The sequence below is a fragment of the Chenopodium album genome, chromosome 8 (assembly GCF_948465745.1).
Source record: "Chenopodium album chromosome 8, dcCheAlbu1.1, whole genome shotgun sequence".
Taxonomy (NCBI): Eukaryota; Viridiplantae; Streptophyta; class Magnoliopsida; order Caryophyllales; family Amaranthaceae; genus Chenopodium; species Chenopodium album.
The window spans coordinates 60974167-61046255 of record NC_137841.1 but is presented as its reverse complement, the minus strand read 5'-3'; the positions used below and the strand labels follow the sequence as shown (position 1 = coordinate 61046255).

The 72089-nt window shown below is 36.3% G+C and overlaps 2 protein-coding genes, 2 long non-coding RNA genes and 1 pseudogene across 5 annotated transcripts; 2 read left to right on the top strand and 3 right to left on the bottom strand.

Annotated features, from left to right (window-relative positions):
• Window positions 1–3192: 3192 nt before the first annotated feature.
• Window positions 3193–7244, top strand: LOC145556203 (uncharacterized). Its single transcript, XM_081617857.1, has 3 exons — window positions 3193–3489; window positions 5471–5858; window positions 6781–7244. The coding sequence occupies exons 1-3, from the start codon at window positions 3332–3334 to the stop codon at window positions 6844–6846; spliced, it is 612 nt and encodes a 203-aa protein (XP_081473983.1). The 5' UTR covers window positions 3193–3331; the 3' UTR covers window positions 6847–7244.
• A 2021-nt stretch (window positions 7245–9265) lies between these two features.
• LOC145556202 (protein GET4-like) lies at window positions 9266–19834 on the bottom strand. Its single transcript, XM_081617856.1, has 12 exons — window positions 19559–19834; window positions 19213–19292; window positions 18692–18770; window positions 17273–17354; window positions 16978–17128; window positions 16477–16567; window positions 14395–14478; window positions 12201–12247; window positions 10644–10772; window positions 10296–10380; window positions 9853–9933; window positions 9266–9535 (listed from the first exon to the last, which is right to left on the bottom strand). The coding sequence occupies exons 1-12, from the start codon at window positions 19598–19600 to the stop codon at window positions 9518–9520; spliced, it is 969 nt and encodes a 322-aa protein (XP_081473982.1). The 5' UTR covers window positions 19601–19834; the 3' UTR covers window positions 9266–9517.
• A 24583-nt stretch (window positions 19835–44417) lies between these two features.
• LOC145556201 (uncharacterized) lies at window positions 44418–45192 on the top strand. Its single transcript, XR_014091800.1, has 3 exons — window positions 44418–44476; window positions 44983–45017; window positions 45103–45192. It is a non-coding gene; the product is annotated as an uncharacterized LOC145556201 (long non-coding RNA).
• A 12-nt stretch (window positions 45193–45204) lies between these two features.
• LOC145556200 (uncharacterized) lies at window positions 45205–49122 on the bottom strand. 2 transcript variants are annotated; one of them, XR_014091798.1, is made up of 3 exons: window positions 48624–49122; window positions 47792–47845; window positions 45205–45326 (listed from the first exon to the last, which is right to left on the bottom strand). It is a non-coding gene; the product is annotated as an uncharacterized LOC145556200 (long non-coding RNA). The 2 variants fall into 2 exon arrangements; XR_014091799.1 differs by having other exon boundaries at window positions 45243–45323.
• Window positions 49123–49503: 381 nt separating this feature from the next.
• Window positions 49504–51330, bottom strand: LOC145641921 (CBL-interacting serine/threonine-protein kinase 4 pseudogene; annotated as a pseudogene).
• Between the last annotated feature and the right edge of the window lie 20759 nt (window positions 51331–72089).

The following is a 72089-nucleotide window of genomic DNA, read 5'->3' as shown; positions in this document are numbered from 1 at the left end:
GAGCCTGTTAATCACGTTAATTGTGCGATGTTAATTATTGATTGTTATGTTTTACCCTGGAATATTATTTATTGGTGAACCTATGCCCTAGGCCTTTATTCCTTGATTTTCTCTACCCCTAATCTTAGTAGTTTATTTTCCCTTCCATATTATTAATTTGTTACTTAATAATTTAGATTGCTTTAATTAATTAGGAATATAAAGACCAGTTTCCTTGTGGATTCGACCCTACTTCCCCATCTGTATTAGTTAGAGGATTTAGGAATTACTTTTAATTGGGTGATACGACTTTAGCCTGTCACTACCCTTACATATATTTGTTCAATATAATATTAAGACAATTATACCCCTTAAAATGTTTATTTACTTAGTTCTCTCTTTAATGTTGATTGCCACTTTTTAAAAATTTAAAAAGGCAAAAACTAATGAGCACCCTAGGGGCGTTAGATAAGAGAACTAAAGGTTGAAATGTTACAGTAATATTAACATTAATTACATCGATCGTTGTGTGTTTGTCATGCATTCCGAACTTAATACTATTTTAAGTAATACATTAATCCCTTGTCTGATGTCCTAGGGCACTTGTTAGCAAGATCCTTTTAAAAATAGCGCGCAAACATTTAAACCCTAAAAAAAAAATACTCCCTCCATTCTTGAAAGTTGGACTCACTTTGCAATTGTGCGGTCTATAATGAAAATCTTTGATCATGAATAACTTTGGCTAAGCTATGTATAAGTCTAAATTATACAAATTTGATATTTGGATTATTTATAATAAGGAGAATTTAATAAGATCTCACATGCTAATTTATTTCTATTGTATTTGTATAGCTCATAAAATATAGTCAAAGTTATTTTATTTTAACCACATGAATAGTGAGTCGAACTTTTAGAAACAGGTAGTATGTGTTTACATATTTCCTTCATTAAGAGAGTGAGGGATAGCTCAAGTGGTTAGAGCTTCCCTCCCGATTTCAGGAGATCCTGGGATCGATTCTCACCCCCGCCCTTGTGGCTCTCTATACACCAAAAAAAAAAATATTTCCTTCATTAATAATGTTAACTACTCCTTCCGTTTTTAAAATATTTGCTACACTTTTCTTTTTCGGCCGTTTTTAAGTACTTGCTACACTTTTCTATTTTGGGCGTTTTTAAATACTTGCTCTATTTCCTTATTTGTAAAACTTTTACTCCCTCCGTCCCCAAAACTTCAACCCTTTTGGCCTAATTTTAGTCCCAAAATGATCGAGCCATTTGCATCAAAATACCCACCAATTTACAACAATATTTGTGCAAAATTAGCTTCCCCTTATAAAATTTTGATTTTTCATGTATTTTAAATAATTTATCTCTCTATTTTTTATAAGGAAAAATTGCTCCCATTAATCTGAACTTTGCCTCGTCCGTCCAAATTAATCCCTACTTTGGATTATTCCCCATCACTCCCAACTTTAGGGGGTATTAATTTTTATTGCACCCAAATGACTTGCAACCGATCAATCAGGTAAACATTTGTGAATTAGTTTTTTTGCACACGTGTCAATATGTAATTGGTTGAAAAAAATAATAAAAAAAAACCCCAACAACCCTCCCCTTCCACCACCGCCACCTCCCCTTAGCTTCTCTCAGCCCACCACTAGCAGCGCAACCCAGCCACTTGACCAACACACCACGTCACAAGAACCCCTGGCCCATCTCGACGCCGGAAGCACCCCCAGAAACGGCCGAAAACGACCACCAGAAACGCACCCCCATTTCTCCTTGAAAACGACCACCAGAAATGGCCCAAAACGGCCGAAATCGGTCGAATTTCGGGCTGAATGGTTGGTTTTAACCTTAAATTGGGTGATTTCGGTTGTTCGTGGCTAATTTCATGGCAAATTTCGGGGGTGGAGGAAGGGAAAGGGGTGGCTGGGCGGCGGTTTCCGGCAGCGGGGGTAGGGATGGCAATTTAATCCGAGTTCGATTCGAATCCGATCCGATCCAAAGGAAAAAAATTCGATTCGAATTCGAATCCGATAAAATAGATCCGAATCCGAATAGGAGGTGGATCGGACTTGGACCCTATGCAAAGTCCGACGGAGTTAGATCCGAGTCCAAATCCGAGATTATAAGCATATGCTCTATAACTTTGGACAATTATTTGCTTGTTTTGTAGCAAAATTTTGTTATGTAACTTAGTTTATAATTTAAATATGTTATATTTATACTTTAATTGGTATGACAATACAAGCAATTATAGGTATATGACATTACCAAAAAAAAAAAATCAGATCATTTCGGAGGTCCGTATAAACGAACCGGATTCGGATCCGAAAATTACGAGTCGGGTCGAATTCGGACTCGGATTCGGATCCGAGTCCAGGGTCTGTTTACTAAACGGATCGGATTCGAATTTAGCCATATCCGACCCGAATCCGATCCGTTGCCATTCCTAAGCGGGGGAGGGGTTTTTGGGGATGGGGTCGATTTTCCGGCGGGGGGTGTGGTGTTTTTCGGGCTGGGCATGAGTGGTTTGTGGGTTTTTTTAGCCAATTATAGGCTGACACGTATCTTATAACCTGTAATATTAGGCTAGATTACCGGTTGGGTGCAATAGAAATTAATACCCCCTAAAGTTGGGAGTGATGGAGAATAATTTAAAGTAGGGATTTATTTGGGCGGACAAGGAAAAGTTCAGATTAATGAGAGCAATTTTTCCTTTTTACAAACCTCATGTAAATTTATCTTTCTAATATGTTTTTATTTAACTTTCTTAATAACCGCGAAATCAACCCAAAAGGGTCGAAGTTTTGGGGACGGAGGGAATAATATTTAATTAATTTCTTTCACCGAGTGGACCCACCATTAATCATATTTTATTAATTTCTTGTTCTCTTCCTCCAATTCTTTCTACAACTTCTGTCTTTTTACAATTTTTTATTTCCCACTTACCCCACTGACTCTATATTTTGTTACTTTCTTCAATTTCTCCTAAAACTCCGCACATGGAGAAATGGAGCAAATATTTAAAAACGGAGAGAGTATTCTTCTAAAGCTGTAACATGACAAAAGATCAAATCAAAAAAGCTTCCCGAATATGGCTATATGAGTATATGACGCGCATTAATCTTCTATTTTAAAAAAGAAAAAAGCAAAATGCACCGGCCAATTAAATGCGCTAATTCTATAAAATAAGATCATCACCGTTCACCAAAATCTTTGTCAACGACATTTCATCAAAACGACATTCATTTCACATTCCATAAAAATTGGACCAACAACAAGAAAAAACATAAACCCAGAACAAGAATCTCTTACTATCTTACCCCAAAAAACTAAGCTCCTAAAAATGGAAGGAGGAGACAAAATTAAATTGGTGAAATTGAAGGCAATTGAAGCAACCCCTGAAAATTTCAAAGATTATGGTCAAGTTATTCAATCTTCTTCTGATGGTGAAGAATTTGGACCTCATGATGCTCAACTTGACCTTTCCCGTGGAATTCCCAGGTCCATTTTCTCTCTCACTTTACTTTTTTGTTGTTGGGTTTTTGTAGTTTCTTCATTCTTGCTTGATTAAATTGCTGTAATTTTTTTTTTACTTTTTTTTATGATTAAATTGCTGCTAATGTTGGGTTTATTAGGTATTCTGTTCAATTTTATTGGGTTAGTTTTATATTGGGGGTTTAATAATCTCATTTAAATTACAAACATTGGAATTATTTGTGTGAAAAACTTGCAATTTGTTTAACAATTCATTTTAAACTTACTCCATAATTAGGATTTTGGGGTTTTTTTGGTAGTTTATCTATTTTGTTTATTTCTTGTTAAATTGCTGCAATTTTCTATTGCCTGAGCTGGGTACTGGGTTAATAACTTAATCTAACTGTTACATAAATTTTGTTGGGTATTTTTAGTTTAGTTTATTAAATTATGCTTGATTTTACAGCATTTTCTGTTTTTGTTCATGTAAATTCTTTCTTAATAATATAATTATTGGACATAAAAAGTCATCTTTAATTTTTCCAGTTTAATTAGTTATGTTGAAATGCAAGCTATAAGCCTATAATTAAATGGGTACATTATGCTGCTTTAATTAGGTACGAATTGAGTTATTCAGACATTATCCTTTAATTTGTGAAATACAAGTATATTGTATATGGACAGTATTGGTTTCGCATGTAGGACTATTAGTTTGTACAATAAAAAAACTCTACTTAGCACTTATCATTTATCACATATGTACCAACCTAACATTACTTTAATTGACTAAGATAATTTAAATTTAATCAACAAGAGTGTGAAGATGCAGTTTTGTTGGGAGGGAGAAAATGGCTCATATTCGTTGTTTTTGCTGGGGTAGTAGGATTAGCTACCAAACTGTTAGGTAAATATCCACACCCTTCAATGTATAATCTCATGTTAGCAACTTAACATAAATTATCTTTAGAGCCGCCTTACGTAATTGTTTGATTCTTTTTGTGTTTACCAAGTATATACTATGAGCGGTTGGTGGGTCATTCTAATGATAATGAAATAATTTCTTATTAAGTTGAGATTGTTCCAATGACCCAAGTGGCAAAGGATTTTTTTTTTTTTTTTTTTTTTTTTTTTTGGTTTGTAGCAACATTGTATTCAATCTTAAGGAGTATTACCTAGAAAATGTATTGAAAACTTGAAATACCTAGCACATACTAATATATTGTATTGATTGCCTTATGAATGCTAAAATTGTTAATACGAAGAGATATGTCATATATTCATATGAGGGAAATGATTTTTCTAGTGATACTTTAGTCTGAACATTGTTTCATGTAAGGCATTTCATTGGTAAGCGACTAAACGCGCCAAAGGTCCAGTATTCTACAAGGTTTGAGAGTTATAGATTAATGTTTGAGAGAAGACAATGTTTTTTTTTAACCACTGAAACTAGATTAGTGGGATGATTTCAATCACGTCGAAGAAGATTTACTTTCATATTATTGCAATCGGAGCTCAGTTGCTAGAACACCTCTTTATAGGTCTAGGTTGTACTTTTAGCAAAGTAAGTGGATGGAACTGATTATTTTTCTCTTGTATGGTCCCCATCTTGATCTTGTATGAGAATATCATAACCATTTTGCTGTAGTTATCAATCTTATCATCCTGATTGTATATGTTTGCTTTCTTTTGCCATTGATATGTACATTGTTGGAAACTTACGGTTTTGCTGCAAATATTTGTTTGTGTGTTATTCTTAATGGACAGTTGCAATTTAATGCAATCTCTATTTTAAACCTGTTTATTTTTAGAATGAGGCAAAAAGAGATAGAGCTATTGCTTTGTCGCGTTGGGTACAACTACTTATAAATAACTTGATATATGTTTTTACCAACTTTAATAGAAACTAGTGATCTTTGTTTAGTCGACTCTCCCAATTTCTTAGCTGCTAGGTCATCTAATAAAGTTCCTCAGCGGATGTAGCTAACAATCCATTAATGTACAATGTCAGGTTTTACATTATGCAACTAAAAGATCGAGGACTCAAGTTTTCAACAATCACCCATCATGCAAATGTGACTCAGTGCTTAGGCTCCATTGGTGGCCATGAATGGTATCTTGGTGTTGCCAAGCCATCCATTGTGGATTTGTATATCCCTCCTACCGCTCCTAGTGTGGAAGAAGTGAATGATTCTAGCGCAAATGTTGTGGAACCAAGCAAAAAAATTGCCAAGTCACCTTGTGGCCATTTATATGTACCTCCTAGTGTGGAAGAAGTGCAGGTCTTCAAAGTTACGGGCCCCAAGTTTCTTAAGCTTAATGTTGGGACTTGGCATGCTGGACCTTTATTTGTCCAAGGTGCAATGGATTTCTACAACTTAGAATTGAGTAATACAAATGTGAGTTTCACTTTGCTTTCTTTCAATGCATGTTGATATTTGATATCTATTCTATTCAGTGGCACTTTCCAATTGTAAACAACAATGTGTTGGATTTGATTGCCAACACCATGCAATCTTTAGAGGCGGCTTTTAAGGGCCTGTTCTCATACGATTATTTTTAGCTCAGTTCAGCTCTAATAAGTTAAGTTTTAGTTCAACTCCTAATTTCATTCTCTTATAAAATATTCATTTCAATTCAGTTCAGTCCAGCTCTAATAAGTTCGATTCAGTTCAGCTTTAATAAGTTCAGTTCAGTTGTCAATGAGAACAGGCCCTAAGTCCCAAAAAAAGTCTTCTATGGCATTTTGTATTCCAATGTGGTGGCTTAGAATTCATTTTACTCGTGCAACCTATGCTAATTAAATTTGATGGTTGATAAACTAGTCTTATTTTCTCAAATATTACTTCTGTGATATTCCCATGTTGTTCCAATGATTCTATAGATAATATTGTTCCAATGTTTCACAATTAGGATGTGATCTCATAGTCCTTTGAATCCCTGATTGATACTTTGTGTTTGTGTGTCCTTGTCACATAATTTATGGTGACATTTCACTTACTATAATGTCAGTCTTGCCTCCTCACTCTTTCTTTGTCTTCATACATTTTAATTTTTAAGCTACTTCTTCTAGGTTCCAGTATTATGGCTAATTTCTATGCCAAATTTCTGTGTGGAGATTCAACTAAGAACCAAAATGTTAATTAGCTCCCATTACAGAGTATATTGCAATTTAGCAAGAAGTTCGTTTTGCAGCTTATCTTAAAGGCTTAGAGCAGCTTTGTGGCAGTCTATGAATCATCCTAATTGGGTGGGGGATGTCTCTGAGAGGCTTTTTTTCTAAACTAATTGGTCATATAACTGTGATTTGTCTGTTTGTAGGTGGTGGATCATACAACTCATAATTTTCGCCAAGAGAATGGGGTACAATTTGTGATTGATGAATAACTGGTTCTGTTTGGTATGAAGGGATGGGCCGTTGGAGTGACAAAGAGAACCTTATGCTACATTTATGCCCCCGTTGCTGTTCCTCTCTGTATAATGCACTAGTCAACTTGGTATGTGAGTTGTAAAATTGATACTATATTTTCAAGTGATGCCATTCACTTCTTTTAATCCGGTGAATTGCAACTTGAAAATTGCTTCTTTCACGTTTCATTCCAATTTACTTGGAGTCTTGCAGATGTATATTTACGCCTTTTCCAGACCGGTAACTGTAACTACGAGATACTTATGTTTTTGTTGAAAAAATCTTGTAGTTTGCTTTATTATCTCAAACAGAAGTCACCACATACATGGCTTTATTTTCCCTGTTTTGAATTACATTTGGAAGCTCGAATTGATCGTGTCTTGTGTTGATAGACTGTTTGGTAAGCCAATTTAGCATGAGACTGAGAATCATCTCTTCTTGTACAGTAAGTTGCATCTTCTCTTTGAAACAGGTTCTTAATGTCGCTGGAACGAGTGAGTACTGTCTCATGCCTCATACTTATGTCTCATGGCTAGTAATTATGTTAGATGTGTAAAAGGGTATTTTTCAGCATATTTAACTAACAGAACACTTTAGATAGGGAATTATGTGAAAAATCCAAATAAATCTAGGCAGTAAGTAAATTGCAAGTTTGCAACTTATTTTACCAAAACATATCTAATACAAATGGCCGGCTTTTCAACGAGGCTGAAAATCTGAAATGATGCCAGCAAAACTTGGTAATGGGCTTACTGGCTTGGTATTAAACTGTTGAATAATTTAGAGAATATAGACTAAGTTCATGATTATTTAATTATATACTTAGGATAAGGTGTTGTATTTAATTAAATAAGAAATTAAAGTAGAAAACCTGGGTTTAAAGGGAGAAAACACGGTAAAGAGGATGAAGCAAACAACCTCTCTATGGCCCGGTGTGCCGTCCGGTCAGGGTGGTGCTCGCCTGACTGGGCGCGAGAGGTGACAGAAATTGACATTCATAACCGCTCGGTCGGGCGGTGGCTGGCCCGATCGGGCGCGGGGTTTTTAGTTTTGAAGCTGGCGGTTTTCGTCAATTATTTGCACGGTTTGGCAGTTTTCTCTTCGTGGCTTTTGGTGAACATTGGCTGCTATTATACGAAGTATATGTTTATAAAAACATATGATAAAGAGGATTTTCAAGGAGAAGCATCAGTTTATTTACTTTACTTGAAAAAATTTTGCAATTTCGAAAGTTATCATCATAAATTCAAAAGCTTAATTACATTATTTTGTAATCATCCTACTTGTGATTGCAATAGTTCTTAGTTGTATCTCCTGAGTAAATTTCGGTAATATCCGGTTGTAGTATAGGGTCGGAATCACGCCTCGAAGAATTTTACGTTAATTTTGTTTGTCTTCTTTGTGACCCTTGTTAAATTGAAAATCTCCAACATAAACTGGAGTTTCTTGTTACTTAAAAAGTAATTCGCTATCAACTTAAAAAGTAATTCCCTATCAACTAATTAATCTCTCCACAGTAGTTACTGTTAAAGTTATTGATTCACCCATTATAATAATTGAAACACTTTCCTTTTTTCATCCATATCATAATACTTGCAACACTTCCTTATTTGATAAGAACCCACAAGGGCAACAACTATTTACTCTGTATTATTTTATCTCTCCTATCAGCCCTATTCAACTCAGGGGCGGAGCCAAGGGGGGGCTGGCGGGGGCCTTGGCCTCCCCCTTGGCTCAAAATATTAATTAAATTTGCTCTTCATTGTCATTAATTTTGGTGTAGAGAAGTTGGTTTTTTCCATGTGATAGTATGCAAGTTTGTCAAGGGATCAAATCTTGTGGTCCCTCACTTAGAAATTCTAGCTTCGCCACTGACTCAGCTACTCTCATTATATAATTTTCCTAAAACTTTGTGTCAATCCTATTGGAGTAAAACATAATGTATTTAATTATTTATGTATCTGCATACTTCATGTCCCTGTTGCTTTTCCTGCTTATTTGCTGCTGTACTGATGGATTTGGTCCTTGGTGGCGGAACCCAACCCTGAATTCCTTCGCACCAGTACACCCAAACACATGAGCCAATCTAGGGATTCAGTTTTCAGGAAGATTCCAAATAATAACTTATACTTGCAATGAGATACTAGTAGATTTTAATAATGTCAATGGAAGTTGTGGTCAAGCGTATGATCCTCGGATTTTGTTGCATGAATGACGATGTCGTTGTAGAGATTACTTTGTTTAGAGAGTTAAAAACAAAATGTATAAAGTTGAAAGCAAAATTACCTTACTAAAGGAAGAAGGCATCGGACTAATTGCTTTAAACATAATAAGTGTTGCACATACAGATTAAGTATTACATACAAATTAGATCGTTCATATGATCACATCTATTCATAAACAAAAAATAAAATAAAATTTTTATTATGCAAAGGAAGTTGAACACGGATTATTGGTTAATAACAAGAAACAAAATACCAGAAATTGTACCAGCAAAATTTTATAATAACATATTGAATGACTAGCTGTTACTTTGAAAGAGATTGTTATTGATACAAAATGATGTCATAATTTTTCGAGCAGCCACCTATGATTCTAATGATACAATAAACAACACGATCAGCATTACAGCCTGATCAATCAATAATGTTACATATCTCCCATCATCTGCAGAACAAATGACAGTAATCAGGGATCAATATCATCGCATAGGTTGCAGTGTTAGCTTCCTAGTTTCTTTATTATTTTAGGCTCATTTAAAGCTTCCTTATCAAATTTATTTTCTCTTAGTTTCAAAGCATCAAAAACAAAAAACAAAGCCGCAGTTTTGCATCAAAAAACTCTACCTTTTGCCACATTCTATTCTAGAGGAAGACAAGGTTAAGATAAAGTGAAAGAGAAGGTTGTTATTTACAATCAACAAAAGGGTCTATTGAGAGATCATTAGTTGAAAAGCAATAATAGTATTAAGGATGAAAAATAACCTTGAAGATATCCCCGAACATCCCTTGCATGGGATTTTTGCGTCGTACTCCATAAAACTTCTCCGCTATCTCATCTAGGAACTGAACCATATAATACAGTCAGAAGCTCAATATCAAAAATTCAATCAGAAGCCTTTAAAAAGTGTCCAGAGTTTATTTATTGAACAATCTCAACTGAACTTTAGCATGAAAGTGACCAACAGAAAACATGAATGACCTCAACTTTTTTTTTTTGGAAAGAATTATCTCAACTTTTAAACATCTATAAATAATACAACCTTGGATTAGTCGTGTCCTCATAATAATTGCAAGTGATATATCACTTGGACTTTTATGAGAAAGAGCTCTCAAATTACAAGGTGCGATAAATTCAAGAAGATGTGAAAAAGTTCAGATCATGCATGTTATGTTTTCTCATATACTAAGACGAGTTTGTGAAGTACCTCATTAAATGCAGGATCTATATCAATGCTAGACTTGTAACTCTGCCTCAACATTCTAAATAGAGGCAAAGCATCCCTTTCCAACCTGAAAACGCAAAAGGAGGGAGAATTCAGATACACAATCCCTTGACCTCATCCATGACTAATATTGCTGGTCTTGGATGCAAAACAGGGTTTTCACATATCACATATCATACATACAAGGAGGTTTATCCATGACACTAAAGTTAGAAAATTTTCCTTTGAGGGATGTGAAGTGGAAAGAAATAACAAGAACACCCGAAGAATATTGCACATGAAGAAACAATTCAAATACTTATATGATAGTGGAAAAGACTTGTGACTTACGTTTGCAAGAGATAATTGATAAATTGCATAAGATCCGAGTCTGGAAAATCTAATTCTTTAGATTCTGCCTGCTTCTTGACCTCATTCAGAACATAGTTTGCATCTCTCATATTACCTAGAGCTAGATACCTGCAAAAGAGAATAGTATCTCACTAAATTAATTATCAGATTTCTGAAACTTCTTTGAGACAAACAGATACAGGATCAAAACAAATTACCATGGCAAAAGGACTAAAATATTTTACATGCAATGCAATGCAATTTGATGTTAGGTGTGAACATAAATCCTATAACGCGATCTTGAGCACGCTGTCACGGGTCATCTCCCTTGCCAACCATGGGCGTCATTTGGGTCACTAGGCAACAGGGCATAATCGTGGCTAGGGGGCTTGACCTTGGTGCCCAACTAAGCACTTTCCCCTATAGAGCTTTATTTAGCTAAGGTGATAAAATACTAGTGAACACCCAAGTGACAGTAACGCAATAATGGGCCATTTGAGGGCCAAACGAAGTCCAAATGGGCCCAAATTTGGGGGTCCATCGTCTTTTGGGCCGAGGAAGACCATGGTGGTGTCGGTTTTCCAAGATGAGGTCCCAAAGTACAAGTTTTTGGCAGGGAAAACGCGAGATGCTTCTAGAAGTTTCCGGAGCTATCTAAGAGGTTCTTTGGAAGACTGTTCTAGAGTGGATGACTCTAGAATAATCAAGGAAGGTCTGGTACATAGTAAAAGTCTTCTAGGATCTTCTATGTATGTACACAAGTATGTAAAGTTCTAGAATGTTCAATGCTAGTCTTTAGCATTCTAGGCATGGAAGGATGTAAAAACCTCCTTGTATGTATGTTCCTTTGGAGGTGGCAACTCTCTAGATACTTGTAGTCTAGACCCTCCATTTGAGGAGGTTAGGGTTATTTTAGATAAAGCTTGTAAGTAGGATGGAGCACTATAAATAGGGCTCCAAGGCTCATTTGTACATTCAAGTTAAGAGCAATACAAAAATCATTACCAAAGCACTTGTGTTCTCTAGCAACTCAATCTCTTCCTTTACACACTTAAAGGGTGTGAGGAAAACCAAGGCATGAGGGTGCCAAGTGAGTGATCGGGCATACTAGCTTGTGTGCTCAATTGTCTACGACACTTAGTCGTAAATTCAGACTAAGGCATTAAGGGTGAGTGCTTAGTTTAACCAAAGGGTCTTGTTAACTCGTCTTACGACGGACTATAAGCAGGTGGCGCACGATGCGTGACTAGGGAAAAATAGTCAGCACGTGACAATGCGCACACACACTCTATAGTAGCATGATTAAGAGGTCTACATCATAAACTCAAGATCTAAGAGCATCTGTACAATTTTATTTTATTTTTTTAAGATTTTAATTTTAGAGTCTCAACCACTTTCATTTTGATACTTTGATTTTTTCAAATTGATAGATATATTTATGACACACCCTTAAATAGTGAAGGACAACACAATAACATATTTCCACCAAAGATTTTAATTGATTAAAAGGTAAGAAAATTGCAAGAAGTTGTTGAATGTTAACGGCGAAAAGCTTACATAAGAACAGCACGAGCAATGGCCAAATCATCTTCTCCTGGGTAACACTGCAAAGTTGGAAAATGTCACTGAATTAGAAAAATATCTTGCAAAAATAGCATATAAATCTTCATAAAGTCACCTACCATATATAGATAATATTTCACTCACAAGCTACTATATCACTCCTACAAACTACCATATATAGATAATATTTCACTCACAAGCTACTATATCACTCCTACAAAGTCTCGAGATAAATAAACTAAAATGCATGCGACATATGCACCCACACAAAAGTCATATTTCCTATTTTTAGAAGGATAAACCCTGTCATCTATGTTTATAAACCAACCAATTGTTGAATTGAATCATGTTAGACTAAGTTATATAAAGATAAAATTGGTAACTACCTTTTTTGTCCAACTTTTTTTAAAAACCACCTGTTTTTTTATTTACTAAACCACCTTTAAAGTACCTAAATTTTTTATTACACCACCCTTATTTCAAATCTAACATATTGCATCTCAACCATCCACTTCCAAATCATCAACCATAGCAAAACCTTCCATTTCATCTCAACCATCACTTCTATTACCTCAGTTTAGGGTTTGAGAATAAATAAATACTACAATTTAATTTTTGTAGCAAAATTAGGTTTGGTTTTTTAGAGCTTTACTCAATTTAGTCATCCATTTATATAGAAGGAAGGGTCAAATGTTTTTGGAGGTGAAAAAATACATGATTTAGGAGCGAAAGGCACAAGTTGTGGGCCCCTTTGACGTCTCAGTTAAATTTTTCGTCAAAATTTGAAATAGGGGTGGTGCAATCAAGAATTTAGGTAATTAAAAGGTGGTTTAGTAAATAAAAAAACATAAAAGGTGGTTTTTTCAAAAAAGTTAAGACCAAAAAGGTGGTTTATACCAATTTTGCCTTATATAAAAGATACGATTATGCACAGATATTGGATGCTAAGTGATGGATGTGATGTACTTATACTTGAAACTCCTATAATGACAAATATATAAACATAAGACTTGGTTTTGATTGGAGGCTAAAGTTAGAAAATGGACCACTAATATGATAGTTCAAAGATGAAATGTGATCAAGTTAATATGACCTAGAATTATCTTTTGGATGTTAGCGATGATAGCTCATCAATTAAATATACCATAGAAGTTAAAAAATTATGACCAAAATGGTGATTAAAAGAGAAAAATCAAGAATTTAATTAGATTGGAGAATTACAACAGTACAACCTCTAAGCTCATAACAAGGTTTATGGTCACAACTGAGAAGAGAGGAAGATAGTACTAGTGCTTATTTTGCAAGGCTATAACTTCCACTCCTGCAATCTTACTACACAGTACACACAATCCATCACCAACATTCCCCCCCCCCCCATTGCCAGCAGAACTGTGGTAGTATTTTAGAAAGAAATTATCTAAAAACAAATACCAATTGTCTTATGTTGTAGTGTATGGTTGAAATCTTGACCTTTGGTATTGATTGTTCCTTAATGGTCGGATATAAAAATCAAAAGGCAAATCTCTACCCTCTTTACGTGATAATATTTGAGAGAATGTTAGATGGTGACCGATTCTAGGCATGCGAGTTGGTGAGAGTGTTAGTGATGCCAAGTGGTGTGACATGGTGGTGACCATAGAGATAATATATAGAAACCCCAATAATGATAAGTTATTTTTATTTTCATTTCTCAATTGTTTTCCTACCTCATATTTGGACCAAAGTTACTATTTAGTACCTTTGTTGAATAAAAGGAATTTCATGTAATGAATAGGGCTATATCATGGAAACATAAAAAAGGAACACCATTGATCTCTAAAAATCTTAAAAGGGCTTTACTAGAGTCCTCATCTATTTTAAGTTTCCTTTTTTTTTTTTTTTTTTTTTTTTTTTTTTTTTTTTTTAAATATTATTTCCCTAATAAACAAGAGGGCAAAGATTAACATATCTCAGAAGATTTAAGTGGCTGGATGACTTTTGCTAACCAAAAGCCTTTCCATAAAGCTTGCATCCAATTTCATTAGATTTTCACTCAAATAAAAACTAATAAATGCAAAGATCTTGGAAACATGAAAAGCAATCCATGCTTTAATCAAATATGCTTATAGAGAATATATTTGACAGCTTAATTCCATTGCGAAAGTTTAAGAAAAATAAATTTTTTTTATTTCTTTGTAGAAAGCTTTACCTTCTCCATGAAATCTACGAGTGTATCAGCAAATTTCTTTGGACTATTCCCACGAACAAAATGGAATGATACTTTGGCCATGTCCTACAATTATGAAAGTGTGGCTGTGAGTTATACCATTACACTATATGAAACCATGAAATAATGAACAAAAAAATAGAATTACATCATATAGACCCAAAAAAAAAAGAAGGAAGCATTAATTGCCCAAAAGAAAGACATCATGCTTCTCAACAACGATTTAACAGAATAATTTTTATAAGACAGGAAGCTTGGGGCCTATTCCATAAGTATGACATTAAACTGGTAGTTCAACTAGTTAATTCAAGAGGTAAAACAAGTTATCTAAGTCATGACCATGTCTTTAGAAGTGGATAGGCAACTTCACTGAATGCTTGACTAAATGGATAGCAAGATAGAAATCAGTCACGCAGATCAATTCACTAGGATATAGTGCAGTTAAGAACAGTGATCTATACCTAAGACCTTACCCACAATCCTGCAACATCTTAGATTAAAACTATAAGAACTCACACTCAGTAGCTTTTCTGAAACTCGTCTTTCTATCACAAATTTTCTACAAAGCTGTTTCTGGAGATATTATTCTTAAATATAGTCCAAGCTTTGAAAGTGGTATAAATAAGAAGTAACAACCTTTTGACCAAATTACTATTTAAAACTATCCTAAATGCTTCAAAACTAATCCCATCAAAACCAAATACGGCAGATGACAAATTAGTTCAGCAGACAGGCTTGTAGTCTTTATAAAAATACTAGTTGACTAAACCATATCAGTTACCAATCCTCACTTTTCTTGCCTCTCCCTTTTCCTTCTCATAATAATCGAAATAATGAAATCATAAATAGACCCAAAATATCCCCAATGCATTTACAGGGATTGATTTTACTTTTTCAGTATAAAGTTCAAATGAAGAAGTGAGATGGAGAAAGAGAAGCTAAAGATAGATTAAAGTAAACAAATGCCTTGTTCGGAAAATAGCATTTGGCCAACTTTTTGTATTGCCTTTTAGAGTAGTTAGGCAAAAATAAATAAATGAATAAAAAATAAAAACTGATAAGTTAATGAATTTTGAATTGGTTGAAAAGTTTTTTTTTTAATCTAAGAATGCCTATTATTGGCCAGCTATATGGAAAAAAAAAGGTCAGTTACATCGATTTTTGCATAAAACAATTAATACCGCTAGCTAGCAAAAAAGTCAACAATTTATACTCTACTAGCTGGTAAAACATGCCAGGTGAACCAAACAATAGCAAAAACATAATAGCCTAACAAGGCCAAACTAACCAATAGAAAGTTATAACATTGAGTGCACAAGATTGCAACATGGAGGGATTGCACAAGATTTTAGGTACTGGGAAAAAGGAGAAGAGAGAAGGCTAAATTACAAATCTGTACATGTGATTGTACGCATTAACTAAAGCAATAGCAAAAACAAGGTACATTGGGTATTTGCAATGTGATAGGAGATATTTGTTTTCCTAAAACGGGCATGTTGCATGAGAAACTTCCTAAGAGGAAAACACTGCAAAATTAAAAAAAACGGAAGAAGTACGATTTAGGTTCTTCTTGGCCATACGTGATCAACCAAATGAATCATTAATTGCAGATACTAGTGCAAGACACAAAAGTAGCGACGAACCAACACCAAACCAATACTCCCACGTCCGAGTGAGAAGTAAAGGTGTAATCTTCAGCTTCTACATTCTTGGAAAAATTGTTTCAACTTTTTGTCCAGGATTCTAAGTTTAAGTCAAAACACTGAAATCTAGGCTAAATGCACACTATTTCAACTTCTAAAACACTATCCTACCAACCGATTTTTTTAAACAATTTGGACAAACTAAATAGTAGCATAACAAAAACAGAAAAATGAGCACAATCACCTTTTCCAAAGCACATACTGTCTTTTTCAGTAAAATTACATTTTATCATCAATTAAAAAGATTTAGCCATGAAAATCAGAGTTCAACAAATCATTGTTTAGCTGAGAAACAATAACCAAACAACCATAAGTCTAACCAATTGTTACCATTCTTGCATCCAGTTCAGTGTCAACTTACCACCTCAGGTGTCTCGGAATATATGTACTCTGCAAGCATAGTATGTAGCTCCCGAGAACCATTTCTGTCAGGTCCAAGTTCAATAGACCACCTAAGCAATACAAACAAGTAGCAATTCCATAAGTTATATTTCACAAAAAATATGATCATAAATCATAGTATTGTTGCTTCCATTTAAAAGAAGTTAATACACTTGTATTGTCCCAAAATAAGAAAATGACAAATAATCTCATTGATCGCTTAAATACTTTTAAAAGGCTGTCTTATATTGAAAGTAGAAGCATACAAGCCTAGAAATCTATTTAGAGGTATGTCTGACAGTTCAACACTTTAGTCCATCATATTCACCTTTACAATGTCACTTAACATTCGAAAGAATGCTAAACTTAAGGACAAAGATCATGAAAGGCATTGCGCTCAAGTTCACGGGCATACATATGTAGAAATGCATACATGCAACTCAAGATTTTCTTAGTTAAACATAACTTAGTTATTTCTCACCTGATAGCAGCCCTCAGAAAAGAAGCGCATGCCTCCACACGTATTTTAGCTGCTCCCAAAGCTTCGGAAAGCTTTTGCATGTCATCATCATCTCCAACATGGTCCGGTACAGCATTTCGAGGAAATGCCTCGTAGATTTTCCTGAGACGGTCTAACAAAACTTACTTTTTATAAGATCACAAAAACAGATTATACTCTACAAAATTTAGACGAAACCAAAGTACCAAACAATCAATATTTCTAAATAAAATTTAATGCAAAAAAGATATATACTGAATCAAAAATTAGTACTGACCAAGCAGGTCGTCATTGTAAGGAAATTTTCCTTTCACAAGTGTCTCTACGAACAACAATGCCAGCTCAGCACCACAAGTAACCTAATCATATGGAAAATATTAACCAATTGAGAAAACACGATATACACAACAGTTAAAAATGAAAGGATTTTACATCCAGCAAAGACAAAATCAGGCCTCACAATCTCAGAGTCATATTTAGGCAAATTCACATATTTCATTAGATAAAGAAGGGAAATGGCAAAAGATTGACCATGCATGGATGTATATATGGTTGTCTAGCAAAGTGCAGATACCTATTTCAGAAAATCAGCCTATGTATAGACTGCTAAAAAATTAGCCAATATAATACATTAATACCACCTATCATGGCTATCAAGCACAAACAAAATCATTAATGCGATGAATTAAACCCCCACATTCAACAGGTTAATTATTCAAAATCAAATAGGAAGTAGGAATTTTAAGATATGTAACAATTTGGAGGTAAAGTATGACACCTAGGCTTCTAATTTTCCAAATAACGGAAGTATTATCCTAAATCAACACAATTTCATGGAGCTTCAAGAATATATTGGGACATAATAAAAGGACACTAACTTATGGAAAGAAAATTAAGTTATCGTAATCTATATCTAGAATGACAATGCCAAACATGGAATGACCTCCAACAGCGGCAATTATCCTGAAAATACTACAGTGAATATTCAAAGATTTTAATATATCCAAGTCCTTCACTGGAGTAATAGGAAATACAATTGTATATTTGTATGAATTTCTTGCCTATGTTATCTCCTGCTCAGCTCTTTCAGAAGATTCCACTTCAAGCTTTATCCTAATGGCAATAATAGCTAAATATTGACTACCAACTACAGCCAAAAAACTGAGAATGTCTTAAGCAGTTCCTTTGTTGCAGCTTGCTAGACACGGATAACATAATCTGCAGATAGGACTCGCAGGAGTGTTGCTTCTTTTGGTGAGAGAAAATGCGAGAGAGGGAGAAGGGGATTAGAAAGAAAAGGTGCAACTCACAAGCCATCAATTATATAAACTAAACCTAATTAAATTTACAAGTTACTAATCCAAAGGTCATGAATTACAAATAAATTTCATCATCTGGTGTATGATTTATTCAAGTCAACAGCAAGTGAATCATATAACCTTTCGATCTCATACAATACAAACAAGCAGCCAAATTCCCACATGAACTATTTGTCAAGAAAGTGATCATATCACATACATAAATAATTTATTCTAGAGACAAGTCCTTAACCTATGTCAAGAAAGCGGCCATGATCACAAATCAACATTAAGTCCTACAGAAACTTAGCATAACTTTCAGCAATAAGACCATACTCTCAGCATACATTTGAATCAAAAATCAATTGAATTCATAAGTTAGTGTTCGATATAAAGACCTGATCATGTTTCAATTGGAGACAGGCACCTGACTCAAGGATATCCAATGCTTCAGAGTACCTCTCAGCAGCTATGTATCTGAAATTTCAGCAAGCCAACTGCATTAGCACAAAAAAGGCAGTAACCGAAATGACTACAAGTATATTACACAATGCACCCTAAACCAAGGTAAGTCAATACTCAATACAATGACTTCAAAGAACAATAACATAAATCAAAAGAAGGTGTTGGCCAAAAGTTATATACTTTACTCCTTTTGGTCAAGATTTAATTGTTTTATCATATGTTCAACTTAAATTATCAGCGTATTTTTTCGTTACTCGTTCAAATTACACTACGAATGTGTTATTTCGTTATGAGTTCAAATAACACTATCAATGTGTTATTTGGTTACTTGTTCAAATTACACTATTAATGTGTCATTTCGTTACTTGTTCAAATTAAACTATCAACGTGACTATTAATTCCCGACAGCGGGAATTATACGTGTCAATGAAAAGTAACCAACATATATCCATACCTAGCACTAGTAGACTTGTACATCTGCTGAGCTCCATAAAAATTCCCTCCATCAATAACTTTCTGCAACTTCTCAATACTCTGCATGTGAAATCAAACATAATTTACATCAATCACCAACATTAACATCAAATTAACAATCTTTAAAAATAAAAATCACAGTAATCAGCAAAGCAATAAGAATTAAACCAAATTGAGATCTAATAGTGAAAAATTTAAATGTGGGGCAGCAAAAAGATTAAAAATCAAAAACCCACATCAAAAAAACAAATTCAAAGATTGGGTTTTTTACGTTTTTTTTCCCAACAATTCAGATTTTAGAGTAGCAGAATTTAGGATAGAAAAACCTGAAGAGCAGGAGGCAGAGAAGCTTTTCTGGGTCGAGACATGTTCTTCGTATAACGGGTAAATTTTGATTTGAGGAATTATATTAATTGGGTAATTGTAAATTTGTAATAATGAATTGAATTGAAGAGAAATTAAATATTGATCAGCTTCAATTTTTATGGAAAGTAATTCTGTAATATCTTTGCCAACAGCTAATTTTGATTTCAGTTCGGAATAGGAAAGTAGGGAAGTGATTTAGGCCCAGGTCTTCTTGATCGGACCGACCAATGTTTTTCTAGATCTAATCAAGTTTAAGTCTTAGACGGTTAGACCTCCTACGCCTCCTAGTTAATGCTCGAACCAATTAGAGGAGTGGTTCGAGTTAAAGATTAAAGTCGGGTCATGTTTGACAACAACAATAACAAATTACTCTCGTTGAATTGACATGAACTATGACATAATTAGGTTATTTTCTCCTCATCCCATTTAGATAATATTCGATAAAAATAATTTTTGTTTGGTAAAATAATTATCGTACAACAAAAATAACTTCAGTTTTGAAAAAAAATAAATAAAATTTAATCAGTGAAAATCAGTAACGTTATCAAACAATAAAAAAAAAAAAAAAAGTCATGTTCAATTCACCTTAAAAGCGAATATTTAGTAAAATAATTTCAGTTGGTTTCAAAAAAAAAAACCAATTTAGTAAAAATTAGAGAGAATCAGTAAAAATAATTTTAGTTTATTAGATTTAATTTTACTTCAATAAAATTAGTTTCAATTCAGCAAAAAAACAATTTAAGTTCGTAAAAATAATTTCAGCTCAGTTAAAATAATTGCAGTTCAGCAAAAATAAGGTAAACTTAACAACGCCTAAGTTTTAATCGGTGAAAATAATTCTAGTTCAGCAAAAATAAATTTTGTTTAGTAAAAATAATTTAGTTCAGTAAAAATAAGGTTAAGAGAGCAGGGTCTTACCCTCAATAATGTTTCACCTTATTTTGTTGAACTAAAATTATATTTACTCAAATATAATTATTTTTGCGAGATTGAAATTAGTTTTACTCAACTTAAAAATTTTCTTAAGAAAAATTAAATGATTAAAACTTATTTTTATTGATTCTATTATTATTTTTCTAAACTTTTCAATTTATTTTTATGGAACTAGATTATTTTTAGTGAACTTAAATCATTTTTAATGAATCTTATTTGAATAAGGTGAAGAGAACAAGATCGGACAATAATGAACTTAAGTCAATAATGAACTTAAGTCAATAATGAATCTTATTTGAATGAGTACATTGCATTGTTAAGTGCATCCAATAGGGTTTTTATTTTTTTCCTTTAAGAGACACTCATATTTTACTTAACCATTAAATAATTTTTTATTTTTTATTTTTTTGAAAGAAACCATTAAATTATTTTAAATTAACTAAAATTAATTTTTACTGAAATTGAATAATATTTATTGAATTGAAAGTATTTTATTCAATTAATTCAATTTATATGGAGTACTAAATATTTTTTGAATGAGGTGGAGATAACATTTCTTTTCAAAATTAAAAAATATATAAAAAAAGGCAAAATTGGCTTCAACACTCTGAACTTTGGCTTGAGTGCACTCAGCACCCTGAAATAAGAAAAATAGCCAAAAACACCCTGAAGTATTAGCATGGGTGCACTTAGCACCATACAAGAAAATTTCCGGCCAAAAGTGGCCGGATTCCGGCGACTTTTTTTTTTTAATAATTTTTTTTTTTTTTATAATTTTTTTTTATTTTCTTATTATTATTATTATCATCATTGTTGTGGGTAAAAATACCCCGTATACGTGGACCAATCCCATAGTGACACGTGGCCCAGTTATAGGGTGACACGTGTCACCACGGGAAGATGCCACGTAATTCAGAGCCCTTAAGGTCGCAGGTCAGTCTCGTCGCGACACGTGGCCCAGTCAGAGGGTGACACGTGTCGTCATGAGAAGATGCCATGTGTTAAGGGCATTTGTTCCCTTAATAATTGTAGACACCTAAAAATGTCTCCCCAAAACCAAACCCGATGATAAATAACCTTTCACCGCCACTATTGGTCGGGTTTAGTAATTTATCCCGAGAGTGCTTAAAAAATCGTATCTTATTAAATTCTTGTTTTTGAAAGGTCTATGGATCAGTCTTGGTGTTTGGTAAAAGCATAGTTTTAATTTGTTAATTAATTTTAAGCCCAAACCTTTTTATTTTATTATTTTATTTTTTGGCCCAAATATTTTATTTATTTTTATTATTTTCTTATTTTTAGCCCGAATAATAAAAGTCAGAAAAAGCCCGAAATTATCAATCGGCACTTAAAAAAGCCGAAAGAAATTAGGGTTAAAAATGAATTTAGACGGAAAAGTGGACTGGAACTGACCGTGTCACGGTCAAGCTTGACCGTGTCACGGGAACTCTTACCGTCTGACGGTGGAACTTCCCGTGACACGGGAGGTCTGCCGTGACACGGGAAGTTCCGTGTCCTTTTCGCGTAAACCCTTAACGCGTTTTCCGTTCCGTTTTCTAAAAATTTCCCGCGACACTCCAAAACTGACCGTGTCACGGGAACTTGTACCGTCTGACGGTACAGTCTAACCGTGTCACGGTACAGTCTGACCGTGTCACGGGATGCATTTTTAGGGTTTTTATCATTTTAGGGTTCCGTGTGCTCCCTCAGCACATTTCCCTATAAATACCCCCTCATTTCTGATGAACGGGGAGGGGCAGAATTCGATTATTCTTACTTTCTCTCTTCTATGCTATTAACCTAAACACTAGCCTACCCTTTTCACTTCAAAATTCCTTCTTCAAGCACTCAAAGGAGTCCATATTTTACTCGAGGTTCTGTCCTTAAACCAAGGCGTGAAAGGTAGAATCGTTTGAGGGTTTGGTCCCAAAATCAACTTTATTCTATTTAATTTAATTTAGTCATTGCCTTATTATTTTCTTGAAGTTACTAACTCGTTTATTATTTTGTAGTTGCAAACAAACAGATTCAAAGTAAGGATCATGCTCTTTTTATTATTATTGTTTTTCTAACGATTTTTATGTTGTTGGAATTATGATTAAATTGGTTTTTATGTTGATATTGATTCTATTATTTATTTTGATCACTATATTGCATGTTAAAGGGAATATGTAATTGAAAATCACGCCTAATAAGATAATTTGGACAATCGGTTTAGGTTCCTTTTAATCTTGTTGTTTAATTAAGTGATCACAATATTTTAGAATTATATGTTGCATTAATATTCAACCAATTTAGCTTAATAATAGTTTGGAGCAAATTGAATATTTTGTTTGTATGCCTTTGAGATCGCAGGAATCACTTTTCACTATAAGAATCGAGTAGAGGCCAATACGGGCGAATGTGACTCCATGACTCACTTCGTACCATCATCCCCGATCCTCCTTTCGTGGTTCCGAACCATATGGAGTTAGTAATCTCATGGATTATGAATGGGGTGTAACCTTCACGGGTCAATCGTTGTTGCCTATCGTTGTCCCTTATCGTGGTTGCCTTTTTATGATCCGTGGATGGTTTACAAGTTCCTTAAAAACTTGTTGGCGGCTCCCTACTTTATTTGTCCCTAATCGTTGTCCCTAATCGTAATGTCAATTCCCACTTCCTATGAGTGCCAAGCATATTCACAACATGCTTTTAACGTAGGCGCACTTCGAACGACGCCTACAATTTGGCGACTCCACTGGGGAGGATTCTTAATTATTTATCGATTTGAGTGATCGGTATTTAATTAAGATGAGTGGATGAGACTTGAAAGATTCTTGAAAAAATATTCCTGTGATTAATTTGGCAGTTTTGCATCTACATAGACGTTTTAACGTCGCATTCAGGTCTGTACCGTAGGAAAAATTGGATAACTTGGTTGCGCGCTAAAGCAAACAGGGCACCAGTCAGATTTTCTGACTGCCGTGTCACGGCAGAGTCTGCCGTGTCACGGTACAGTGTACCGTCTGACGGCACATTGTACCGTGACACGGGAATTTCTGTCGTGTCACGGCAGTCCTAAAATCAGTCCGGTGACCTATTTTCTTTTCCCACAGTTGACTTCCTTCGATTTTTCTGAAAAAACGTATGTGTTCTACATGCGTCTTAGCCCCGGGGAATTTAAGCTCTATCAACCCAAAAACGCTCATGGCAATAAGGGTTCATCCGAGTCATTAAATTCACCCAAACCATGGAGTCGAGTTCGATTTCATCACGAACTCGCGGAGCCGCCCGTTGGCATACACCCTCAAGGGAGGCTGTCTTGCTAACGCGTCCAAACTCTTAACCATGGTACCCTTTTGACACCCAAAGCTTGACCAATAGTTGAACATAGATCTTGACTTTAGGTTGCGAACTTTTTTTGCATCATCGTGCCTAAATGCTATGTGTTTGTTCGGTGCTAACCCTAATGTGTTTGCTCTTTTTGTTTGACCCATGACCGAGGGTTTTTATTCTCACATAGTAATTAGTACGGACTTAAAATCGATTAAAATCTGAAAAAAATCACAAAACTGACCTGGAACTGCGCACCGTGTCACGGCATTTTCTGCCGTGTCACGGTGAACAGTGCCGTGACACGGTAAAGGCTACCGTCTGACGGTAAGCCTTAACCGTGTCACGCCAGTCTGTACCGTGACACGGTGCCCAGGAAAGTGTCCCGTCAGTCTTTTTTTTTTCTCGATTTTTGTGTCCAGTATTGAGTCGTGTCTAGTTATACGGTCAAAACACGTGTCTATAACCTCACCTAATCACTCACATATTATGTCCGCACTTTTTTTAGTCATGCACCACTTTTGACCGTATTTTAGGGAAGTTTCGTTTGTGTCGTTTTTTTTTTTTTTTCGGAGTAAGTCGGATGGTATCCTCCCATGTTTTCTTTAAACCGGATAGGTTAAGGTCAAGTTTGGTCATTAAAGGTGTGTTTGTTTCGGTGTCACAGCACTTGGGCAAGAAGTAAGGGTAGATTGTTACGGTTCGAGTCCATACCTCAACAACCTCTTGTACTAAAGAGGCGTATAAGGAAACCACCTCAGTCATCTCCACAAGATCCGTCTCCAGTCTACTTTCAACCAATGGCCACTAAGGAAGACATCGAGAACCTCAACAGGACAATCGAAAGATTGTCTGACATGATGCAGATACTCACTACTAGAGTCAGCACTGTAGAGCAAGACAAGCAAAACAGTGTCACTACTGCTGCGATGGACAAGATCAAGGAACAAATGAGCAAGATTTCCGAAGAGTTCACTTATGTGGAACAGCCTATCACCTCCTCGTCTATAAGAGAGAAGCTCCCTGAGAAGTTTTCCACTGCTGATATTCCCAAGTTCAAGCCTACTGATAATCCACTTTTCCATTTGAAGGCTTTTTCTGCAACTATGGCTCTTAAGGGAGTAGATGTGACACTCTTCTCTACGGTGTTTCCTCTTTCCTTAGAACATGCCTGTCAACAGTGGTTCTATTCTCTGGAGTCCAAGCATGTCACGACCTGGGAGGATGTTACTGAAAGCTTTATGAATCGGTACAAGTGTAACATCCAGGCCAAGACTTCTGAACGTGAACTCTCCATTCTCAAACAGAAAGAGAATGAAGGCTTCACCACTTACCTAAGCAGGTGGAGAGAAACAGCTGCGCTCTTGGTGGATCCTCCCAAGGAGAAGGAGATGGTTCGCTTGTTCGTTGCCAATCTGACGCATAAATACAAGCAACACCTGAGGTTTCTGCCTCTAAGTACCTTTGATGCTGTATACGATATTGGAATCAATATCGAAGACGAACTGATGAAGTCTGTTGGTAGCAACAATAACAACAGCACTTGGAAAAACAAGAAGAACGACACTCCTTCTTCTTCGTCTTCTAAGCCCAATAATGCTGCTAACAATATCAACATCAATGATGTGCTGGCCCTTAATGCCTCTACTCAAAGATTCCAAAGGCAAAGGAGGATTTATACGCCTTTGGGAATGACGTATGATGCGGCTTATGACCGTCTACATGGTCAGGGACTGATTATGCCAATTGGACCATTTCCAGAACCTCGACCTGAGAATAGAACCGCCAACTATGACCCCAATGCTTATTGCAAGTATCATCAAGGCAAGGGTCATAACACTGAGAAGTGTTGGAGGCTGAAAGACGCAATCCAAGACCTGATAGATGCTAACCAACTTCCTGTCCCTCCAGGGGGCAAGAAGCCTAACATTCAAACAGGTCCTCTTTCTGATGCTTTGGCTATCATGGGAGATGAAGTCTCCTTTGATCCGTCAATACTCATTCAACCTGTGAATAAACCTCTGCCGGAAGTTGTATTTATCTCAAACACTGAAGAAGTGAATGGGATTTGGGATAGTGATGATGAAGACGTCTATCTCAAAGACATAGCCTGTTCATCTCTCGGCACCAGTGAAGATGTTTGGGGGGACCTTGAGGTCAAGGTTCTCACCAGAAGTGGACGGTTGCAACAACCTAACCCACCTCCACCTCCACCACAATCAAATCCGATACTTGATCCCATCGACCCTGTGAATAGCGATGTGGTCAAACAGCTGCAAAAGACCAAGGTGGAGATGAATATATGGAAGCTTTTGGCCACTTCCCACGAGCATCGAAAGGCTGTAATGAATGCTCTGGTGAAGATAGGAGTTGATGACGACATGACTCCTCAAGGATTGGTCAACTTTCTCACTACTGAGTTGCCGAGTACCAGCAATCTGATCTCCTTTTCTGATAAGGATCTACCCCCGGAAGGGGACCAACATAATAAGGCCTTACACCTCACTGTAGTGTGTAGGCAGATGAATGTTCCTATGAGCCTGGTTGATAATGGCTCTGCAATCAATGTGTGCCCACTCCGCACTGCAAGGAAGTTGGGTATAAAGAACGAAGAATTGACTCCCTCCACTCAAGGGATTCGAGCTTACAATAATACTCGCCGTCAAGCCGTGGGTACTATCGTACTGAATATAACTACTGGGGCTATTGAACGTCGCGCCAAGTTTCAGGTGGTGGACATTAAAGCCTCTTTCAATCTGTTATTAGGACGCCCTTGGCTTCATGAGCTAAAGGCGATTCCGTCGTCGCTTCACCAGAAAGTGAAAGCCATAGTGGGAGGGATTCCGATTACTATCGATGCTTCTCCTATGCGCATTCAAGTTATTGATACCCCTATCGTCCATGTTGAACACGATGAGGAAGATGAAGATCTGTGGGGATTTTCTTTAGATGATGTTCTTGCGATCGAAGAAGAGGAAAAGTGTCATCTCGACTTCGCTCCTTATTCAAACACTAGTATCAACGCCATTATGAAGAAGCAAGGTCACTTCCCTGGAATGACCCTTGGGCTCAAGAAGAAAATGGCTAAATCTTGGGGCCATCCTGGTGCAGTCAAGAAGGACACTTTCGGCTTAGGATTCGAGCCGACAAAGGAAGACCTGAAACGGGCTGCGTTGAAATTGAAGGCTCGCAACAATGCTCGAATCACGAAGACAGAAATGACCATGGATCCATATCCGTTCACTCTCAACGGCCAGTACATCAAAGAAGGGGAAGACTTCCCATGCTATGAATTCCCCGAACCATTTGTCCATGATGGGATCCGTGAACCAGGATTTGAGGTATTCCTCGATTGTGACTTCATCGATGAAGAACTCTCCACAGTCGAGAAGTCAGCCAGCCTGAACTCTGATGATCTGGGAATTAACCTTCTTTTTGGAATGGAGAAAAATGAATCCAAGCCGGTCTGCAATGATAACTCTGAGCTCGTTCAAGCGGTCATAGAAAACAAGGAGTTTGATCCCTCCGAGTTAATCGTCCAAGCTGACAACATTTCAAGGGGATGGCGCAAGACATTGAGGATCACTACGCCAAGTGGAGGGAAGTTGGAAATAACCGCTGGCGAGGGTCCTATGTTTGATGAGTCTGAATTGCCTGGGTCCGAGTCCGAGTCTGAGTCTAAGTCTGTAGATGAGTCCTTAGATTTTGAGGCCGACCCTCTTTCTGCTATAGAGTTCAGCCCTGAATCTTTTGTTGAGCCTTATCCTTCTAGTCCTAATAATTCTGGTGAGGTCGCAGCTGACCTTGCCTCTCTTGATGTATTAGCCAGTGAATTCAATGAAATGAATACCTTTGCTTACGATGTGTGCCATTCCCCTAGCCCTGATCAATATTGCTTTGCTAATGATAAAAATGACAAAGAAATAATAAAAGCAATGGAAGAACACGAAAATAAAACAACAGTTATTGAAGATACAGAAACAATTAATATTTCCAATGATACGACTGTTAAAGAAGTAAAAATTGGATTAACACTAAGTCAAGATGAACGCAAAGAGCTAATTAACTTGCTTAGTGAATTTGTTGATGTATTTGCTTGGTCATACCAAGATATGCCAGGAATTGACAGGGATATAGCTCAGCATACGATACCACTCATTCCAGGTATGAAGCCTGTCAAACAAAAGCTGCGCCGAATGAAACCAGATGTGGCTCTCAAAATCAAAGAAGAAATCAGGAAACAATTGGCCGCAGGTTTCATCAGAGTATCCAAGTATCCGGAATGGATAGCAAATGTGGTCCCAGTTCCAAAGAAGGATGGAAGGGTCAGAATGTGTGTTGATTACAGGGATCTCAATAAAGCAAGCCCAAAAGATGGGTTCCCTCTACCTCACATTGACATTCTGGTCTTTAATACAGCAAACCATGCACTCCTGTCATTCATGGATGGTTACGCCGGATATAATCAAGTATTGATGGCCGAAGAAGACATGGAGAAAACCACATTCATCACACAGTGGGGTACATATTGCTATACGGTAATGCCATTCGGGTTGAAAAACGCGGGTGCCACCTACCAAACAGCAGCTACAGCACTTTTACATGACATGATGCACAAAGAGGTGGAGGTCTATGTTGATGATATGATTGTCAAGTCTAAAGATCGCCCAGGCCATATTTTCGCACTTCGCAAATTTTTTGCAAGACTCCGTAAGTATAACATGAGATTAAATCCAGCAAAATGTGCATTCGGAGTCACGTCAGGCAAATTACTTGGATATGTGATCAGTTCTCGAGGGATTGAAATAGATCCTTCAAAAGTAAAAGCGATCATGGCCATGCCACCACCCAAAAATGAGAAGGAGATTCGAGGCTTCATTGGAAGGTTGCAGTACATAAGTAGGTTCATATCAAAGCTCACAGCAATATGCGAACCTATATTCAAGAAGCTTAAGAAGAATGTCCCAATCACATGGGATGATGACTGCCAAAAGGCTTTCGACAAAATCAAAGAGTATTTGGCAAACCCACCCGTGCTAGCGCCAGCAATACCTGACTTTCCTCTTCGACTCTACCTTACAGTCACAAGAGAAACGATGGGGGCAATGCTAGCACAAGAGATCGAAAGCAAGGAGAATGCAATCTATTACTTGAGCAAGAAACTCCAAGGATATGAGACGCGATACACGCCACTCGAGAAGTTGTGTCTCGCACTTGTATGGGCCGCACAAAAACTGAGACATTACATGCTCACTCATACAGTGCATGTCGTGTCTAAGATGGATCCTCTCAAATATCTGTTCGAGAAAGCAACACTCAACGGCAGATTATCAAGATGGATAGTCAATCTAGCTCAATTTGATTTGAGATTTGTGCCACAAAAAGCCATCAAAGGTTCTGCAGTTTCTGACTTCTTAGCAGACTTTCCGCTAGAAGAAGCTGAGAAAGAAGAAGATGAGTATGATTTCCCTGACGAAGATTTACTCATGACCGAAGACGATAGTTGGACGCTCTATTTCGATGGAGCTTCAAACCAAAAGGGATGTGGTGTGGGAGTCTTGCTCGTATCACCCAATGAAGAACACATCCCAATTTCCATGAAGCTCGACTTTGATGTCACCAACAATGCCGCAGAATATGAAGCATGCATTTTGGGATTAGAAACAGCTGTCGCCTTGGGAATCAAGAAACTCAGAATCTACGGTGACTCTTCACTAATCATTAACCAAATCTCTAAGAGATGGAAAGTGAGGAGTGAAAGTCTCGCTACATATCAAGCTCATCTGGAAACTCTCACGGAGCAACTAGATGAAGTGGAATATACATATCTGCCAAGAGAAGAAAACCAGTTCGCTGACGCACTAGCTAAGTTAGCATCAATGGTGCGAATTCCAGCTGACACGATCAGAATGCCATTGACCATAGAGAGAAGGTATGAACCAGCTTATGTTCATGCACTTGATGATGAACAAGAATCACAGGAGGAAGACAAAGAACCATGGTATACAGACATCCTTAATTATGTGACAAGAGCAGAGTATCCTCCTAATATTGATAAAAGGGCACGTCGCGCTTTGAGGCTCCTGGCCTCACAGTATGTGCTCATCGGGGGAGAACTCCATAAGAGAACCGCAACAGGAAGGAATCTCTTATGTATAACCAAGAAAGAAGCACATAAAACCATGGAAAACCTTCATGCTGGTTTATGTGGAACCCACATGAATGCAAAGATGTTAGTCCAAAAAATTCAACGACAAGGTTACTATTGGACTACTATGGAGCGAGATTGTCACGAGTACGTCAAAAAATGTATGAAGTGTCAAATCTATGCAAACTTACAGCATGTTCCACCTTCACTTCTCTACACATATACTTCTCCATGGCCTTTCTCCACTTGGGGCATTGACATCATTGGCAAAATCACACCACCAGGACAAGGAGGGCATGAATTCATTCTCGTAGCAATCGACTACTTCACCAAATGGGTCGAGGCAGCCTCATATGCCAAGCTGACGGCAAAACACGTAGCTCAATTCATTGAGAAAAATATTATATGCCGCTATGGGGTACCACATGAGATGATCAGTGACAATGGAACACATTTCCAAGCCGAATGTGCGGAATTGTTACAGAAATATCATATAAAACATCATCGATCATCACCTTACAGACCACAAACAAACGGAGCTGTCGAATCGGCCAACAACAACATGAAGACCATCATCGAAAAGATGACGGAAAATTATAAAGATTGGCCAAGTAAGCTACATTTTGCCCTTTGGGGTTATCGAACCTCTGTTCGTACATCGACAGGGGCTACCCCCTTCTCCTTGGTCTATGGTGTCGAAGCTGTACAACCAATCGAGCTCGAGATACCTTCTCTCCGAATCGCATTGGAAAGCCAACTAGATGAAGTCGACTGGATTAGAGCAAGATACGACGAACTGGTCTTGCTTGATGAAAAACGCTTGGCAGCTTTGCATCATGTCCAAACCTACCAACAGCGTATGGCACGACATTTTAATAAAAAAGTCAAGACCAGGAATATCAAAGAGGGTGACCTAGTGCTTAAAGCACTTCGCAAAAATGTGTTAGATCCAAGAGGAAAATTCAGACCGAACTGGTCAGGCCCGTACATTGTTAAAGCCATCCTGTCTGGCGGAGCGGCACAATTGGTAGACATGGACGGCAACGGCTTCCATAATTTAACCAACTTGGATCAACTCAAAAAAGTCTACACCTAGTCGCATGGGTTCATGACCCAATAGAGCTATGTCTGGCCTGATTCCTTTTTAGGATACGTAGGCAACCCCTCAAGGGGGCCCGGCCACTTTAAAAAAAAAAAAAAAAAAAAATCCTCCCTCTATTGATTTAATATGTGCCCGGTTCAACATTGCGTCACGACAAAAAAAAAAAAAAAAAAAAAAAGGGTAAATATGCCGCGACACGGGAAGAATTCCCGTCTGACGGGAGAAAATCCCGTGTCACGGCAAACTCTGAACGGCAAAAAAGAACAGAGTGCCTCCCATGACACGGGATTTGTTCCCGTCTGACGAAGAACTATTCCGTGCCACGTCACCCTGCACACCAAAAAAAAAAAAAGTTTCGTCGTGACGCGGGAACTTTAACCGTGTCACGGGACTCTTTGACCGTGACACGGCAGATTTTCAGTTTACCATTTTATTTATTGGCGCAGTCGTTGCGATTTTCCTGTTCGAGTTTTGTTTTCGTTCTTCCATTGCGTCCGACTCCTTGACTCGGATAATAAATAAAAGTCATTGTATTTTTTTTATTTAAGAAATAAATGCGCTATTATTATTATTAAAATATATGCGACTACAATATTGGCATCATACGCCTTATTTTAAATAAAAATAAATAATAAAATGCAAAGCACTATTGATCTAATCTCTCTTCTCTTTAGGAACATCCTTCTCTTGTTCAATTAGGTCGGCCTTCACCATTAGTGTGTCTTTTGTAGCCCGAACCGTCACACCCCTAGTCGAACTTTCGCCCCTTTCACCTTTCTTGAACTTTTTCGGTTGCTTCTCTCTATACACCATCTTTTCTTTACCCTTTCCTTTCACATAGGTCTTCTTTCTTGGCATCTTAGGAGTCTTAAACTCAATTCCTTGTGTTCTCGGACCTAGGCGGTCTTTAAGAGGAGCTTTCTTCTCTCCAAGACGACTCTTTACATCAGACTTGCGTGATCCGAATCGTTCCCTCCTACTTCTAGGATTCAACCACGCCTTGTATGCACTAGATAATGGAGGAGGAGCTTGGTCACTTGCAGAAACGGTCCACAAAGGCCTTCCAATCCAATAAGCCTCGTACTTGTGAACGTTACTTTCATGCAACGATACTTCACGAGGACTATCGTTATAGCGTGGAATTACTTGTTCCAGTCCATACTGCCGCATTAGTCGAGAAGGACAGTAAAAAGTCAGTTTGGAGATACTAGGAACACGACAATACGGAGTTTCATTCGTGCCAACCATCCTAGTAAGCCTCCACCAAGGCACCACCCAACGAATGGAAAATTCTCTCTTTGCAAAGAAATTTTTCCAATCTTCATACGACATGTTCGCAGAATAATTCTTCTTCCTACGGACTAAGTCGTTATGGCCATATTTTTCAATGTCGTCAGGGGCTTCAAATAATTCCACACGCTCCATCAACCAAATCTGCAAACGACGAGAATATATATATAAAAAAAAAAGAGAAACTGCAGATTCCCGTGACACGGCAGTTTTGACCGTGTCACGGCAGACCCTAACCGTGACACGGTGACTGTTTTGTGTCACGGGGGCTATTCAGAGCGTATTTTTACCTGTAATAATACCAGAGAACCCTTCCTGATGGCTTTTCGGTCAGATTTTGCCTCGTCAAGGCCGCGAAATGTTTCTCCAAGGCACGTTGGCATAGGAGATCTTCCGGATTCTACATGCTCAAGTACAGACGCTAGACAAGCATGTCCTACCCTACCGTTTACAAATAGTAGCTTGCTAAACATGCAAAAAATATATGCCCTTCTACGATATACATGATAAGATTCAGAGATAGGGCGATTAAAATACAAGTTAGCAAGTTTTTCTAAGTCTACTTCATTACCACAAACAATTCTATTTAAATCTGGATCTGTTAGATTCAGATGGCGTTCAAAGTCTTGGTAATTATATTCACGTAAGGTAGGCATGACTATAAGATTCCTAGCAGGAAATCCAAAGATTGCACCAAATTCCTCCGGTAGTGGACAGATTTCATCATAATCAAATTTGAAACAATGCGTTTCTGGACTCCAATAGTCTAATGCTGCTCTAAGAAAATCATGTTCAATAGCTACATGTCGCAGGGCTAGCAAACCCCTGACATGAAATAATTCTAACTCTCTTTTTTCAGCATTGGTCAAAGAATAAGACCAGTCGCGCAATATATTATCAAAATTCTGAGACATGATTATTGAAATATGAAATTCTAAATTATTTTGTGTTTCGTAATTATGCACATCATGAATAATCTGGTCTTATTTTATAGCAAAAGCGCTCGGAACTGCCCAGAATTTATCTTTTCGCACGCGTGAAACAAACCGCAGAATGATACGCTTCCCGTGACACGGGAAATTCCACCGTGTCACGGGAACCTTTGCCGTGACACGGTGAACAGTGCCGTGTCACGGCAACTTTACGCGCCTGATTTTTTTTCATCTTTTCCGTTTCTATCCGGATTTTTTTTTATATTTTCTTATCTTTAACATTTATTTTTTTAGTCTTTTCTGAGAGTTTTATTTCTAATAAAATTCTCACCTTTTTTATTTTTTTCTTATAGTCTTCTCTGAGAGTTTTATTTCTAATAATATTCTCACCTTTTTTATTTTTGTTTTATTTGTTTTGTTTTCACGAAGATTTTTTTTTAATATATATTTATTTACTCATCATTTTATTTTATTTCTTTTCTTTTCTTTTGGGGAATTTTTATTTTAAGTATTTTCTTTATTTATTTCTTTTCTTTTGGGGAAGGTCGGTACCCTCCTTTACTCCACTTATATTCTTCGTCGCGTCATTAATAAGTACACAATCACACACAAAGAGTCTCAAACACACACTAACACACGTAATAATGTATAAAGAGTTGTAATACAAAATGTCAAGTGTCATCATAGCATGTACAAAGAGTCATAATACAAAAACCCTCGGTCAAAAATCTCTAGAATCAGAATCAGTCGCGTCTCCGCCCTAGGTAGGTGGTTCGCCCTGGGTATATGGGAACGGCGAACCAAAGAGTCCCTCGACCATCCGAGTACGGGGAGTAGCGTCCCTACTAGTCCCCGTAGGCCCAGTAGTAGCCAAGCTCAAAACAGGACCTGTCCAGCCGGAGAACGGAGTAGACTGGCCCAAAGATACTGGAATCGTCGGCGAAGGCATCGTCCCATACAGCGGAACCGAGAACAAACCCGACACTGGTGGAGGAATCCCGGATAATGGGGCCGAGAATGAACCAGGATCCAAAGGAGACCCAAACTCAGGAACTGGAGGCTGTGAAAATGACGGACGCTGAGAAGACTGACCATGCCGCCACTGAGCCTCCTGGAACGGCTGAGTAGTCTGTGGCTCTCGCTGAGAACGCCGGCAAGCCTCGGGAGATCGTACCACGACCAAGCTCCTCCTCGTCCGAGCCTCTGGGCCTCGAGCGCGAGCGGGACCTCCGTCGCTCCTGAAAAACACAAAATCAAAAGATGTCAATGATACAAAATAAAACAAACGGTAGAAATAATAATAAGTGATACCTCAAGGACGTCGCTAGAGCTCCGACAACTCGCACCACGCCGAAGCTTGATAATGCAATACTTCAGCGCGTCCACCAGCTTCATGATTCCCATCACCTCTGGGCGGTTAGGCTGAGGATAAAAACAAAGAAAAATCAGTAATAAGAAGCATTAAAGGAGTGGATAATGCGTCAAAGAAAACTCACCGGCTCTAAAACCTCGGGCACTGACTCCTGCGCCTGTCTATAACCCACCAGCGCGTCGGCAATATGATCCTCCGTGATACCGATCGGCCCAGGGTAGCGGACAGACTGAGGAGGAATCTGAATCCTCCCCACAGGGTGAATGGTCGTCTGAAAATATGATCAAATAATTAGGTTATTCAACTATTTGCAACAGAGACTAGCAAAGAAGATTCTCGAAAGAAATCATACCTCCGGAAGATGGGGCGGAGGAGCCAGAGAGGGAAGCAAATCCCGCGCGTAGTCGCTCTCCATGCGAACGAGCTCCTGCCACGGAATAGTGTAGCGCTCTCCCCTGTTGATCAAACCTCTGATCAAGCGGGAGTCCAGCATCGACTCTGGCGGAGAAGAAGGCACCACAAAGCGATCGCTGCTATGCTGACGGACGACTCGCTCCCCCAAATACCAGACGAAGCGCCCAGTACCAACCAAGATGGTACGGTACGCTGAAAGACGTAGGGCCACGGGCAGGTCAGTCATCCCGGCCCAAGGACGGTACTGGACATCGATGGGGACCTGAAAATCATGAAGAGTTAGGCGTGAACAACGGAAACAATATCAGAAGGAAAGAATGTGACAAAACTAATCCTTACGCCAACAGAAGAGGTGCCACGGCGTAGTAGCCCGCGAAGTGCTGGAACAGACTCCACCCGCGACTCTCCTCGGTCGCGCCAGCTGGCCCCGACAGGAAAGTCGTGGACCGCTCCTCGACGCCGGCGAGGAGCCAAGCCTGGGAAGTACTCGTAGAACCATATCTGCAACAAAGTGATACCTAGTACACGAACCGAACAAGCCGAAATGAAACAAGAAGGGAAAAGATCATCACCTCTACGACTCTCCATAGGCCGTAAACGGTGATAGGAGACTCATCATTCAGTTGACGGCAGCCATGACGTAAGGATAGAAGAAGATCCGCGTGCCCAAGACTGGCCCAGCTGTAGGATCCTATCTCGGGAATCCTGGCCAAAGAGGGGAGGTAGCAGAGGAGCACGCGTGAACTCCTATCAGGAGAAAGAGTCATAGAGATCAGGATCAAGATGAAGATCCGCACCCGCTGCTCGGCCGTCGTATCCTCCATATCAAAGCCACGAGCAAGAACTGAAGCCGACTCCGATCGTCCACTCCTAGGACCACCTCGAGATACTGGTCGAGTCCTGATGTGCTGAACAATCGGACCCAACAAATCAGCTACCTCAGCCGATGCCCAAGATAGATCGGACATCTGGCCTACTGCCCGATCAGTAAAGCGCAGCCCGCTGATCATGCTGAAGTCTAAGGGGGTCACCGTCATCTCCCCCCAAGCAAGGTGAAACGTGTTGGTAGTATCCCAGAAATACTCCAACAATGCGCGAACGACCGTCGCACCACAACCCCGGGGGCTGCGAAACCCTACAACTGCCGAGTAAAAATCAACCAAGCCGGACGACTCCCATAAAGCGCGCGTAGCAGGATCCCTCGTAATAACCTGGTGAAGCCGAGGGATCAAATCACCAGCTCCGGAACCGTGCTGGCGAAGTGTACCATCGACTATGCCAGAGAGTGCGCGGTGAGAGACGTGGTTTTCACGATAGAAAACCAGCTGGTCCGGGGTCCATGAAGGTGGAACCCACCTATTCCTACTCGTAGATGTCCGAGGCTCGGACTCCAAGAGTCGTCGTCCATGTCCTCAGGGACCGTGGGAGTGTCCTCCCGAAAATCCCGACGCCGGCCGCGGGTGGAAAGGTCGCAGTCTCGTCGTCTAGGCATGCTATTGTCAAAATCTAAATGTTTAGCATCATTTCCTAAACATTCAATTCAAGTTGCACATTTATAATAAAAATCTAAATACTTAGCATCATTTCCTAAGTTATTTAGTTGTTTATTGAATTATAAATGTTTAACATCATTTCCTAAATATTTTAAAATTGCAATCTAAAAACTTAGCATCATTTCCAGAGTTATTTAGTTGGTTATTGAATTATATGCTAAATTTTTACCTAAAGGCTAAAATTTGGCAAAATTATGGTATTTAGTTTCTCCACGACAAACTAATACTACAGTTCTCCTAGCCGCATGATACTATGTTCTCCATGACAATATAGTGCATATGCAAAATATGAATCAACACATCATTTCACAAAAATTTACCATTTCAAAGCATGAACATTATTTCACAAAGTAGCACCCAAAAATGGTGATTTGTTCAATTCTCCATCAAATCATGCAATTTTTGTCTCAAATTTCTCACAAACACACATGTACACATGTACAAATAAAATCATGGCAAGAATTTCAACATAAAGCTTCAAAATCAAAAACCCCCAAATTGATTTTCTAGGGTTTGTCATGAAATTGCTAATGTGAAGCAAATTCAAAGCAAAAATCAAAGGGACTTACATGAATGTTTGTAAAAGGTCAAAAATAAGATCGAGAAATTACAACGAAATTGATGGAATTCGAACTCCGAAACTCGAAAATGTGTTCCGGCCACCAGCACAGCCGCCGCGACACGGACAAGACTAACCGTGTCACGGTCAACAGCAACCGTGTCGCGGAAAACCTTCAAGGCTGACGGAGCCCCGGTGAACTGGGCGGCAGTGCAGGAACAGAAACAGAAGCAGCAACGAAACAGCAGCAGCGCGGTAGCCAAACAACCGCAGCAAAGCAAAAGAAAAGGAGAAGAAAAAAAAAAGGAGAGACTAATCGTGTCACGGTCTCCGTTACCGTGTCACGGCGAGCTTTGACCGGCCGCCGGTTAACCTCAGACGTGGCGCGGCAGTTTTTGGTAAGAAAGGAGCAAAAATGGTGAAGTGTGAAAACAAGTATGAAGAAGAAATGTGAAATGTGAAATGTGAAATGGTGAAAGCAAGCATGCGGATTTAAAGGCAGAAAAGGACAAAAGGGAGCAAAAGTAACCGTTGCTGACTGATTCAAACAGCAAAAAGTAAAAAAAAAGTAAAAAAAAAAGAGAAAAGTATGTGTCCCGTGACACGGGATACTAGTCCCGTCAGACTGGAATCCCTGACCGTGTCACGGGAACTTGCTGACGTGGCGCGGCAAATCTGAGCCTGGTCAGGGAATATTCTTAGCTTTTTGACCAGTTTGGTTGACTTTCCGAGTTTATTGGGCGATGATTTTTCGCTACGGTTACGCAGAAAATCCCAACTGATATTTAAGGAGGGGGGGCTTAAATTACCATTTTATCTCTGGCAAGCGCCAAAGCCTATTTTTCGGCATTTTAAACATTTAATATGGTCGGATAATTGGCTTAAAATTGTGAATCATCTGCGACCCACGTTCGGGGATAATCGAACCACCATATACTTATCAATTTTTAGCAATCGTCGGCTTTCCTCAGGCTTGGAAAGCGTTATCGGTGGATTTTTCTTCAAGTATAGAAAACTGCCAAGTCGGCTTTCCTCAGGCATGGAAAGCGTCATCGGTGGATTTTTCTTCAAGTATAGAAAACCGCCAAGTCGGCTTTCCTCAGGCATGGAAAGCGTCATCAGTGGATTTTTCTTCAAGTATAGAAAACCACAAAATTCCTTTGTCGGCTTTCCTCAAGCATGGAAGGCATTATCGGTGGAATTCTTCAAGCATAGAATGACACCAAATTCATACGTCGACTTTCCTCAAGCATGGAAAGTGTCATCCGGTAGGTTTCTTCAGGCTTAGAAAGCTACCAAACTCATCTGTCGGCTTTCCTCAAGCATGGAAAGCATTTCAACCAATGTCACTCGGTAGATTCCTCCAAGCATAGGAAAATACCAAACTCGTTTGTCACCGACACACTGGTGTCAGATAAGTGTTCTATCCCTATACTCTTTTATCTGTGGAATTAACATTTTTTTTGCAGGTATCGGCGTATACAGAATGATTTAGGATCGCAGAACGTCTCAAATCATTCTCCGTCCCTATCGACTACTTTGACTATCGTTTTCGAAACCGACGTTTCTACAAACTCAGTCAAAGTGGGGGCTTCTGTAGACACCTAAAAATGTCTCCCCAAAACCAAACCCGATGATAAATAACCTTTCACCGCCACTATTGGTCGGGTTTAGTATTTTATCCCGAGAGTGCTTAAAAAATCGTATCTTATTAAATTCTTGTTTTTGAAAGGTCTATGGATCAGTCTTGGTGTTTGGTAAAAGCATAGTTTTAATTTGTTAATTAATTTTAAGCCCAAACCTTTTTATTTTATTATTTTATTTTTTGGCCCAAATATTTTATTTATTTTTATTATTTTCTTATTTTTAGCCCGAATAATAAAAGTCAGAAAAAGCCCGAAATTATCAATCGACACTTAAAAAAGCCGAAAGAAATTAGGGTTAAAAATGAATTTAGACGGAAAAGTGGACTGGAACTGACCGTGTCACGGTCAAGCTTGACCGTGTCACGGGAACTCTTACCGTCTGACGGTGGAACTTCCCGTGACACGGGAGGTCTGCCGTGACACGGGAAGTTCCGTGTCCTTTTCGCGTAAACCCTTAACACGTTTTCCGTTCCGTTTTCTAAAAATTTCCCGCGACACTCCAAAACTGACCGTGTCACGGGAACTTGTACCGTCTGACGGTACAGTCTAACCGTGTCACGGTACAGTCTGACCGTGTCACGGGATGCATTTTTAGGGTTTTTATCATTTTAGGGTTCCGTGTGCTCCCTCAGCACATTTCCCTATAAATACCCCCTCATTTCTGATGAACGGGGAGGGGCAGAATTCGATTATTCTTACTTTCTCTCTTCTATGCTATTAACCTAAACACTAGCCTACCCTTTTCACTTCAAAATTCCTTCTTCAAGCACTCAAAGGAGTCCATATTTTACTCGAGGTTCTGTCCTTAAACCAAGGCGTGAAAGGTAGAATCGTTTGAGGGTTTGGTCCCAAAATCAACTTTATTTTATTTAATTTAATTTAGTCATTGCCTTATTATTTTCTTGAAGTTACTAACTCGTTTATTATTTTGTAGTTGCAAACAAACAGATTCAAAGTAAGGATCATGCTCTTTTTATTATTATTGTTTTTCTAACGATTTTTATGTTGTTGGAATTATGATTAAATTGGTTTTTATGTTGATATTGATTCTATTATTTATTTTGATCACTATATTGCATGTTAAAGGGAATATGTAATTGAAAATCACGCCTAATAAGATAATTTGGACAATCGGTTTAGGTTCCTTTTAATCTTGTTGTTTAATCAAGTGATCACAATATTTTAGAATTATATGTTGCATTAATATTCAACCAATTTAGCTTAATAATAGTTTGGAGCAAATTGAATATTTTGTTTGTATGCCTTTGAGATCGCAGGAATCACTTTTCACTATAAGAATCGAGTAGAGGCCAATACGGGCGAATGTGACTCCATGACTCACTTCGTACCATCATCCCCGATCCTCCTTTCGTGGTTCCGAACCATATGGAGTTAGTAATCTCATGGATTATGAATGGGGTGTAACCTTCACGGGTCAATAGTTGTTGCCTATCGTTGTCCCTTATCGTGGTTGCCTTTTTATGATCCGTGGACGGTTTACAAGTTCCTTAAAAACTTGTTGGCGGCTCCCTACTTTATTTGTCCCTAATCGTTGTCCCTAATCGTAATGTCAATTCCCACTTCCTATGAGTGCCAAGCATATTCACAACATGCTTTTAACGTAGGCGCACTTCGAACGACGCCTACAATAATCAACATGCCAGAAAACCCTAACAACGTCAGGGCCCAAATCCCGAGAGATATCAATGAAAGCCGCAAAACGGCGCCCCCAGAGTAGCACGTGACACTCACTGATTGCGCAGCCAATCACGTCACGCAAATCTAGGGTATAAACCCTAGAGAGGGGCACGAGTCCCACCCCTATAAATACCCCAATCATTTATGATGGGAGGGGGATTAAGACATTTACAAACAACAGAGCATTAAATAGCTCCACCTTCTCTCTACTTTCTCTCTCTAGCCTTTTCCGTTCTGATCACTGACTTGATCGTCGGAGGCGAATATTCCGTTGATCGGAATATTCGTTGTTTTGCAGGTTGGACCGACTCGTTGCCAGAAGAGTGTGACCAGTATCCCAGGGAATCCAAAAAATACCCGAAACAATCATCATTATTATTATTATTATTATTATTATTATTATTATTATTATTATTTTTATTATTATTATTATTATTATTACGAAAATACCTCGATTTGCGTGTTGTTATTTTTTTGACGGAAATTGTTCAGATAAGGATTCGGGGGTCATTTTTACCCTTAATTGTTCCAAATTTAGCTCAGATTTTGCAAAAAAAATGGAAATACCACGTTTTGCATGTCCAGAAATATCTAAGTTGCTAAGACACGCAAATCGAGATATTTCTTGACACGTAAAACGGGGTATTTTCTTTGCAAATCCCGAGCTGAATTCGGACCCAATAAGAGTAAAAATGACCCCGAAACCAATATGCTAATCGAGATATTCCTCGACTCGCAAAACGAGGTATTTCCATTTTTTTTTGCGAATTCCGAGCTTAATTTGGATTCATTAAGGATAAAAATGACCCCGAAACCTTACCAAAACAATTTCCGTCACAAGAAATAGCAATACGCAAATCGAGATATTCCTCGACACGCAAAACGAGGTATTTCCATTACTTTTTTGCGAATTCCGAACTTAATTTGGATCCATTAAGGGTAAAAATGACCCCCGAAACTAACCTTACCCGAACAATTTCCATCACAAAAAATAACAATACGCAAATCGAGATATACCTCGACACGCAAAACGAGGTATTTTCATTATTTTTTTGCGAATTCCGAGCTTAATTTGGACTCATTAAGGATAAAAATGACCTCCGAAACCTTAATTTTCGTAAAAAAATAAATAACAACACGCAAATCGAGGTATTTTTGTAATAATAATAATAATAATAAAAATAATAATATTAAATAATAATAATAATAATAATAATAACAATAATAATAATAATAATGATAATAATAATAATAAATAAATAAATAAATAAACATTTTTTTATTAAAATAAAATAAAATAAAAAAAGTCGCCTGAATCCGGCCATTTTTGGCCGGAAATTTTCTTGTATGGTGCTATGTGCACCCATGCTAATACTTCAGAGTGTTTTGGCTATTTTTCTTAGTTCAGGGTGTGCACCCAAGCCAAAGTTCAGAGTGTTGAGGCCAATTTTGCCAAAAAAAAAAAAAAAGGTTGAAGGTATCAATGTATCATGGCCATAAATTTTTCATGTGATGAAAATATTATTGGGCCCTAATATATATGTTCATCCTTGGCCCCTTCCTTGATTATCTCATGTAACCATGCAATGCTTCAGAGTACCCTCTCAGAGTCTCAGCAGCTATGTATCTGAAATTTCAGCAAGCCAACTGCATTAGCACAGAAAAAGGCAATAACCAAAATAATTACAAGTAAATTACATAATGCACCTGATGGTTACACAAACTAAGAACACTTAGAGGGTGTTTAGTTCAAGCATCTAAGGTATGAGGTATGGGTTTAGAATGAGTGAAACTCATACCTATTGTTTGTTTTTATAAAATTCAATTTTGAAACCTATACCTCAAACCCCTAAGGTATGGGGTTTTGAAACCCAAGGGGGGAGGTGGTTATGAGCCATACCCATACCTTTAGCTTCAAATTAAAAGAAAAACATATCATTCCCAACTCAAAACCAAACAAATGGAATCAAGTATCAAGTTCCAAACCCATACCACCCTAGTTTCATTCCTCATTCCAAACTCATACCATTATTTGAACCAAACGCATATACATACACATAAATTTATGAAACATATTATGAACTATGAAGTGTCTTGAAAACCTCCTCCAATTCCAACAAACTACACACACATACATTAATACATACATGTACATGTAAAATTATTCAACATAGATTATGTAGTGCCTGTACATGTAATGATGTAAAATTATTCAACATAGATTATGTAGTGCCTTTTAGAAACCTCTTCCATGAGTTCCATCAATACCATCATATACCACTATACCATACACGCCACACATGGACACATAAATTTAATTTAAATAGATTATGAAGTGCCTCAGAAACCTCCCGTAATACCATCACAAACTCCACAAACATACATGTACATGTAAATCTATATTACTACATATATAGATTGTGGCATTAAGTAGTGCCTTGAAATTTTGAAAACCTCCACCAATACCATACAAACTACGTATGTGTACTAAAAAATTATTCAATATAGATTATGAAGTACGTACTTGAAAAACCTTATTTATTAATAACGGTATCGCAATAGTGCAATACGTAATTAGGTATGGAATCATCCATGAAAAAAGCATGAGAGGTTTAGACAACTAATAACATGTTACTAAACATTGTTTAGAAATTTGGCACTATACAATTAATTAACTTTGATTATATGACTAAATAAGGTATAAAATCCCAAAAATCAGCTCTAATAACACAAGTTTCCCGCCTATTTGACCAAACAAGTAAAAACTCTATTAGGCTTACTATGAACAACCGTTACAAATCTCAAATAACATTTTCCTAGAATCATATATTATCACACTATATAATTCTTCTTTTAGTACTTCTATTACATCACCCCTTAATAAGATTTTTCAAAGAAATTAAAAAATTAAAGGGTGAATTCCCCTGTATTTTAACTCTAATCAAACATTAAACCCATAAAAGAAATATGAATCTTGATGTTGAAAAAATTCAATTGATTGATTTTTCTTCTGAGGATGATTTCCTCATTGATTCCGATTTCGATAACACCTTCGTTGATCTTCGATTATCAGGTAATCTTTCGTTTTTACCTTATCAAATGAAAGCATTCATTAATTTTCTTGCAAGAAGAATGAGTTCAAGTTGCTTCATTTGCTTGTCATGCTGGCAAGAAGTAACGTTTTATTTTTATTTAAATTTTGAAAGTAACATTTTCGGTCCTTATTTCTGTCATGTAACATGTTTTATTGCATAATTGATTATCTTTCCTTTATTACATGATCTTAAAATTAATTACCCAATAATAAATTTTTTGATTATTTTGGTCTTGCATGTTGATTAATTCAATTCATTGTGAAAAATTTTATTTAACAGTGTCATTTGACACACAAAAGGAGCTAGTATGCAATTCCAAATCAAAGGTTTATCGAGGAACAAAAGATAAAGTACCGATCTTTGCTGAAAAAGAACGAAGAACTTTTCAACTAGAAAAGGAAAATGGTGATAAAGAATGCAATTCAAGAAAAAGTTTAGCTTGGGATCATGCATTTTTAACAAGCCCTGGTATGTACATGGCTTTTTAATCTTACATGTTTACGGTTTTTGTAACTTAAACGTGTGTACGATTGATTAATTAATCCTTTTTACTTTCGTGATTGTTTAAGGTTTTCTTGAACTCGAGGAATTGTGTCTTGTGAATAGCGGTTTCAAGAATCTTGAGGTATCATCTTCACTTGGAAATGAAGATAATGTGAAGAGGTGTGTTAAGTGACTTTGAGTAAACTTTTTGAAGTGTAAATGATCCCTTTGAATGCAAGTAGTAACTGTTTATTTGGAAATTTGCAGTAAAGTTTGCCAGGAAAGAAAATTAAGTCAGAAACTCGGTGTTGGATCTGCTGGAAAACAGAAATGTCAGTGTAAGTAGACGCTTACTCGTTACAGATGATGTATGAGTCGTATAACCTGTTCTGATGGACTAGTTTTGTGCTCTTTCATGACTTTCGTTTTTGAGTGAAACTGTGAAATAATTTTTTTTATCTCAGCACTGTATTCTGATTGTTACTTCTGTCCAATGAACTTAGTATGTCTGATAGATATTAATTGCGATTCAAAGAAAGTAACCTTCCCTGCTTGTAGTTGCTTCCAACCATTACTTATTAACCTGTTCTGATGGACTAGTATTGTGCTCTGCATGACTTTTGTTTATAAGTGAAATTGTGAAAGCATTTTTTAATCTCAGCACTGTATTCTGATTGTTACTTCTATCCAATGAACTTATTATATCTGATAGATATTAATCGCGTTTCAAAGAAAGTAATCTTCAATGCCCTGCTTGTAGTTGCTTCCAACCATTACTTATTCTCTGTCACACTCATGATATTCTTTCTTATTGCGCTGTCTTTTCTCTTATGGCCTTTTACAGCATTGATGAAAACAAAAGTTGCGTCTCCAAGCAAGGTAAGGTTTATCAGATAGTGTTTTTGCTAGAAACATCTATAAATGACTTGAGCATAAGTGCCTATTGCTTTTTTTGGACTTTCAGATGGTGTCGACACAAGGCTCCATACGACAACAGATGGCTGTTGGAAGATCAGAGACGACATCAAGATCAGCTGTTGCTAAATCACAATCTGTGAGTTGACTGACCACTTATCACATTACTGATTTACTGATTAGGTGCATCCAGGACCGTTGGACTGGAATATTTAGCTGAACTTTTTAAAAGCATCCAACTGAAAAGGTTGAGGCTGATAAGGACAGTTTCTGCTGTAGCAAGATATTTATGACTATATCAGCAACTAGCAAAAAATCTTGAAAGCATTATGACTAACTAAACTTACTTTGAATTGATTAAGAACATTATTAGCAGGAAAGAACCTTTAAAGTCCGCCGGAATCAGGAGCCAGACTAGAGTCTCTAAGGTGCATGACAAAAAACTACCTCTGCGAGCAATCAGCAGAAATGGTAAAACTGAAACTAAGAACTTATGTAGTGAATCTAACTTTATTTACTACTCCATTGGTCCCATATTATTTTGCGTAATTTCCCTGAGTCACAGGATATGTTACTTGGCCTATCACTACAATGCTAGTGCCAAACCTAACGCAAAATACATGGAAAGGAAGGAGTATTCATTTGGATTCGTTTATTATCTAATACTGAATTAACCATAACTATTACAGGACATGGCATGTTGGCTCCCAAACTACCAGATTTAAGGAGCTCTAATTCTATAATATCTTCCCAATCTCTCTTGCCTTCATATGCTACTAATAGGTCGATTGATTATTCTCCAAGTAAAACTTCCATGGATAATTTACAGACTGCAAGCCTTCTGGAATCACAGGAGATGCTAGGTAGTTTCACAAATCAGATCATTTTCCCATTATTAATTATGCTAAACTGAACCTTTTGAGCTACTCTCGTATGTACACGAATCTAATAGGCCTAATTATATACTTCATTTTGAATACTATATAGGACTATAAGTGAATGCATTGTTAATCTTATTCTTCTACTAATCTACTTCAGATGGTAGTATCACTTATGATATTAAGGCTTCTCAAACAATGAACTTAGTAGCCCATCAGAACAATCATCAACTTCATTCTTGCACCAAACGAAGTCTTGGACTGGATGCTTCAAAACAGAATGACACTACAGAAGCAAAGAGAAGTCCCTTTTCATCCAAGGCTTCTAGTCTTCGCATGCCTTCCCAAAAGATCGGCTTCTTTGACATGGTCAGTTTCTTTAGACAACTCTTTAAGTTCATATACAGTTGGAAAAATCTGAAAATGAGATTTATTAACAAGCTCTCTTCTTTTAGAAATTTCAGAAGCCAGAGATTAAAAGGCATGATCAAGATGGTATGTCTAATAATAAAGGGCAAAGGAAGAAAGATGAGGCCTCCACCAAGAAGCAAACACATTCTCTTGGATTCGAGGAAAAGGAAAACATTTTCTACCCTGAGGATACTGTGATTGAGCTTGAACTAAAAAAAGGTTCTCCATCAGCTTCTCAGTTGGCTGCTAATGGCTCCTCACCAAGTTCTGGTCAGTGCTCATCTACTTCCAAGAAAAGCCACACTAAAGTTCAGAGACCAGCACGGCAAAGTTTGTTCAGCCCAACTCCTCGCACTAAGACATCAACATCAATTCCCAAAGTTTCTCCATTGAAGAAAAGTGCTTTCTTTTAAACTGAGCAATCCCAAAGGAAATGTCCAAGAAGGTAGATAACTTAGATCTAGGTTCACCTAAAAACTTATTAGACGTTTTGAAAGACTCTCATTTAACTGTGGGTTGCTATCATAATGAGACAATTGATGAAGGCGAAAATTAGTAGGCTGAGATGATGTTTACTTGTACCAAGGTGAAAAAAGTCTTAATGAAAAGTTCGAGCATTGAGGAGGTCGATTATGTAAAGCCAATAGAGCTAATCTATAGATAATGATTGTTGATTCGGATTTTGGTCCAGAGCATCTTCTTGTAATGATTCTTCTAGCCATAAGTATAATTTTGATATGTTTCCATTTTTTTTCCCTTGACAAAGACCATTGCACATGTGGGTTCATGCATTATTTTTCCTAAAATGGGACCATTTCACATGGTTCAACAAAGCTTCAACTTGAAAGTTAATTTAACAACACTTTGTCTTCACCTCCTCAGTGCCTGTTCATCGTTCATCATGACGAAGTTTATACAACATAGCCAGTGTCCTAGAACACCTTTTGCACCACAGAACTATACATATTAAACACCGTATGTTTAGGTCACTAAGGAGATTTTTCCTCCTCTAATGCTCCCATCATTAGAGGTCTTTTAAGCATAATTGTTGTATTGACTTAATTTTTTGTTTGTTTTGACAGCATTAATTTGGCTTAATCGAAGGTCATAATCAAGAATAATGTGAGATATATATAGCTTTTTGTATTAACAAAAAATGAGACACCTGAGTGGTGCTTAGCCTTTGATGTATAATAACTGAATGCAGAGTATAATCTATGGCAGAATAAATACTATTGACAGGAACAGACCAACTTATAATGTTGGGGGTAATTTCCTTTTACTTAGAATTTTCTATTGTAGTTACCAAATCAAACACAAATTATTAAATAATACGCATTCCAGGATAACCTCTAATGACACAAAGAATATTCACTAATATGGAGTCAATTGTGATGAAAGTGCAGCAACCGATATGTCAGTGCACTTAGACTTACGAAAGGAACTTACACCCAGACTCCCAGAGGCTTTCAAGGGCACATTCTGTCTGGACCATCTGTAGACCTATGCAACTAAGTGATTCAGAATCAGAAAACTGTTTCGACACATATAAGATATAACAGTAGGAAAAGAGAGAAATTACGAAAAATCAGACAACTACAATCAGATAGGCTGCACTGATGATGTAAGACATGTAATTTGAAAACTGGTTAGCCTAACTAACTCCCAACTGGTCTTACAAAAATTCCAGGTTTAAATTGATGTAGCTTTATACTGACATTCTGACTGCTGTAATATTAGGAAATATAACATTGATGTGATATATATAAAAGTCTTCCTTTGTTACTTATTAGGGTGGATTAGAAACATCACACAGTTCAATACTTAAATCAGTTACATTAACTTGCTTTGCACTAAATGTACTCAAACTCGATGAATACAATCTTTATAAATGGCACAAGGAAGCCTTGATAACTCAAAACATAGCTACATACTAGGGGCACTAGTATGTACTGAAACTATTACTATAAAGAACAACAATTCTTTAATGATAATCGACGTTTAGAAATGGAAATCAATTTTCTGAAGCGTAGTAAATGTATTAAAACCCATAGGTACACATGTACTCCTACAGAAATTTCGGTGAAGAACTTTCAGAAGAAGAAATCTCATATCATCATGTTCTCACAGTACAACTTACCAAAAACCAATAGTCAACAATACTTGCAGTTACTATAAATTTGGGTAAGAAAATCACAAAACACCAGCAAATATAGTAAGGCTACGATTCATGAACCAGTATGAGCATATGCTTGCTGACATATAAACAAAATGGACTTACATTTTCATTGATGAAGTTCAAATTACTATCATTGGGCAAAATAACAGCGATCTTTCTATTCTTAATCAACTGCACACGAGCACAACTTCTGATAGCAGAGTTGGGCTGTTTAGCTCCAATACCCCTGCATCAAAAGCTCTTAGTTTATGTTCTCATAAAAACCTGTTTCACCACATATAACTGCAGGAAAGAAGAGAGAAATTACTAAACATCAGACAACTTTAGTCAGCTGCACAGATGTAAGATGTGTAATTTGAAAACTCGATTAGACAAGCAAGCTAACTCCCAACTAATCTTACAAACATTCCGGATTCAAATGGTCAAATGGATGTAGCTTCATACTAACAAGTTGGACTTATTAATTGTAATTACAAAAAATAAACAAAAACAGCAGCAGATATAATACATGGCTATCAAGAAAAGATGGATATACTAATACATGTAATCTCAACTTGTTCTATATTGTACATATACCACATCAACAGACGGCCCACCATTTTATCAAATGACTCTTTCATCATTAATAGTTTACTCCAATAATTTCTTCATTTGAGTATCTAGACAATGACAGAAAAATATATAAACTCGATCTGCCTGAGATTAATTATCAGTAATGTGACAACTAATTCTCGACAGAACGAAGTAACAAACAGAACATATAAATAAAATTTTCCATATATATTAGTTAAAAATATATTACAAGGGAGATAAAAAGTCGAAATCTTTACAATGTACAGGCACTAAATCAAGCTTGTCATGGCTAATTTTCTTAGCATCTTCTTTTTTATGGACCTTAAAAGCATCACTAACATGGTTGATGATTCATAATTCTGAAGGGAAACCCCTAATAACCCCTATCTAACAAAGTTTAACACAGACAAATCAAAATTCCAGTTTACTAACTTCATGAACAAAATCTACAATCAGCTGTCTGTGTATAATCTAATTTAGCTCTCTTCTTTATAGAAAAGAAACTAAGCTCATCATCATAACTAAGTTCTTTTCCTGGGGTGTTCATCTGTACAAGAAATTTTCACCATCAATATCATCTAGGAAGATATAATAATCCTTGTATCATCGATTTGATTCGATCATCGTTTCATATACGACTCGAAAGCTCAATCATCTTCCTGTTTTCCAAATAATCCAGTTGATTTTGGCGAAAATTTTCATCCCCTATGATCAACCATGTGTTCTTGTTAATTAATTTTTTTTTTTTTGGGTAAGGTCACATTATTTATTGGTGCCATGACACAACAATATCACCAAGACCTGACTTCAACTGCTCCCAATGAACTTCTTCTTGATCCCAACCAACTCCACCACCATCCACAACCTTCATCTCCACCACGACCAGCTCGGCCGCCACCTCAGACACCGTCACGGACAAAACAAACCTCCCTTTCCCTAACCATACACTAAAATTCCCACAACAATTCTCTCTTTTCTCAACCTCATACCCCAAATTCTCCCCTACACCCACCACCTTCTCCACCACCACCGCCTTCGGCTCCCTCGACGTAAACCTCTTTTCTCTCCTTCCTTCTGAGTAATCCTGATCAAACATCCCAGACAAATTCAACCCCGACGACATGGTTATAATCTCGAAAGCATTCATACTTTCACCACCACCACACCTCGCTTTATCACCATTGTTACCTGCTGAATCCGACATAGTATTACACCTCTCCAATAACAACATTTTCTTGTACTTCTTCTCCTCCAATGAAGCCATATCTCCAAGGCTAACACTTCTTGGGTATAACATTCCATGATTTTTAAACCAAGAATCATTCGGAATGTCATCAATGCTCAGCCGGCTCTTCGGAATCGGATCGAGGAGCCGGCTGATCAACCCCCTCGCGGGTTTCGAAACCCACGAGGGAAACCTGTACTCCTTCCTATGCATCTTCCGATACATCATCACCAAATTCCCATCATCAAATGGCAGATATCCTGTCAACATAACAAACAATATAACACCACATGACCACGCATCCGCCTTCGACCCGTCGTATCCATTCCGAGTCCTCCCTACAATCTCCGGCGCTGCGAAAGCCGGGGTTCCGCAAGACGTTTGCAACATCATTTTCTCCTTTGAAACAGCCACCGCGCTTTCGGCCACAGCCGAAAGCCCGAAGTCCGAAACCTTAATGTTCCCCTCCTCATCAAGGAGAAGATTCTGCGGCTTTACATCTCGATGCGCAACACCGTTTTGGTGGCAATAATGGAGAGCGGAAACGAGCTGATGAAAATACTTCCGCGCTAACGGCTCGGGAAACCGATGATCAGCGCGGCGCGATAGCTTTCCGAATAAATCGCCGCCCTTAGCGAGCTCCATAACCAGATATATTTTTGATTTCGATGCTAAAACTTCATGGATCTTGAGGATGTTAGGATGGTTAAGCCTCCGCATCGCGGCGACCTCGCCAACGATGCGAGGCTCCATAGAAGGATGAGTTTTAGATTTGTCGATAACCTTAATAGCAACGGATTGATTGGTTGTCAAAGATCGAGCATGGTAAACCTTGGCAAAGCTACCCTTGCCGAGGAGTTTACCGGATTGGTATCTACCGAGGATGGTTTTAGCGGCGTTAGATGATGAAGAAGGTGGAGAAGAAGAGGATGAAGGGGGTTCTGCAACCGCTGCCGCCATTGAAGGAGGAGGAAGCGGAGGAGAGAGATAATAAAAAAAAAAAAAAAAAAAAAAAGGGTGAAAGCTGAAAGGAAAGGACCGGCGAAACCAGGTAAATAAAATTGGGTGAAGGCACGGACAAATGTTGAGTGATTGAGGGTAAGGGTTTTATAAGGGACTTTGGTGAGTCATTTTCTTAATAAATTGACAATTTTTATTTTTATTTTATTTTATTATTTCTTGAAATTTTTTTATGTTGTTTTGTTGTTTGAAATACCTGAAAAGTCCTTTTGGTTTTTTTTTTTTTTTTTTTTTTTTTTTTTTTTTTTTTTTAAAGGAAATTAATATAAAATGGTGTTTTGTGTTTAATAAGAGAGATGTAGGGGATTATATTGGATTATTGGGGTTGGAGTTGGAATTTGAATGTAACTATGAATGGAAAGAAATCAAGAAAAATGGGGTGATGTATGGAAATAAATCAAGACATCTAGATTTTGTTATTTGGGTGTGCTATTTTGGAGTTGGAATTTGAATGAAAGGAAAGAAATCAAAAAAAAATGGGGTGATGCATGGAAAGAAATCAAGACATCTAGATTTGTTGTTTGGGTGTGATATTTTTTGCTTATTATTAGGAGGCTGATTCAACGCTATAATCTGTGGGCTGAAATTTATTTGAAATGACTGTTAGTTATTTGATCAAAAAAATCTCACATGATGAATCAAGTTGGGATAGTTTGGTTTTTTTTTTTTAAATGATATTAAATAAAGTAAAGACAAGTAACTTTATGTGAAAATTTGAATTGAAAATGCAATTTTTAAAAAAAATTATAAATTGGATTAAGTGAGCTATTTAGACTAAATTAACAAAAGACAAACAAAATAAAAACTAAAAAGGCAATGAAAGGTTTAAGAAAGCAATCCCCCTATTCTCCATATTATGCATAATTTGGCTCACAATCTATTTTGTGTCAACTTATATGGCTACATTCATCATGTTCATTATAATAGATAATTTAGTTGTATAAATTGCAAACCGCATTTTTTTTCCTTTAAAAAAAAAATAAAAAAAATGCACAATGTAAAATTGAGTTAACTATACAATCACTCTCTGAACTTAAATTTAAGTTGCAATTTACACACCCAACTCATAAAAGTTGCAATTCACTCACTTTAATCAAATATGACCAACAATAACAGGTTAATTCTATAAACTTCCTAAAGTTAAAGACATAAAAGTTTGTAACTCCCTAAACTTTGTTTTTTTGCTTTTTTAAAAAATAAATAAATAAATCGAATAGTCTAATTAGAGTTGGTGTTAATAATAGTTAGAGTGTTTTTCTAATGATCAAACTATTTTAGAAAAAACGTTCTAACATAACCAACACCCTCCCCACCCACCCCAACCAAGCTCCAGCCCCCTAGATGCCCAGCTCCCCCATCCTTGGTGTGACGACCATCCCTCCTCCCTTTTCCCCACCCTGAAAACAATCGCCTTCTCAAAACGAACACTCTTCCCCTGAAATCCAAAACTTGTTTGGTTGTGAGTGGAGTGTTTAAGGTTTGGGGTCTTTTTCAAGAGGGGAACAAGGTAGAGGGTCATTTTGGGGAGGGGTTGTTTCAAGGAGGGTCCTTTTTTGGAAGGGGAACATGAGTAGGGTCGTTTTAGGGAGGGGGCCGAGAAAGGGAGTGGGGGTGGTAGTCATCTTGGAGGAATGAGAGGAGGGGTGTGGGAAATGAAAAGGGCATTGTGTCGAGGGTGGGTGGCGGCAAGGGGAAGGAGATGGGCATCGCAACGAGGTGAAGTGTTGGGCGTCAGTAGGGGAAAGGGGTTAGGTGGTGGGTGGGTGGAAAGTAGGGGTGGCAATATCATCCAAATCAGATGGATAATCATCCACCCGATCCAAATATATGGATGAAAACCCGAACTTAAGCGGGGTAACAGGTGGATGGGGTGACGGATCGGTCGGATTCGAATGACGATACATCCATTCCATCACCAGACCCATCCATCCACCTGTTAAATTTATATATTTCAGATGTACAAATTGAATTATAATTTTATTTAAAAAATTATTAGATTATAATAATATAAAATTATCATAAAAATTTATTTTTTATATCATAATATTTTTTTCGAGTGAAGGAAGTAGGTTTAAGCGTAAAACATCCATTTATATATATACTAATCGGTTAAAAAAATATATACTTTACAATCTAATAGAAATTTATTACTATGTAGACCTGTCAATTAGGGTCGAGTCAAGAGTCATCTCGGATTGGTCACTTCAGGTTACGAGTCAAGAAATGTTCGATCCTTGCCCTAAGTTTTGGGATCGGACCAACCCACGGGCTTTGAATATTTATTTTATTTAATTTAATTTTTGCTAATTTTTTTATTTTTTTTAATGTATTATATCAAATCGAACATTTCCACCAACATTATCATTAGTTATCACATGCCTACTAGATAGAAAATCGTCACATCAATTCTTAACTAATTGATATATTTTAAAATTTGACATATAGATTAAAAATTTATTTTAAAATTCAATAACTAACCCGAGCATCGCACGGGGCACAAAACTAGTACTTCCTCTGTTCTTTTATTGTTGCAACACTATTTTTTTCACGCTTGTCGATGCATGTTTTCAATCGTTAATATCTTTAATTACCAATGTAAAAATTATAAACTTTAGCTATTAAAATGGTATAGATCGAGACAAATTTAACAAGATCCCACATGAATGCATTTTTACTTAACTATAAATAGTCAAAACTAGTCAAAGTGAAACACGTGAACAATGTAAAAGTCAAACTGTTGCAACCATAAAAAAACGGAGGAAGTATATAGTATATACTAACTGTGTTTTTTTTATTATTTGTAACAAAATGTTATTATTTGTAAGACATAAAAAATTAAATGAAGCCCAACATCGTGCTTGATTCTGCTCCGACTTCACCGTTGAAAACACGCTAAGTAAAAAACCCGTTAATTAATTAGAAGAGGATACTCGCCGGAGAACTAGTTGCCTCGTCGAAACTTTGGCAAGCTCCTAGGTTTCCGAGAGGGATGCTTCCCTTTAATGGAGAGACGCATAGCATAAGTTTAAATTATGGAGTAATATTGCTTTGTCAACAAACACATTGAAAGTAGGGGTGTTCATTATTCAGATAAAAACCGAAATCACCGAATTATGAAAGCATTATTTTCGGATCGCATTGGATTAATCTTGTTCGGATCCAAAAAACCTAAATAACCGAATTATGAAAGCGTTATTTTACATAAAAATATTGTTAATATTAATCATGTTAACTAAATTTATGATTATAATAATACTAATCATGTAAACTTATGTTTTCAATAATTGTATAAATCATGTACTACTATACTTTCAAGTATTGAAATTTTATTTTTATAATCGCATTAGACCCAAAAAAATTAGCAACGTATTTCAATTCGGATTTTCAGCTTGGATCCAAAAAATCGAAATTATAATCCGGATTGGATTTGGTAAATAATTCGGATCGGATTGGATTTGAAAATTAAAAATCGAAATTTATTTCAAATCGGATTGGATTTGGGCTAAATCCAAACCGAAAACCGAATGGACACCCCTAATTGAAAGTATACGAAATGAATTCAAAAACTTTTTGAAAGTGTGTATTACATAATACTCCGTATTATAGTTGTTACATCGTAGCTTAAACCTAATTATTTCTAATTTCAAAAAAAAAAAAAAAAAAAAAACAAAAAAAAGAAGTAAATTACAAGGAGAAATTATTAAACCTAAATTTCATCACTTTGGTCAATAGTAAGTGCTGGAAATCTATACCTCTATACCTATTATTTAAAAACACTAACCACAAATTCATACTAAGCCACATGTCACCATAATCACTCATATGCCACATGTCACCTCCCTTAATATTTCAATAGAGTAAAATAAATAATGTTTTAAGTCTATATGCATTCCAAGACTTGCAAATTTATGTAATAAGAAAATGAAGAGTTTCATTTCTAACTTAAATCAATAAGTCATTTCATACCACGTAATATCTATGTATATATATCTAACTAAAATCCAAAACAACATCGACACATATAACACAAATATATATGCAACACATTTCAACAAAAATAACCAGCCCGTGCATCGAACGGGCCAAAATACTAGTTATAATTAATGTCTCAACCATTTAGGCAAACGCTAGAGAATATCCTGGGGTCCTTGGATAAGTAGTTAAAAGTAGAAAAATTAGATTAAAAAAGAAAGTTAAAAAAAGAACATTAATTACACCAATCAATCGCGATGCACAATTTTGACATGCATTCAAATCAATACTACTTTAGAAAATATTTTCAATACTTATCTTACGTCACGGGAGAGTTCGTTAGCAAGATCCAATTATATAAAGGGTGCGTTTGGTTCAAATAATGATATGAGTTTGGAATAAGGAATGAAACCAGGGTGGTATGAGTTTGGAACTTGATACTTGATTCCATTTGTTTGGTTTTGAGTTGGGAATGATATGTTTTTCTATTAATTTGAAGCTAAAGGTATGGTTATGGCTCATATATATACCCACCTCCCCCCTTGGGTTTCAAAACCCCACACCTTGGAGGTTTGAGGTATGGGTTTCAAAATTGAATTTTAGAAAAACAAACAATAGGTATGGGTTTCACTCATTCTAAACTCATACCTCAGATAAATTATGCTTGAAGATTTTGGGATCTTTTATAATATCAAAGAGAGTGAAATTGTAAAATCAAAGACCTTTCATGCAATTTAGAAAGCTGCCTATAATTTTATACATAGGGCTTGTTTACATTTATTAAACTGAGTTGAATTGAAATGAAATGAAATGAACTGAACTGATTGGAGCTTAACTGAACTGAACTAATTGGAGCTAAACTTAACTGAACTAAAATGAACTGAGTTACGTTGAAATGAATATTTTATGAGAGAGGGAAATTAGGAGCTGAACTGATTGATGTTGAACTGAACTGATTGGAGCTGAATTGAACTGAACTGAACTGAAATTAAGTAAATGTGAACATGCCCATAATTGTATAGATGAATTTGGGTTATCATATCATTCAAAGAGTGAATAAGGGCCTGTTCTGATTAACTGAACTGAGCTGAGCTGAACTGAACTGAACAGAACTGAATGTTTTATGAGAGAAGGAAATTAAGAACTAAACTGGAAATAAGTTAAAGAGAATAGGCCCTAAGTAAATACACTAAAGTGTCATTTAATACATTAATATATTAGTATTAACACGATCAGGGGTAGTTCTGAGCATGTGCAGGGTGGTCGGTCTCACAGGACCCCTAAGTGAAACTACTATAAAAGGGTCCCCCCGATTTTTTAAATTTAATTACATTTTTCCTCAAAAAAATGATTTTAGGGCCCAATTAAACAAAATTACACTAGACCACTTTCAGTGTTATCATTTGTAGCCCCGTCTCTGGACAGGATTTATAGTAACATATTGGTACACTTTTTCCATTTTGATAATGTATAGTAAATTGTCTTTTATGTTAACTGATGTGTCTATTTTATATAGTATTTTACCCCCGTCCCTTGGTCATAATTAGTAGTGTTTTTGGCTCTTTAGAGCCACTTTTATTACTAATTGGTGTTTTCTAGTGTTTTCGTAGATTTGGTTGACTTTTGCATGGATTTATGCTTTTGGAGTATTTCCCGAGATATTTTGGAGCAATCAAGAGCATTGAAGAAGCACGACCAGATTCAATAGCCCAGGGCCGGTTAGAGTCATCGAACCGGTGATTAAGGGCTCGGTATAGGTGATACCGGGGCATTTGGACCGAGTATTCAAGACCCAAAGAGGAAACCCAGATTGGCCCGAAGAATTGGAGCCCAATCGAAGTCCAAATAGTGGCCCAAATGAGCCGCCCGGCCAAAAAGGCTGGCGCCCGGAGGCGCGCCCGGCCGGGCGGGAGAGACTTTGGCTGGCGCCCGGTGACGCGCCCGGTCGGGCGCGAGATTAGTATTAGGGAGCAAAAAGGCGCGCCCGATCGGGTGGTGCCTCGCCCGATCGGGCGCGTGTATTTCTTAGTAGACGATTAGCGTAGTTTTAATTTGTTTTAGTTTAGGATTTTGTACGGAGTATAAATAATCCTCCGTAATACGATTTTAGGATCTCTTCTTTTCCCTCTTTACTCTTTCTTTACTCTCTTAATTATTCTCTTAGATTTCTTTTCTCTTAAACCTTTGTTCTTAATTCTTCCATTAATTCCAGATTACTTTTTGGTAACAATTTCTTCCCCTTTAACTTCAGTTATTTTATTTGCTTCCTGGATTATGCTTTTATTTATTTATTTGTTTAGTTTAGTCATGATGATGTGTGAGTAGTTTAATTTCTAGGGTTTATGGGGATCTAATAAATAATATGAAGGGGTAATTTGTTGTTGTTAATTATCAATGCTAGATTAATTTCCTATCGATTGATTTAATGCTCTGTGACTAGATTAGGCCTATCTTTTATGCATGAGTTTGACAATATTGATTCAAAATTCGAGAGATGAGAATTGATGTTTAGGTCTAGTTTCAATAGGCAGGTTAATTTATAAATGGTTAAGTCGAGATTCGAGAGATGAGATTTAATACCGGTAAATTAATTGTGTGATTGTAATACGTAGCGAAAGCCCTTTACAATCTGGTTAATTGATGCATTGATGATTGACTATTATTGATTATTAGTATTGCATGATAGTTTCTTATTGGTTTGTTTTAATGTTTTACAATTGCGGCTTGTAAAAGTGTAGCAATATTAAATTGATGAATCGAGCAGATGTTAATTTGATATTAAAGGCTATTTTCAATAAGAACTTAGATTTAGTAAATTGCGAGAGCCTGTTAGATCTATGTTGATTAATAAATTGCGAGAGTCTGTTAATCGTGTTATTTATGCAATGTCAATGATTGATTACTATGTTTTACCCTGGAGTATTATTTATTGGTGAACCCATGCCCTAGATCCTTTTATATATTGTTTTCTCCCTATTCTTATTCTTTGTAGCTTAGCTTCATACTCAAATATAAATATTGGTTACTTAGATAATTTAGATTATAATAATTAATTAGGAGTAAAAAGACTTGTTTCCCTATAGAGATCGACCCTACTTCCCTATCTACTTTAGTTAGAGGATTTAGGTATTTACTTTTGATTAGGGGATACGACTTTAACCTGTCAAAATTTGGCGTGTCTATTTTATATAGTATTTTACCCCCGTCCCTTGGTCATAATTAGTAGTGTTTTTGTCTCTTTATAGCCACTTTTATTACTAATTGGTGTTTTCTAGTGTTTTCGTAGATTTGGTTGACTTTTGCAGGGATTTATACTTTTTGAGTATTTTTCCGAGATATTTTGGAGCAATCACGAACATTGGAGAAGCACGACCAGATTTTATCGCCCAGGGCCGGTTAGAGCCATCAAACCGGTGATTAAGGGCTTGGTATGTGTGATACCGGGGCATTTGGACAGAGTATTCAAGACCCAAAGAGGAAACCCAGATTGGCCCGAAGAATTGGAGCCCAATCGTAGTCCAAATAGTGGCCCAAGAGAGCCGCCCGGTCAAAAAGGCTGGCGCCCGGCCGGGCGGGAGAAGCTTAGGCTGGCGTCCGGTGACGCGCCCGACCGGGCGCGAGATTAGCAGTAATGAGCAAAAAAGGTGCGCCCGATCGGGCGGTGCCTCGCCCGATCGGGCGCGTGTTATTGTTAGGAGACGCTTAACGTCGTTTTAATTTGTTTTAGTTTAGGATTTTTGTACGGAGTATAAATACTCCTCCGTAATACGATTTTAGGATCTCTTCATCTCTTCTTCTTCTCCTCTTTACTTTTTCTTTACTCTCTTAATTATTCTCTTAGAATTCTCTCTCTAAACCTTTGTTCTTAATCTACTCTTAATTCCAGATTACTTTTTAGTAACGATTTCTCTTCCCTTAATCTTAGTTGTTTATTTTATTCCTTTCATCATGATTTATTTTATTGCTTTGATTTGTTTAGTTTCTATTATGTGTGAGTAGTTTTATTTCTAGGGTTTATGGGGATCTAATAAATAATATGAAGGGGTAATTTATTGTTGTTAATTATCAATGCTAGATTAATTTCCTATTGATTGATTTAATGCTCTGTGAATAGATTAGGCCTATCTTTTATGCATGAGTTTGACAATATTGATTCAAAATTCGAGAGATGAGAACTGATGTTTAGGTCTAGTTTCAATAGGCAGGTTAATTTATAAATGGTTAAGTCGAGATTCGAGAGATGAGATTTAATAACGATAAATTAATTGTGTGATTGTAATACGTAGCGAAAGCCCTTTACAATCTGGTTAATTGATGCATTGATGATTGACTATTATTGATTGTTGGTATTGCATGATAATTTCTTATTGAACTGTTTTAACGTTTTACAATTGCGGCTTGTAAAAGTATAGCAATATTAAATTGATGAATCGAGCAGATGTTAATTTGATATTAAAGGCTATTTTCAATAAGAACTTAGATCTAGTAAATTGCGAGAGCCTGTTAGATCTATGTTGAATAATAAATTGCGAGAGCCTGTTAATCGTGTTATTTATGCAATGTCAATGATTGATTACTATGTTTTACCCTGGAGTATTATTTATTGGTGAACCTATGCCCTAGATCCTTTTATATATGTTTTCTCCCTATTCCTATTCTTTGTAGTTTAGTTTCATACTCAAACATAAATATTGGTTACTTAGATAATTTAGATTATAATAATTAATTAGGAGTAAAAAGACTTGTTTCCCTGTGGAGATCGACCATACTTCCCTATCTACTTTAGTTAGAGGATTTAGGTATTTACTTTTGATTAGGGGATACGACTTTACCCTGTCAAAATTTGGCGCCGTTGCCGGTGAAACGGTTTTATTTTTATTTCTAGTTATTATTAGAGTCTAGATTATTTTTAATTTATTATTATTTTTTTTTTAATTTTTTTTACGAGTTGAAAATATCCATGCTTATGTCACTACAAGAATTATATAATTTTCATGCAGCACCTAACTACTGTAGTTGTCAACGTCTTTGTCATGAAAATCCTGAATGCCCTTATAGTGAGTTTTTTGTGCGTGCTCCGGATGATTTTAGAGTCTTTCCGTATACATATGATCATATTCGGAAACGATTAGTTGCTAATGAAAGTTATTGGAAGGCTCTTGATGAAAAAGTCTATGGACACTATAATAATATGAATGTTATCGAGGATGAAGAACCATCGGTTATAGAATTTGTGGTTGAAAAATCATTGGTTGACAAATCAGTGATTGAAAAATCATTAGTTGTAGAAACGGTGGTTGATAATTCCTTTGTTGATGATGAGGTTATTTGTGAGGGTAAAATTTTAAAGTCATTATTGGATGATAAAGACAATGACTACCTCCATGTTCGTTATATTAATTCTAAATTTTTAGCGGAGGAAGTAGAAGGTTGTGGTGTATTTTCATCTCCCTCTTTTGATTTTTCTTTCTAGCTTGAGTTCTCTTTATGTGCTCCTAACTTTTTCTTTGTAGGGATAAATAATGTGCTTGCTATTAAGCCCTATATAGTGCTTAATGAAATGTTTGCAGGAGCGTTTGATAAGTTACTCAAGGCATTGAATTCTTCCGATTGAGAGAAGGAGTATGATCGAGCGGGACCTTGATAAACTAGCGCTTCGCGGGAGGCAACCCGTATTTTGTTGCTTTTTATTTATTTATTTGTTTGTGTGTTTTCTTTTTGTTTTGTTTTAGAGAGGTAGAGGAGAGTATATCTTATATTTGTGGGAGTGTGATTTTGTGCACAGATACTAGAAAAGTTGAGAAAAGATCGAAGGGCTAAAGGAATCCCGGGGCAAATAGTAGCAGCAAGCTGCCCCGTCAAATCAGTAGCACGGGCCCGATCGGGCAGAGCTCGCCCGATCGGGCGCGCTTATGCGTCAGCAAACTACGTCAACTTCGACAGGCCATAACTTTTGCGTTTCTTATCCGATTTTTGTGTGTGACCTGTCGTTGGAAATCTCTTCAAGTCTAGTTTTCAATGAAATTAGAATCACTGTATTATCATTTGTACATCAAAAGTTATGATCCGAATAGTGCACCTGACTCAAATTTGAACTTTTTCCCACTAACACTTTGTTTCTTTCTTGCCCAATTTTGTTCCAAAGAGATGCATTGCAATCCTCGAGGCTTTGGTGACATTGATGTGGTGATGATGAAGAGTAGTCACCTTGACTACTAGCTTACCTTTAAGACAATGAGGACATTGTCTGATTTAGCTTGGGGGGAGGTTCTCGTGTTCGTATGGTACATCTTTCACTCTCTCTCTTCTCTTTTTATTTTTATTTTTTTAGTATAGATTTTATTACTTTATTAGGTTAGTTTTGTTCCAATGAATTATAAATTATGCTTCCCTGTGCCCCTTACTTGAGAAAATTGTTTTGATTCTTGGTATTTGATGATAGACATTGTGGATTAGTGGATCATGATTTGATGTTTGATTGCCCTGAAACCTTTACATGCGTCAATTTTGTCCAACTATTTGTGAATATAGTGCTTGACTAGTTGTTTTGGTTAGGAAATGTGTGATAGTTCCATAATTCCTGGTATGTCAATGAATTTGAGTATTGGTTTGCAACTATAAGTAATATTTATATAGTTCATTATTATGCACATTGTGGAGGACGAAGACATTTGTTCTTTTAGGTAGCCTTCAGATATTGTAGATACATTTGTTCCCTTCTTGCTTCCCATGTTGTTGCCTTGACTTTTTGTTGTTTATCAGCCATATTACAAGCCTATTTTGCCCCATTGGTTACTAGTCCCAAGCTTGGCTTGGGGGAGCTATTAGTGAGTGAGGTGAGGGAGTTTGTAGTGTACTTATTATTTGCACAATTTGGGTGGGCTTTTGAGAAGTTGTTTTGTTGTTGATCATGTTTATTTTTGATGAGTTTGAGAGTTATATTTTCTTGAAAAAATAAAGCATGATGTTATGAAAAAAATAGAAGTTCAAAGAAAAAAAAAATGTAAAAAAATAAGTGAACTTCAAAAGAAAAGAAAAGTGTTCAATGTTCAAATGTTCTAGTTGGAGGTCGATCAAAAGAAGAAAAAAAATTTGAGCTTCAATGAAAAACTCAAGTTTGGAAATAAAGTTTGATTATTCACTCCACTTCTTCATTATTATATTTTTATGAGTGAAATTGTAAGAGTTGGGATTATTTATTATGATTGGAGTATATTTGGTTGATGTTAGAGTTGGTTATGTAGGAGATGTTGATCATTATTTATTTTGATCATGGGCATTGTTAGGATTTGCTCCCTTAAGCATAGCTTTACTCTCACTTGTTCCCAAATGATTCCTACCCTTTATCCTAGCCTTACATTACAAGCTTTAAAGACCTTCCGACTTTTGTGCATAGAATTGTATGAATGTGAAAGTGTTGTTTATCAATGCAAGTTATGATTTGACATATTTCGAGTCGACTAGTAGGCTGAGCGTTCATTGTTTTATACACACGAGAGTGTGAGTTGGGAGGGCATTGTTCACATAAAGGGGTTGGATGGAGAGCGATCGAGTACATCTTTTACTCGCCACAAAAATGAGAGTCGAGTGTGTGAGCACTAGTCTTGAATTTTATATGCTCTTGTGGTTTGCTCTATTTGGCAATTGTTAGGGAAGCAAGGTAATTGGATGGATTTGATTGGTTGACTTTGAAGCATGTTTATTTGATTTACCCTGGATCGTTTGTGCTTGATTTTTACTTTTTGGGGTGAAGCATATTTATTGATTCATTGATGAGATCTTTGCTTAGGGACAAGCAAAGGTTTGGCTTGGGGGAGTTTGATGTGTCTATTTTATATAGTATTTTACCCCCGTCCCTTGGTCATAATTAGTAGTGTTTTTGGCTCTTTAGAGCCACTTTTATTACTAATTGGTGTTTTCTAGTGTTTTCGTAGATTTGGTTGACTTTTGCAGGGATTTATACTTTTTGAGTATTTTTCCGAGATATTTTGGAGCAATCACGAACATTGGAGAAGCACGACCAGATTTTATAGCCCAGGGCCGGTTAGAGCCATCAAACCGGTGATTAAGGGCTTGGTATGTGTGATACCGGGGCATTTGGACCGAGTATTCAAGACCCAAAGAGGAAACCCAGATTGGCCCGAAGAATTGGAGCCCAATCGTAGTCCAAATAGTGGCCCAAGAGAGCCGCCCGGCCAAAAAGGCTGGCGCTCGGCCGGGCGGGAGAAGCTTAGGCTGGCGCCCGGCCGGGCGCGAGATTAGTAGTAATGAGCAAAAAAGGTGCGCCCGATCGGGCGGTGCCTCGCCGATCGGGCGCGTGTTATTGTTAGGAGACGCTTAACGTCGTTTTAGTTTAGGATTTTTGTACGGAGTATAAATACTCCTCCGTAATACGATTTTAGGATCTCTTCATCTCTTCTTCTTCTCCTCTTTACTCTTTCTTTACTCTCTTAATTATTCTCTTAGAATTCTCTCTCTAAACCTTTGTTCTTAAACTACTCTTAATTCCAGATTACTTTTTGGTAACGATTTCTCTTCCCTTAATCTTAGTTGTTTATTTTATTCCTTTCATCATGATTTATTTTATTGCTTTGATTTGTTTAGTTTCTATTATGTGTGAGTAGTTTTATTTCTAGGGTTTATGGGGATCTAATAAATAATATGAAGGGGTAATTTATTGTTGTTAATTATCAATGCTAGATTAATTTCCTATTGATTGATTTAATGCTCTGTGACTAGATTAGGCCTATCTTTTATGCATGAGTTTGACAATATTGATTCAAGATGCGAGAGATGAGAATTGATGTTTAGGTCTAGTTTCAATAGGCAGGTTAATTTATAAATGGTTAAGTCGAGATTCAAGAGATGAGATTTAATACCGATAAATTAATTGTGTGATTGTAATACGTAGCGAAAGCCCTTTACAATCTGGTTAATTGATGCATTGATGATTGACTATTATTGATTGTTGGTATTGCATGATAATTTCTTATTGAATTGTTTTAACGTTTTACAATTGCGGCTTGTAAAAGTATAGCAATATTAAATTGATGAATCGAGCAGATGTTAATTTGATATTAAAGGCTATTTTCAATAAGAACTTAGATCTAGTAAATTGCGAGAGCCTGTTAGATCTATGTTGATTAATAAATTGCGAGAGCCTGTTAATCGTGTTATTTATGCAATGTCAATGATTGATTACTATGTTTTACCCTGGAGTATTATTTATTGGTGAACCTATGCCCTAGATCCTTTTATATATTGTTTCTCCCTATTCCTATTCTTTGTAGTTTAGTTTCATACACAAACATAAATATTGGTTACTTAGATAATTTAGATTATAATAATTAATTAGGAGTAAAAAGACTTGTTTCCCTGTGGAGATCGACCCTACTTCCCTATCTACTTTAGTTAGGGGATTTAGGTATTTACTTTTGATTAGGGGATACGACTTTACCCTGTCATTAACATGACTACATGAGTCAAACTTCTACGTTCTTATTGTTTATAGATGTAGAGAGAGTCATAAAAAACAATAACATACCCATATAGAATTTTCCAAATTGGATATTTACATATTTGGCTATTTAAAAAAAAAAAAAAAAAAAAAAAAAAAAAAGTGGCTTACAAGTAAGAGCATGACCACTCTAAAATCTTCCTAGTAGATACATAAAATAACTTCTCAATGGATAAACAACATATTAGGTAATCTAAATTTCAAACAATATCCATTCGATTAGGCATGTTTAATTTGGACTTTGATTTACTTCAAAAGTCTTTTTTAGCATCATTTTTCCTCTCTCTCTCTTTTGCCTTTGAATAGAAAGCCAAAGACACATTCCTTTTTTTTTTTTTTTTTTTTTTTCATTTTATCATTTTACTACGTGTATTATTATTTGGATAATATGAACTGACTTATTCATATAAATTGATTAATAACTAGTAAGTATGTATATGCTGTATGCACGTAGGCTTAGGAGAATTGCTTCATGTAATTTCTACACGTAGAGTAAGAAAAATTCTTCATAATAATGGTATCATTATTTTCCATTTTTTCTACATACATTATTAGGATTATCTGGAAATATTATGTATTATTTAATTGTTAAAAGTACCAAAAAGTCTTCTTCCAGCTGAAAATTTCATTTGGATAAGAGCTTTCATACGTGGACTTTATTAGGATATGTTAATTTATTCATAATAATATGTATGGTGCTGTTCAACTAAGCAACGTACGATATGCAAGTAATACTATTAGCTTTTTTGACAGATATATAAGGTTAAATTTGAAAATTTCATCATAAATTTTCTTGATTTAGTATTTTCTCCAAATAATTATTGTATTGTTTATTTTTATTTTTTATTTTTTTTAGTATTGATGAATCGATTATAATGTACTATATATGCTATATCCAATTACGACCATTCAAAAATAATTAATTTTAATTTAACGTTAAGAAAATTCTTTGCAGCTTGAATTCTGATCAAAGTTGGATATTCAAGTCTTATGGAACTAGTAGGAACAAGTAGCTAAGAGCTTGCTCGATATCGTAGATTATTTCCTTTACTTATTTTCCGCAGCATTTTTTCGCAATCTCTTCTCATTATTATTCTGTATTTAGAAAAAAATAATGTAAAAAGGTTCTAACATGATTTCCTGTAATTATGTATGTATATAATTTTTTTTTTTCTTATATCAAAGGTAACTAACTAAATATACAGTTAGATGATATGCTTTTATTCCAAAAAAGAAAAAGAAAAAAAAAAAGGAGTATTTCATACGTAGTATATATTAATGTATCATAACCATTAGCCTATAGCTGCTACTTAATACTGTAGCAAACATATAGGATGGAAAAATGTACTCCGTACCACTACATGCATAATATGATTATAGGTGACATGTGATAAATATAATGATACATTATAATGATTGTAGAGTTTGTTTTTTCCAAAAGCTTGCCAAATTTACATTTTTGCCCTCTTACATGCTTTGTAAAGGCGCTGAGATGCACTCTATCATTTGACTATATGTCTCTATTCAATTTACTTATCATCCATCAATCAAACATGATTTTAGATGTGTTTGATTATATACGTGTATTAATTATATTGTTATTAATTACTAAGTAGATTAAAAAAAAAAAAATGATACTCGCTCGTAGATCTTATTTGGAGTTTGGATCAATGTAGTTGTCAGAGCGAGACTTTGAACATATACACTATACAGATTTGAAACTTTTCATCATCTAAAATCAATCAGTAATAAGGACCTATTCACATTTATTTAATTTTAATTTAATTCAGCTTTAATCAGTTTAGCTCCTAATTTCCCTCTCTCATAGAATATTCATTTTAACTTAGTTCAGTTCAGTTCAGCTCCAATCAGTTCAGTTCAGTTCAGTAAATGTGAACAAACCCTAAATGTATGTAGCTTCCTACATATTAATATATACTACGTATGTAGCAAATCCTATATATTTACATAGTCTATATATTGGACAATCTTATGACGTATTGTATGCTTTCAAGAATAAATTTTAGGTTTTTTTTTTACACTTTTACAGTTTTACTACTAAGAAAAAACACGAAGTTTCTTATCCAAAAAAAAAAAACCCGAAGTTATTTTTAACCACCAAACTTTTAAAAGATTTATTTTATCACCAACTAAAAATCCAAAAATTGCTTTTAACCGCATGCCGTAAAAAATACCGTTAAATCTAACGGTTTTTTTTTAAAAAAAAATTATTCGATTTCATGCTAAAAAAAATCTTTAGAGGTTTTGGGGGTCATAGATTCAATTTGAGATCAGAATTGACTAAAAATTATCGAAAATGCCTCGATTTGTATGTGTCATGCAAATTGAGGTATTTTTAGTAAAAAAAAATGAGGTATTTACAATAATTTTTTGTCAATTCAAACCTCAAATCAATTCCAAAGGTCCAAATTGAACCCAAAAATAAGAACATGTTTTTGGCATAGAAATCAAAGATTTTTTTTTTTTAATTTCCGTAGATTTAATGGTTATTTTGACAGCATGTTGTGAAAAGCAATTTATAGAATTTTAATTGGTGGTAAAATAAAAATTTTAAAAAATTGGGAAGTAAAAATAATTTCGTGTTTTTTAAGTTCTCGATGGTAAAAGTCAAAATAACCTAAATTTTATTTATAATATAAACCATACTTGTATATATTACTCATCTTGATTTTGGGGTCATTTAGGTCCTTTAGAAGTTTAGATCTTATTTTAAGGTAGCCAGTTTTAGTATGAAATCTTAATTAGCTTAAACTTGCATGTATGTGTACGTGGTCTAGGAATAGCATGCAAGTGGTACAAAAGTCAAGGTCGTATACTCGTATGTGTTGTGATGTGCTATGTAGTACCATTGAAAATCATGTGCTTTTATTTGTGAATGTTATGATGAACAACGTGACTTGAATAAAAACATTAGCACAATTTATGGAAAGCTTAGCTTGAAATCTTGAATGACACATGTGAGGGAGAATTTTTGTGACATCTTAGAAGTATATGCTAAAATAATTCTCACAATTTGAAAAACGGTTAGAGAACTACTCCCTGGTTCGTAATCATCGCAATATGTTCCTTTTTCATCCATTTCTTAATATTTGCATCACTTTTTTTATTTGTTAAGGACCCATTATTATTATGCAATACTAATTATCATTCTTACCAACCTCACTTACACTACGTTTAGTGATTCGACCAAATTAAACCACGACTATTTAATTAAAAAAAATTATGAGTATTTGACAATGTAGTGACTAGCGTAGTGTTTAGTAGTGGAGTTAGATTTTATAAAAGCAAGAAATATTTGATGATTATATGGTAGTCATCATGACTACCATTATACTAATTTTTTATTGACTGATTTTATTCATTTTTAATGTCAAAATTAATTATAAATCATCTATCTAATTTTTAAAACTCATTTATTAATTTTGAAATAATTTTATAAATTTTTTAATTAATTTACAAAATTCTGTGTTTATTATTACTAAAATTAAAAAATAATTCATAAATTAACTATAAAATTTAAAAAAAATAAAAAATAAATTTTAAACTAAGAAAAAAGATTTATTAGTAATTTTGACATAAAAAATAAATAAAAAATTAGCCAATAAATAATTAGTATAATGGAGTCATTTTAAGGATGACTACCATTGAATTTTAAGAAATGTTAGCTTTTTCAAAGATTAAGGTAGCTGTTTCCAAAAAAAAAAAGGGAAATTCTCTCTGGTAACCTCCAACTTTTATTTTTTCTCAGTGGTAAAGTCTGAAACTTTTGATTATTAATGATAATCACCAATTAATATTATTAAGCAAATGGTAATTTAACTTAAGCAATTTATTAATTCCTTAACCATGGTTTAGATATTAGATGCAAAAAGATACAATTACCCCCTAACCAATTCTTTCTTCATCTTATTTTTTGAAAACCTTTCTTCTTCCTTAATCTTTCCTCCTCCCCGCTACACCTCCGGCCACCAGTCGCCGCATCCCCCGCCCCAGCGGACCTCCTCCCCCCACTCATCTAGCCACCAGCCACCTCCTCCCTCTATCGATCGGCGTCGAGCCTGCCCCACCTCCGGACGGCCAACACATCAAACCCCAGCAAATTCAATGGCAAAACCAAGCCAAAACCCCCTATTCTAGGGCAAATCTAAGCATAAACACCTCATTTTTTAGCAAATGTAAGCCAAAACCCCCCATATTCGAGCAAATCTAATCCATAACCCCTCTTTTTGAGCAAAATCGACCCAAAACCCCCTAAAATACCCTCAATTATGCAAATAACGATTCGAATAGCTGATAATTTCACCCCAAAACCATTGAAATTTCAACCAAAAATCGGGGGAAAGTGAGGGAATCGATGAAGGATATGGAATCGGGGAAAGAAAGGGAATCGGGGAAGGATTTCAGAGGGAATCGAGCAAGGAAAGTGGCTAATTCTGGCGTCCCTGAGAAGCGGTTTTGGTGGTGATGAGAGGAGAAAGAGGGTGGGTCGAGAACAGGGGGAGGGGTGCTCGTTTTGGGATTCAGGTGTCGGTGGTGGAGTCTCCGGTGGGGGAAGGTGTCGAGACACCGTCAGCCGAGCCAAGCTGAGTGTCGGCAAAGGAGTGGAGCTGGCGGTTGGCTGGTGGATGGAAGGGGTTTGGAATTTTTTTTGTTTTTTTTTAAATAATTTGAAGGGTATTAATGTAAATCTATTGTAACTTAACCCAAGATTAACCATAGTTAATTGCTTAATGATGTTTTATCATCATTAATGTTATCATTTGTTTAGTATTATTAATTGGTGATTACCATTAATAATCAAAAGTTTTACAATTTACCACTGAGAAAAAATAAAAGTTAGTGGTTACCAGTGAGAATTTCCCAAAAAAAAAAAAAAAAAAAATAAGGTAGCTGTTAAAATTTTAATTTATATTTTAGGAAAAGAAATATATTTTTTATAGATAGTCAACCACTACTTTACCGAACACTTATACTTTAATTATGTATTGTTATATCTAAAAGTTAGTTGTACAACAAACAACTATCTTCACTACTATATTTTACCGAACACGCCCTTAATAAGATAAATGACTTTTGTTTTCAAAAAAATAAAAAATAAAAAATACGGAGTAATTAAAATTTTCCACAAACACGTACAAAATACTAGTAAAAAGATGGGAGCAACCAAAGTAACCTAACAATATTCAACACTCACCAACCAATGTTTATCCATTTGAAGTTTCTTGTTTAGTCTTTACAAAAAGACTTGCGTGGACCTGGTTCACAATAATATTATCGTGGACCCGAGGTCTATACACACGCAACTGACATTATATTGAACATAGTGACCATTATTTTTAACATAGTAACCTTATTTTTAACATAGTAACCTTTATTAAAACTACTACAACGTTTAATAATATTGTGAACTTGAAATACGACGCTATTATCCTAATTTTAACATAGTGGCCTTTATTATTCATATTGATCAGTATATAAAACATTTCATTACAAAAATAACCACTTAAGCCTATATATTACCAAAATGATTTTTATTTCAACATAGTGACCTTTTTTTTTTTTTAATTATAGTGACCCTTTTATTAATAAAACAACCATACTTTCTCTAATGTTAGTGGTCCACAATAAATTAGTGTGAACCAGGTCCATTTAAGAATTTGTATAGTCTTTATACCTAGTTTATCGGACTCATGTTTTTGTGCTAATTTTTTGACAATTTCGTACAACCACCAAGTTTACTCTAAGCTAACCTAATCTAGTAGTCTATAATAATAATTAAAGTCAAACTCAAAGCCTAATTGTTATTGAAAATCTAGTAAAATGGGTAGCACTTATCACATGATAATGTCATCTTATCAAATACGCATTGATTATAAAAAAATATCAAGCGTAAAGTGGAACTTTCAAAGATATGCTACGCATTTAATTCCTTTAATTAGCAATTAACTGGACTCCACGAAGTAGCTTTTGTACGCGACATTATCAGCTTATTAGTAAGCACTTAGCTGACAATAATATCAATTTGCTTCTTTATCATCTTCCTTGAACCTTCTTACATACTTGTATCATTTTCATTAGTGTGACTCATTTCCATTTGTAAATACTCGTAACTTTTATAACTATGTTTTAAATTTTAATGCTTAGAATTTTATGTAATGTAACGGATACAAGAAAGATTAATATTAGAGCCGGTTTGGTTTATTTATGTTAATATGTTAATATTGTATTTATGTTATGTCTATCTTATTGGGAGTTTTAGGTTTATTAGGTTTCCTAATGTATTAGGTATATATATGTATTTATTTTCAATACAAAGGTTGAAGCCGTTTTCTCCAATATTTCTTGAGTTTAACATGGTATCACAGCCTCTCTAATTTCTAGAGATTTTTTCGATCCTTGGTTCGTTTTTTTTTCCGCATATTGATTAGTTTGTGAGATTAGGCTTCAATTTTTTTTTACATTCCACAAAATTATTTTCTTTTGGTTGAATTAGGGTTTTTTTGTTTTCCCTAATTTTCTGGTTTAGTTTTCGAATTTAGGCTTCCAGAACCTAAATTCGTTTGTTGTGTTTCTGATTTGGTGCGCAAGTTCCTGCTTGTGTGCTTCGTTTTGGTGGTGCTCGTGCTTGAGTGCTGCGTTTGGTGTGGTGTTGCTGCGCGCTAGTGGTGTGTGGTGGTGTTGTGCGTTGTTTCTTGTGTGCTGTGCGAGTGCGTGGTGCGTAAGGAGGGTGTGGTGTGTGCTGTGCGCTAGTCGTGTGGTGCGTTTGTGTTGCCTGTTGCTGTTGTGCGTTTGTGTGGCAGTACGTTGTTGCTGCTGTGTTTTATTTGTTTGACTTCTTGCTTTGATTGTGTTTTTTGGCTCATAATTTGGTGCGATGGCGGGCGATGACAATACACCTCCTCCTCCTCCTACTAAGTATGAGCCTTTCACCGATTATTATCTTCATCCGAGTGAAGGTTCTCAATTGGTGATCTGTCCGGTGTTGCTTACTGTCGACCACTATGAAGAGTGGTCGAGGTCTATTCGCAACAACCTTCGGTCCAAGAGGAAGCTCGAGTTTGTTGATGGTTCTATAGTTCAACCCGATCCTAAGCATCCGGATTATCGTCAGTGGGGTATTGTTAATTCTACTGTTGTTGCTTGGATTTATAATACTCTTGATGTTAGTATTCGTTCTACTGTTATTATTCCTGATAGATGATGCTAAAACTTTGTGGGATGATTTGCGTGATCGTTATTC

Bases quoted from the DNA above. Each gene is read 5' to 3' on its own strand.
- LOC145556203 (XM_081617857.1), top strand. From the start codon at position 3,332: ATGGAAGGAGGAGACAAAATTAAATTGGTGAAATTGAAGGCAATTGAA. The intron at 3,490-5,470 runs GTCCATTTTCTC...GTACAATGTCAG, and splicing joins CTTTCCCGTGGAATTCCCAG to GTTTTACATTATGCAACTAA. The intron at 5,859-6,780 runs GTGAGTTTCACT...GTCTGTTTGTAG, and splicing joins TAGAATTGAGTAATACAAAT to GTGGTGGATCATACAACTCA.
- LOC145556202 (XM_081617856.1), bottom strand. From the start codon at position 19,600: ATGTCTCGACCCAGAAAAGCTTCTCTGCCTCCTGCTCTTCAG. The intron at 12,248-14,394 runs GTAAAGCTTTCT...CCAACTTTGCAG, and splicing joins TCGTAGATTTCATGGAGAAG to TGTTACCCAGGAGAAGATGA. The intron at 10,381-10,643 runs GTAAGTCACAAG...TTGCGTTTTCAG, and splicing joins ATCAATTATCTCTTGCAAAC to GTTGGAAAGGGATGCTTTGC.